The 63,756-nt window shown below is 31.9% G+C and overlaps 6 protein-coding genes across 7 annotated transcripts; 2 read left to right on the plus strand and 4 right to left on the minus strand.

Moving 5' to 3' along the window:
• Positions 1-10,762: 10,762 nt before the first annotated feature.
• Positions 10,763-12,321, minus strand: LOC142226924 (uncharacterized). Its single transcript, XM_075297176.1, has 3 exons — positions 12,165-12,321; positions 11,988-12,099; positions 10,763-11,922 (listed from the first exon to the last, which is right to left on the minus strand). The coding sequence occupies exons 1-3, from the start codon at positions 12,285-12,287 to the stop codon at positions 10,844-10,846; spliced, it is 1,314 nt and encodes a 437-aa protein (XP_075153291.1). The 5' UTR covers positions 12,288-12,321; the 3' UTR covers positions 10,763-10,843.
• A 17,210-nt stretch (positions 12,322-29,531) lies between these two features.
• Positions 29,532-30,559, plus strand: Bka (FCF1 rRNA-processing protein Bka). Its single transcript, XM_075297177.1, has 2 exons — positions 29,532-29,657; positions 29,716-30,559. The coding sequence occupies exons 1-2, from the start codon at positions 29,655-29,657 to the stop codon at positions 30,313-30,315; spliced, it is 603 nt and encodes a 200-aa protein (XP_075153292.1). The 5' UTR covers positions 29,532-29,654; the 3' UTR covers positions 30,316-30,559.
• A 6,050-nt stretch (positions 30,560-36,609) lies between these two features.
• LOC142225241 (uncharacterized) lies at positions 36,610-39,380 on the minus strand. Its single transcript, XM_075295015.1, has 3 exons — positions 37,916-39,380; positions 36,936-37,525; positions 36,610-36,738 (listed from the first exon to the last, which is right to left on the minus strand). The coding sequence occupies exons 1-3, from the start codon at positions 39,378-39,380 to the stop codon at positions 36,610-36,612; spliced, it is 2,184 nt and encodes a 727-aa protein (XP_075151130.1).
• A 7,942-nt stretch (positions 39,381-47,322) lies between these two features.
• CCT4 (chaperonin containing TCP1 subunit 4) lies at positions 47,323-51,448 on the minus strand. Its single transcript, XM_075297178.1, has 4 exons — positions 51,200-51,448; positions 49,663-50,315; positions 48,412-48,551; positions 47,323-48,345 (listed from the first exon to the last, which is right to left on the minus strand). The coding sequence occupies exons 1-4, from the start codon at positions 51,303-51,305 to the stop codon at positions 47,643-47,645; spliced, it is 1,602 nt and encodes a 533-aa protein (XP_075153293.1). The 5' UTR covers positions 51,306-51,448; the 3' UTR covers positions 47,323-47,642.
• A 2,960-nt stretch (positions 51,449-54,408) lies between these two features.
• Tom70 (translocase of outer membrane 70) lies at positions 54,409-56,761 on the plus strand. Of its 2 annotated transcripts, none has more exons than XM_075297180.1 (3): positions 54,409-54,609; positions 54,719-55,734; positions 55,805-56,761. In XM_075297180.1, the coding sequence occupies exons 2-3, from the start codon at positions 54,759-54,761 to the stop codon at positions 56,596-56,598; spliced, it is 1,770 nt and encodes a 589-aa protein (XP_075153295.1). In that variant the 5' UTR covers positions 54,409-54,609; positions 54,719-54,758; the 3' UTR covers positions 56,599-56,761. The 2 variants fall into 2 exon arrangements, with proteins under 2 accessions (XP_075153295.1, XP_075153296.1); XM_075297181.1 differs by having other exon boundaries at positions 54,748-55,734.
• A 3,312-nt stretch (positions 56,762-60,073) lies between these two features.
• Positions 60,074-62,371, minus strand: LOC142226928 (uncharacterized). Its single transcript, XM_075297182.1, has 5 exons — positions 62,222-62,371; positions 61,429-62,165; positions 60,981-61,371; positions 60,681-60,919; positions 60,074-60,288 (listed from the first exon to the last, which is right to left on the minus strand). The coding sequence occupies exons 1-5, from the start codon at positions 62,277-62,279 to the stop codon at positions 60,217-60,219; spliced, it is 1,497 nt and encodes a 498-aa protein (XP_075153297.1). The 5' UTR covers positions 62,280-62,371; the 3' UTR covers positions 60,074-60,216.
• Between the last annotated feature and the right edge of the window lie 1,385 nt (positions 62,372-63,756).

Below are 63,756 nucleotides of genomic sequence, written 5' to 3' on the forward strand. Positions count from 1 at the left end.
AAATTTTTGTGTAATAAAATAAAATTTTGTCTAATTTTTTTAATTTGGTAAATTTTTGGTAGATTATTTTTGGTACGAGTGGCAACTGTGATTATTATGCAATTTTCAGATTCTATCAGGGACCGTAACGGTTATAAGTGCTATCAAAAAAGTTAATTTTTAATCGTTATTTTGTGACTAAAAAAATAAAAACTCGAATGAAACTGTTAAAAAGAGAGTTTTATTTATCCGTCATAAATAAAACTCTTTTTATGAGTTTTATTTTTTCCTTCAGAAAATGATACTATTTTTTGGAGTTTTATTTTTTTCTTCAGAAAATAAAACTCTTTATAGGATCCGCGTCTTCAGTGCATCATAGCGAAGGAGCCATTACAATTAATGTGTGCTCGAACACATCTTAAAGAAGTGATGATTCGGATTTTGCCGTTTGAGAATCAAGTAAGTGGTAAACATATTTAATAATTATTTTTCTAAAAAGGCTATTTATTTGTTTTTCTCTTTGCAGATAAATAGTCAAAATAGCCAATGCGATGATCGACCGGATGTTTGCGATACATCGTAATCGAATACATCGCTTTTGGGTCAATTTATGAACACCCTAAATATTGACAGGGAACAAGAAAGTGAAGAAACTGATAATGAGGAAGAAAAAAAAGCCTTCTGTGAAATCGATAACTTTTCCCCAAGGCCCTTGTCGATTGATAAACCTCTTTTTGAGTTCTGGGAAGCAAAAAGAGTAAATTATCCGTATTTGTATATATTGGCAAAAACTGTACAGTGTGTTCCTGCAACCCAACTAAGTGTGGAAAGAGCATTCTCTGCTCTTAAATTAGTACTGAGCGACCTGCGTTCAAATCTTTCCGTTGAAAATTTGGACAAAATTATGTTCGTTAAATTAAACAAATAAATTAATACAAACTTTATGTGAAATAGACTCAATAAAACAAGAAACTGTAAAAAAAAAGAATAATAAATGAATATGAGTTTTATTTAAGACGGAAAAAATAAAACTTCTGAAAAGAGTTTTATTTTCCGAAGAAAAAAATAAAACTCCAAACAAGAGTATTATTTTCTGAAGGAAAAAATAAAACTCCTAAACAGAGTTTTATTTATTACCTTTTATTTTTACGTTGAAAAATAACCGTTAACTTTGGAGTTGGGAGCGTTTTTTTAATATCACCATAGATTCTGAAAGAGCTTTCCGAGATGAATCTGATGGTATATGACAGTATAGGTCTCCGTTGACTCTAACATGAAGAGTTTTTGAGTTAAAATTTTCTGGATAACAGTTATTTACGGTCCCTGGATTCTATTTTTTTACGAATATTAGAAGCGCCATATGTAGCCTTAAGTATTTAAACATCATACGTACATATGTATATGTTTGTCATCTAGAGTTTTTCAAAACATTTTTTACAAAATCACTAGAGGTCGTTTTTTCTACTCATATTTCTCTATACAAGTTCACTAGCATCATATAATTGAAGAAAATTTTTAAATTTTCTCAATTTTCCTTTCTTTCTGCGAACAAATAAAACTCAATCAACAAATATAAAATGTCAACAACATTCGTTCATACAACACCCCCTTAAGAACATCAACAGCAAGGATCAAAATATTTCACATTGAACAAATTGAATGATTTCGGTATAACTTTGTGATGTTAGTAGAATCTTGAATACGTGTCTATAAAAGGGAGAGACGAAATATTTTTTTTCTGAAATAATTAAATAAAAAGTATATATATGAACAGAAATAGCCTATGAGAATATATATTTTTTGAGGAAAATGTCCACTTTAATTTTTCAAAATCTACATTAAATTTTTAAAATGTACATTTATTGCGAGAACTTCGTAAAAAAAACTTTTGTTATATATCACCTCAAACGAACTTCTTGTGAACTGAAAATTAATTCCATTTCTATGTATATATATGTAGATTAAAAGTAATGACTTAAGGAGAACTACCAAAATTTTTTGCTGGGACAAATTATTTCTAGAAATTTTCTGACGATCTATTGAATGCACACACCACCCTAATAAACACTCGAATAACAATTCAATTTTTATTGACAATATTTGTTAACATACGCACGACTTATCAGCAGACAAGCAAACGAACGTCCAAACTCAGAGTGAATGAATGCGATTGAATTGTGAGCGAGTTCGTTGCTTGGTCTTCATCATCGGTCAATTTGGCCCTTCGAAAATCCTGTGTGCATTGTAAAAATTTTTGTTTTGTTCACATTCGATTGTTGGAAAAATTGCAAATTAAATAGCATCAATACCAAAAAAAAAAAAAAAAAAAACGAAAAATTTTACCATACAAATAAAAATTTTTATGCTTGATTTCAAATGGACGAAAGCGTAAAGTCTCGTACGATTTAAGCATAGCAAATTTGTGCACGCAAAGAAAAAAAACGTTTGGAAAACGTGTACCGAAAACGTTTTTCTTTTGTTAGAGTTTTTTTAATTGCTTCGAAAATTTTAAACTTTTATCACCAAAAAAATTCGTTTGTTACAAAATTTTTATTTTTTCAATAAAAAAAGTTATTTTTGAAACAACAACACAGTCCATTTCGTTTATATCAAACACTGTTCTTTTCTGACTTTAGGTCTTTAATAAGACACATTTTACAGTTCAAAATTTAATATAATATAATGTAATGTTGAACATTTTTTCGGAATCTTCCGAACATATCTGGAATATATGTAAAAAAAAACAAAAGCAAAAAAAATTTTGGACGAAGCAGGGATCGAACCCACGACCCTTGGCATGCAAGTCGGACGTAGCAACCACTGCTCCACGGTGCCAAACTAAATGTTTGTTTCTGTTAAATAAACTTTGTTTATTCGGTTCGTGGGCGCCGCAAGCTATGCTATATAAATATAACTTATATGGATATTTATCTATTGATGACCATAACAGGTACATAGCTCAGTGGTTAGTGTGTTGGCTTACAAAGTGCATGGTCCGCGGTTCGATTCTCCGTCCAGGCGAAAGGTAAAACATTTTAAAAATTTAGAAAATCCAATTGATAATTGTTGATAAAAACGAGCTCGAGGTCTGGATGATTAATTTTTATTTATTAATCATCCAGACCTCGAGCTCGTTTTTATCAACAATTATCAATTGGAAAATCTATATACAGGTCGAATATAATAAAAACATCCATAATATCATTTAGAAAATCGTATAATTTCTTCTACATTGTTGGTATTACAGGAAAAGGTGTAAAGAACTAAAAAATCTCGTGGATGTGAGAAAGATGTGAGGGAAAATGCAATTAGCAAGAAAACAATGTTTTTTTTTTGAGTTTGTCTTTATGAAATTGTTTTTACATCCTGGAAAAGAATAAACGTTTATCACAAAAAGTATATACTTTTCCTCCAAATACACTTCCTTACAGCGAAAAGCAAATGAGAAACGAACTTTGTTTGTCTAAAATTTCGTTTGGGAGGAAAGAATTATTTTTTTGCATGTGTAAATAAAATTTAGATATATGAAATGATTCAAAGTTTAAATGAAAGTGCTTTGTTAAAATGTCCTTCAGTATTTCTTTGGTGATTCATTGTTTTTCTACAGGAAGTATCGACGCTGGACCTTAATTTAAATAAGTTGTACTTTTTATAGTACAAAGAAAGGTAAGTCATACAACGAATGAAATAAAAAATAGCTCAATCAGCCCGTTATATTTGGACGTTACAAAACGTTCTAATCGATACGTTTAGAATATAAACACTTCTTGCTTATTAATAATAAACGCCCTTTATTAGTAATAACATAGCTGCTAGACCGTTTTTTCGACAAAATCAAAAAACAGAAGTAAACAAGTAAGTAAAGTCTAAATTCGGACGGGACCGACTACACGCAAAAAAATAATTCTTTCCTCCCAAACGAAATTTTAGACAAACAAAGTTCGTTTCTCATTTGCTTTTCCTTAAAAGGAAGTGCATTTGGAAGAAAAGTATATACTTTTTGTGATAAACGTTTATTCTTTTCCAGGACGTAAAAACAATTTCATAAAGACTAACTCAAAAAATTTTTTTTCTGGCTAATTGCATTTTCCCTCACATCTTTCTCACTTCCACGAAGTTTTTTAGTTCTTAGCACCTTTTTCTGTAACACAAACAATGTAGAAGAAATTATACGATTTTACAAATTTTTAAAATGTTGTTTACCTTTCGCCTGGACGGAGAATCGAACCGCGGACAATGCAATTTGTAAGCCAACACACTATCCACTCAGCTATGTAGCCGTTATTGTCATCAATAGACAATTACCCATATAAGTTATATTTATATAGCATAGCTTGCGGCGCCCACGAGCCGATTAAACAAAGTTTATTTAACAGAAAAATACATTTTGTTGGGCACCGTGGAGCAGTGGTTGCTACGTCCGACTTGCATGCCAAGGGTCGTGGGTTCGATCCCTGCTTCGACCAAAGTTTTTTGTACATATATTCCAGATATGGTCGGAAGATTCCGAAAAAATGTTCAACATTACATTCTACTATATTAAATTTTTACTATGAACTGTAAAATGTGTCTTATTAAAGACCTAAAGTCAGAAAAGAACAGTGTTTGATATAAACGAAATGGACTGTGTTGTTGGTTCAATAATAACTTTTTTTATGGAAAAAATAAAAATTTTGTAACAAACGAATTTTTTTGGTGATAAAAGTGTATACTTTTCGAAGCAATTCAAAAAACTCTAACAAAAGAAAAACGTTTTCGGTACACGTTTTCCAAACATTTTTTTTCTTTGTGTGTATATTATATCCTTCACTACTATGTAGACCAAAATTTGTTTTACAATCTCAACTCCTTCAAATTTGTTGGGAATTATTGTGAATGTGTATATTCCCATATACAAATATTAATACCATATATTCTCTGTGAAAACTATCGAGTCAATGGAGGAAAATCCCATTGAAAAGGGGTCTAAAATATGAAACATTCTACCATATTTCCCACAACTTTTGTGTCCATATATATGGGAGCTATATCTAAATCTGAACCGACCAAATTTACCACATTTAACGATACTATTAAACGTACTCCTTGTGCAAAATTTGAAGCAACTCAGAGCAAAATTCTGGCTGTTGAGGCCATAGAAGTCCAAATGTAAAACGTTTTTTTTTTTCAAAATCTATAGCGATTGTCTTTGAGCTAAAGTAAAACACTGTGCCAAATTCGAGGATGATCGGACTTAAACTGCGAGCTGTACTTTGCACACAAAATTAGATATACAGACAGACGGACATCGATAAATCGACTCAGAATTTAATTCTAAGCCCATCGGTATACTAAAAGATGGGTCTATGACTACTATTTCTTGGAGTTACATACAAATGCATAAACTTATACCCTGTACCACGGTAGTAGTGAAGGGTATAAAAAGCCTTAATATATTTTTGAGCGTACATTATTGATCATAATTATATCAAAAACTTTGTCAACATTTTATTTCTATAGAATATTCACCTTATTCCTGAAGTCGCCCTCGCCGTCGCTTTTTGTCGCTTTTCGTCAATCGCCACTAATTGGTATTCCGTTCGTCGATATATTCTGCTATCGAAGAAAATCGGTTTTCCTGGTGTCGCTTTTTGTTATTGTTGTTGTTGTTGTAACAGTTTTTAATGTAGTTTCATCCATTTTGTTCTATGCTTGTGTAGTTCAGCTGGTAGCCAGATCAAGGAACTCTGCGACAAGGAAGGGGTGTGTCCAGAGTGATCTGGTAGTGAGACGGGTAGGCTTAGCTGGGCAAGCAAAAAGGTGACGAGTGTCATGTGGCCCTTGATTACATATGGGACACACGTCAGCTACGCTGCTATCAATCACTGATAAGCATGAATTGAGGCGGCAGCACTTGCCTGATCTTAGTTGGGCCAAAACTACCCTTGTCTGCCGTGGGAGGTCTCTCTCCTCCGGTGCAATGGGCGGCGGTCGGACACCGAGCACAGGAATAACCTTGTACCTTCTCACCGCTTCAGCTACAGTATCCTCATAAATCCTGTTCAGACCTGTCTGGTATGCTGCCTGATCTAGAGGCTCTCTTTTGTAACGCTGGATCTCTGGCTCTAGAAAGTGAAGATCAACCCTTACATTCCTGGGTGGAGGTTGTCTATCCACAAGATGGTGATTCGGATGACAACTTCGATGGCAACCCAAGAGGTACTGCTTTGACAACATGTAGTTGTGTCGACGCACTGGGATGATCTTGGTCTCCGCATAAAGGTGATCCAGGGGTGTACTGCGTAGACAACCTGTTGCGGTTCTAAGGGCAGCGTTCTGACAGGTCTGTATTCCACTGCGTATCGCATAGTTTATCACTGACCGGTCAATTGCCTTATATGTAGCTAACAAGGTTTCTTTGTCCGCACCCCAAGTGCTGCCGGCGAGCGACTTGAGGACCTTGTTTCTACCGCGGAGCTTATCACAAATTGCAGTGGCATGGGCGGACGACTTATAAAGGCTGTCGAATGTGACCCCGAGAAACTTGGGGTTATTTGTTGTCGGAATTGTTTCGCCATCGACTCTGACATTCAACTGCCTGCGTACTTCCGCCGTCCATGTAGTGAATAGTGTGGCTGAGCATTTGGTGGGAGATATCCTCGAATTTCTTGCAGTGAAATAACAGGTAAGATCAGTTAGGTAGACATTTAATCGATCGCAAATCGCTTTTTGTCGCCAACATCGTCGCTTTTTGTCGCCTTTAAATTTACCAGCGACGAGTTTAGTGTTTAATTTTTGAAGAAGTTTTTTAGACTTTATTAATCGAACAATTGAAAAAATAAATGTAAAAATGGAAATTGGTAAGAGGTAAAGTGACTAATCTTAAACAATTACAAAAAAAATATGGGAAAAAATCAGTATATATAGCAGTTATGGTCATCACATTCAAATCATAGAAAAGAAAAGAAGTACAATTAAAGTAAACGTGTTGATTTTCAAATCCATTTATTTTTAATAGAAATCCTTCAAGGCCAATGTATTTTATTTAGCACCAAACTTAGGTAACAATTGTGTCGAACTTTGAATGATCCTTGGACACATAATGTCAACGTCGTTCCAATTGTATATGCCGGATGTTGTTATTGTCCTAATGTAGATATCTAAATCATTTCCCGAGTCAAATTTATCATTTATTTTGATTTTCCAAGTCAACATTGGATTACAAACAAACAGCATTTTAAACGCAAATAATTAAAATTCAGTTTTGCACATCAGCAATTGTTTTCTTTCAAGATGATCCTTGTGCCATTGATCATCTCAGCGTCGTTGCCATTTTTGTAGTTTTCGAAGCTTTAACTGTCCTCGAATATATATCCACATTTTATCCGCGTCAAATTAAATATTTTTTCTTAATTTTCCGACTTAGAATTGCGTCAGAAATAAAAATATTTTAAACCGAAAAAAGTAAATTCTTTTTTGCACATCAGCTGATTGTTTTCTAGTGATATCGACCTTTATTACCGAGTCGCCGTCGCCACTTCGCAGGAATACCAAATGAATGACGAGACGACTTAAAAGCGACAGACGACAAAAAGCGACGGCGAGAGCTACTTCAGGAATAAGGGTGATTATTGCCAATTTTGCCAAAATTGTATTTCTATAAATATTTTTGTGAAAATTTTATTTATATAAAAAATTTTGTCAAAATTTTATTTCTATAGAAAATGTTTTCAAAATATTTTTATGTAGAAAATTTTGTCAAATTTTATTTAAAAGTTTTGTCAAAATTTTATTTCTATTTTGTCAATATTTTATTTCTGTAGAAAATTTTTTCAAAATGTTATTTCAGTAAAAAATTTGGTCAAAATTTTATTTCTATTTTCTATACATCAAAATATATTATTATATAATTTTTGTCAAAATTTTATTTCTATAGAAATTTTTTTTTCAAAATTGTACTTCGTTTTGTTTTGTTATTGTTGGTTTATTCTTCAATCATTATTGTTGTTTTTGATTTCAACTTAGAACCATGCATTGACTAAACTACAAGTGTAGCTTAACCAACAGAGGAAAAGAATGCTTGTCAAATTTATTTTGGCAAAGCCCAATAGAATGCAAGATGGTTGGATGGACGCACGTTTCGGAATTACCACATTCCTCATGAGCAACTACTTGCAGCAAAACTATCAACCAATTATCAGAATAAATTCGGATAGTACACTAAGCCCAAAGTGAACCACACTTGAACCTTCCGAAAAATTGGCAAAGGAAAAGAGAGATGTTTGTACAAAGATTTATTTCGGCAAAAGCCGACTATCTTAACCTTTTTTCGAAAGGTTCTAGTGTGGTTTACTTTGGATTTAGTGAACTGCCCGAATTTATTCTGATAATTGGTTGATAGTTTTGCTGCAAGTAGTGGATGCTGATGAGGAATGTGTTAATTCCGAAACGTGCGTCCATCCAACCATCTTGCTGTCCATAGGGCTTTGCCCAAATAAATTTGACAAACATTATCTTCCTCTGTTGGTTAAGCTACACTTGTAGTTTAGTCAATGCATGGTTTTAAGCTGAAATAAAAAACAAAAATAAATTTGTATTTCTATAGAAAATTTTGTCAAAATTTTATTTCTATAGAAACTTTTGTCACAATTTTTCTCGTATGTCTATATAAAAATTTTTTAAAATTTTATTTCTATAGAAAAATTAAAAAAAATAATAATAATGAATGTGAACCACGCCTAACGCCAAGTTTTTTTCCGAATTTTATTTGACATTTCTCTATTTCAGACTTACTCAATTTGAGCCATGGAGAGATACACAATCCAACAACGTTTTAATGGTTCCAGGAAATTGCAACAGTGGATGATCAATTTTCGATGAAAATCCTCTTCAGTGGATTTTCATCGAGTGATTGTCGAAAAACCAATGTACCCACAAAGAGTGACTGTTTGGTGCGGTTTATGGGCTGGCGGCATCATCGGGCCGTATTTTTTCCAAAATGAGGCCGGTCAGGCAGTTACTGTGAATGGTGTTCGCTATCGTGAGATTATAACGAACTTTTTATAGCCCGAATTGGAAGAGATGGATGTGGACGATATGTGGTTTCAGCAGGACGGTGCCACTTGCCACACAGCTAACGAAACAATGGCTCTTTTGCGCAACAAATTCAATGGCCGTGTTATCTCACGTAATGGCGATGTCAATTGGCCGCCAAGATCATGTGATTTGACACCGTTGGACTTTTTTCTTTGGGGTTATTTGAAAGAAAAGGTGTACATCGATAAGCCAGCAACAATTCAAGAGCTAAAGGATGAGATAATTCGGCACATTAATGGCATAGAACCTCCATTATGCCTCAGCGTCATCGAAAATTTGGACCATCGGATGGAGGTGTGCCACCGAGCTCGCGGCGCCCATTTGTCCGATATTTTATTCCATACATAATTGAGTAATACCAATATATCATAATAAAATAAAATTACAATAATTTCCTAAATAGTTTGTGTTTTATTCAAAATCAACATCGGCCCTTGAAATTTTAAAATTTGTTAAAATTTTTTTCTATAGAAAATTTTGTTAAAATTTTTTTCTATAGAAAATTTTGTTAAAATTTTATTTCTATAGAAAATTTTTTCAATATTTTATTTCTATAGAAAATTTTGTCAAAATTTAATTTCTATAGAAAATTTTGTGGAAATTTTGTTTCTATAGAAAATTTTTTCAAAATTTTATTTCTATAGAAAATTTTGTCAAAATTTTATTTCTGTTGAAAATTTTGTCAATATTTTATTTCTATAGAAAATTTTGTCAAAATTTAATTTCTATAGAAAATTTTGTCAAAATTTAATTTCTATAGAAAATTTTGTTAAAATTTTATTTCTATAGAAAATATTTTCAAAAATTTATTTCTATAGAAAATTTTGTCAAAATTTTATTTCTGTTGAAAATTTTGTCAATATTTTATTTCTATAGAAAATTTTATCAAAATTTTATTTCTATAGAAAATTTTGTCAAAATTTTATTTCTATAGAAAATTTTGTCAAAATTTAAGTTCTATAGAAAATTTTGTCAAAATTTAATTTCTATAGAAAATTTTGTGGAAATTTTATTTCTACAGAAAATTTTGTCAAAATTTTTTTATAAAGAAAATTTTGTCAAAATTTTATTTCTATAGAAAATTCTACCAACTGTGGCAACCATGGGCCCAATACGTATGTAGTCTTTCCGTCTGACACAAGAAGAATTTACCAACGTGAAAGCTAATTGAAGCGTATGTCTCTGCGAAGGTTTTTTTAAGGAAGTGTTGTTTAATATTGATCGGACCTCACCATCCAAAATATGTAGTAGTATTTCTGTCTGACCCAAGAAGGATTTACTATCGAGGACATTTATATTTTAAGGTGACCCCTACCGACTATATACCTGCCTTACTACTATCACTCATTGAAATTTTTAAATATATTTTTAAAATTATTTCTTAAAAACATTTAATATCTAATATAGGGTTCTCAATCCCAAATTTATTTATTTATGCCAGTCTTAATATTAACACTTAACTATTTTATACTCATAGGCGAAAAGGTTTCTTTATATTATCATAATAATGCATGATAACTTTATACAAAGGGTTTGTATAAAGAATATCCTTACTTCTTTGAAAATCATTCAATTTTTCTATATTATCTCTAAATAATGAATTGAGTTGTAAAGGTTTGGATTCAATATCCTCCGATAAAGTGAAATTTTTTTGTTGATTATTAATGAAAGACCGAAAAAAATTTTAATTTTCAAAGAAAACTCGGAATTCTCAATTATATTAGGTATGGGTTTCTTAACCCAATGTTTATTTAACTTATTCTTAATACATATGTAACTATCTTAATACTCATAGGCGAAAAGGTTTCTTTTGATAATCGTAATGGTTCATGATAACTTGATACAATGGACTTGTAAACATTTGCTTACTTCTCTTGAAATCCTTCATTACTTTAATACTATCTCTGAAGAATGAATTATCCATTGGATTGAAAAAGGTTGGATAAATGTCATTCTCCTCGGATAGAGTTGGAACTTCGTTTGATATTTCTATGTCACTGAAGAATGAATTATCCATTGGATTGAATAAGGTCGAAGAATTTTCATTCTCCTCCGATGGAATTGGAATTTCATTCGATTTTGCAAACAAATTAAAAAGTTTGTCTTGTTTCATTTTAACTTGGGAAAGTTCATCGTTGATCCCATTCAATAGATGATTGCTTTTCATGGTACAATCGTTACCTTTAGAGGTTAACCATTTAGACTGGTGAACTCGTAACAACATTGCCTGATCCTTAATTGTTCGCCGCAATAAAGCCAACTCTTTTCGGGTATCTTGTATATGCAGATCAAAGCTTGTCTTTAAAGATTGCAATTCATCCTTCATTTTCTTTAATTCAATTTCTAATTTTTCTTGATTATTTTGTTGTGATTTCAATTTATCATATGATTCTTTCAGATGAATATCCTTCCAGTCAACCATTTCCGAAGATGATTCATCATAATTGGAATCATCTTCCACATCATAGAAATTCTTAAGGGCTTCACTTATAGGACTTTCGGTAGTATCAAGTTCTCCGGATTTTGTTGTCCATTCTAAACCCTTAACGTTTGTATTTAATGACTTTTTGTATTGGGATGTAGAACCTATCACTGGAGGACCTTCAGTTATAGGTGCAGCTTCCACAGTTTCCTTATTAGAGGAGGATATATATTCGCATACATAACCCAGTTTTCTTTTACAGATAAAATCATTCCAATTTAAAGTGTCAGTATAGAACATTAAACAATCTTCCGATTTCAGAGCATTATTGGGTTCACCTTTTTGCCAGTTGGTATATTCAAAAGGCTCATGATTGTGAATCCATTCAAACTCATCTCCAGCTTGGTTTTTATGACCACCAATCCAAAATCCCAAATGATCCACCACTACACAGAGGAAAATGAAATATGAGTCAAATGTTTTTAGATTCTCTATTGAAGGACAAACTTACAATTTAGAGATTTAATGACATCCTGCAATTGTTGTTTCTTCGTCTCGGAATCCACTGTAACTAAGGACATTTTTCGTTTGATACATTCATCTTTAGCTTCTTGCCAATTAAACTAGTAAAATAAAATTAATATTATTATTTATTCCACTTTTAATTTTAAATAAATAAAATTCATACCTTAAATTCTGAATCAATATACAATACAGTTTGATCCTTAGTGCTATAGAATTGTCCAGCCTTTCCGTGTGGGAAAATTGCTAATGTGGTCATAATGACCAAAATTACACCGATTTGTTTCATTATTTATTTACGAATGTTGCTTTATGCCAATTCTCCCATAGCTTTTTATAGACATAAATCCCAAAAGAGGATTTTTTAATACACATATCATATTTCATTGAAATGTTCTTATCACTTTTGCAATTATACGTAAATACCGATTCTAGCGAAAATCAAAAGATTTATAAATTTCAGATGAATACTCAAATAAAAATTAATAATTATAAACAAAGTCGTAGCGAAAACTTTTATTTGATCTTTGAATTTTTACCACACTTAAAAAAATATTGTCGTGAGGTCAAAGATTTCATGTCTTTAAAATACGAATACAAATTTTGCTTAGCATAGAAGACGCATTTCTCTAAAATAAAGTTATTTTCCTTGTCCAAAAGTCGATAAACTTTTCAATGAAGTCGTATTGTCCTTATAATTAAGGGAATTGACTTAAAAATGGGTATTTATAGGCTAAGGTCAACTTGACTTTAATAATTCAGAAAAATTCTTTAAATTTAATGAAATTGTCTTTAAATTTGTTGTCTTTTTGCATCTTTCGGGATGCATGGGCAGTCCTTGAACGGCTTCTGGTTGCTCTTCACTCCAAATGCGGCAATTTTGCTTATTTACGTAGCCATTCAACCAGAAATGAGCCTCATCGCTGAACAAAATTTGTCGATAAAAAAGCGGATTTTCTGCCACTGATTTTGGTAATAAAATTCAATGATTTGCAAGCGTTGCTCGTTAGTAAGTCTATTCATGATGAAATGTCAAAGCATACTGAGCATCTTTCTCTTTGACACCATGTCTGAAATCCCACGTGATCTGTCAAATACTAATGCATGAAAATCCTAACCTCAAAAGAATCACCCTTTACATATATTTTTATGCCCTGCGCCACACTATGGAATAGGGTATTATAAGTTAGTGTATATGTTTGCAACACCCAGAAGGAGACGAGATAGACACATGGTGTCTTTGGCAAAAATGCTCAGGGTGGGCTCCTGAGTCGATATAGCCATCAGCGTTGCCATTTTGGTCCGATCGGACCAAAATTGGTCCAAGAGATTTCTAATTTTTAAATTTGGTCCGATGGTCGGACCAAACGGGATTTAGCCCATTTTGACCCATTTTCATTTGGTCAAATTTATAAATTTTTTGAAGTATTTAAAATTTTTATCACGTAGTCAATAGTATCTATGCACTGAAAAAAATATTGGCGTTAGGCTGAAGACTCATTCCTCTGATATCAAGTTTGTTTCCTAGTCCAAAAGTCGGAGATATTTTTAACACTTTATTTTAAGTCGTTTCTTATTTGAAACATAAAACAATTTTCACTTGTAGTCGAGTCTTAATTTGGAAATTTAAGTAGTGGTTCAGACGTTTTTAATGGACATTAATAGCACATGAAAAAAACAGCTGGAATAATTAATAACATTTGTTTCGTACAATCAAGTACGCAAAACTCAAAATTCAATTCTCCGCTTCTTTGGCTCAGAATCAATACTAAAATCTTTATTGTACAGACAAAATCTTTGGAACCAACCATCAATGTTTTTTTCAGTGCGGGATTAGGTACCATTTCAATCACAGAAAATCGAATGAAAATTTCGTGTTTTAGGTCTTGGGCCAGGTTTTACATATTTTTGGACAATTTTAGCCCTATACTCGAATGTGCGCGAAAAGTAGAATAGTAGGATTGAGCTATATAAGAATTATGGATGCAAAGCAACACTACAGCAAATTGGATGAAAATTCGGAAAACTATTATAATCTCTCTAGAAGTAAAATCGTCAACTTTTTAACCCTTTCACTACCAACGTCCACTTAGAAGGACATTCGAAAAAGACACCAAATTCTATTTTCCCACTTAGTTTCGATTTATTTCTCGATGTTATTTTAAAGTAGAGGCTTTAATCTAAATAAGCTTTAAATATTTTCCATATTGTTGAGGTCTAAAATACATTTTTATAAACTTCTTTAGCAATAAACGAAAAATACGAAAATTTGAGACATTTTTTCTACTATATGTTTCCAGTAAATGGACATTCATACAAAAACTATAGCTGGTACTTTTTCGGATTCTTTTTTGTATTTTTTCTCACACTTTGAAAGATATTATAGGTCAAATAGCGCTAATTTTCGTAAGGCCATTTGGTCACAATTCAAGAATCAAGTTTTCAGAACAAGCTCATATAGCTCTCAAAGTAATTGAGGTAGGTTTTCAAAATGGCAATTTTTGTCCTACATGCTGTTGGTACAAGTAAAAACAGAAGAAAAATTAAAGTTTTTAACATTAGGTTTATTTCGGTAGTGAAAGGGTTAAGTCAACTATTGAATTTCGACTTTTGATGTCAACTGCAATTGACTTTAAAATTCGACCTTTTCAAATTGTCTATTTAATTTTAAAAAAGTTGAAAAGTCGACGTTTTGATTCCTAGTTAGGTTAAGTGGCAGCCCGATGCATCAGGCTCACTTAGACTATTCAGTCCATTGTGATACTACAGTGGTGAACTTCTCTCTTATCACTGAGTACTGCTCGATTCCATGTTAAGCTCAATGGCAAGGGACCTCCTTTTTATAGCCGAGTCCAAACAGCGTTCCACATTGCAGTGAAACCACTTAGAGAAGTTTTGAAACCCTCAGAAATGTCACCAGCATTACTGAGGAGGGATAATCCTCCGCTGAAAAACTTTTTGGTGTTAGATCGAAGCAGGAATCGAACCCACGACCTTGTGTGGGCAAGGCGGGCATGCTAACCATTGCACCACGGTGGCTCCCATCCATGACCACCATGATTCCTATGACAACCGCTAAATCATATCATTCCTTTCTGGTTTACTTAACTTTTTTTAATAAAAGCACTATGTACAATAATATAATACTTTTTAAGGTATTTTCTTCGAAATTGGAAATTTGGTCCGCTGGAGAGAATTTTGGTCCGATGTTGGAAAAAATTTGGTCCAAAATAAATTTTCGTTGTGGCAACGCTGATAGCCATGTCCGCCTGTCCACTGAAAAAAATATTGTCGTGAGGTCAAAGATTTCATGTCTTTAAAATACGAATGCAAATTTTGCTTAGCATAGAAGACGCATTTCTCTAATATAAAGTTTTTTTCCTTGTCCAAAAGCCGATAATCTTTTCAATGAAGTCGTATTGTCCTTATAATTAAGTGGTTTCACTTAAAAATGAGTATCTTAACATGAAAGAAAAAATGTTCGGGCTAAGGTCAACTTGACTTTAGTATTCAGAAAAATTCTTTAAATTTAATGAAATTGTCTTTAAATTTGTTGTATTTTTGCATCTTGACTACAAAGCAAAAAATCGTTCAAATATAGGACTTGTTTTCCAACACTTTATTTTAAAGACGTTTTTTACTTGAAACATAACATAATTTCTACTGGAAGTCGAGTCTTAATTTGGAAAATAAAGTTGTCGTAAACTCGTTTTTAAAGGACTTTGAGCATATGAAGAAAAAAAGCTGAAAAAGCGAAAAATTAAAATTCGCTTCCTAGAAGCAAGTACACAAAACCCAAATTTAAAAGAGAATTGTGTCTTAAAAGTATCCTTACTTGTATTCTCCGCTTCTTTGGCTCGGAATAAATACCAACATTTTTAAAGTAAAGTTTACTTTTAAAAGCAAAATTTTGCACAAGTGTGCCAAATATATATATATATATCCTTTTTAAATCGCATTAAAGTTATATTTAATTTTCTAAAGACCACACATATTTTTTTAAGTAAATTAGCACAAAGTTTCGAAAAGGACAACCTCTCAAATTTCCACCCCTTTTTTCGGATTTTGCACGAAGATATATCATATTGGAGATAAGGAAGAAATGTTCAAATTTCTAACTGATTTCACATTGATAGCCATGGCTATTACCACCCGCACATATCATCATTTTAAACGGCGCATCCCATTCAGTTCACCATATCACCGCTTCAAATTGGATTAGATTTTTTACACGAGTTGTTTGCTTGGTTGTAAAACGATTTCAAGGGATTTTAAAATCATCATCATCACCATCCGCTATACTTTCAAACAAATCACCTTAAAAAATTTTTGGGGTTGGTTTGATTTTTTTTAAATTTTTTTTTTTTAACGGTTGAGAAAATGGTTTCATGAAATAAAATGGAAGTTAATTATAAGGCCATACCATTTGCATAGTGGGGAGTGAAAGGTAGAAGCATCCACAAATGGGGTAGATGGATTTAATTGACCCCTCCCCGAGTTGTAGTCTAGACTCACAGAATAAAGTTTCATGAACTTTTGCATAATCAAATCGTAAAATAATGAACAGTGGAGACACTCGATAGCCTACGAAGTTCACGAATTAGGAGAATATTTTAAGGTGAGTATTAAGTTCGAGTTTAGCCACTAAAATCGCTAAAGTGAAAACTAAATCAGTAAGAAAAATGTATGAAATTATACATATTTGTTGCATATTATATTATAACTTGATGGGGAAAAGCCCAAAGGAAATTTTTCACAAAGTTTGTATTCCTTAAAATGGATTATTAAAGAAAAGTAATCGTGAAAAAATGACATTTTTAGCGGCTAAACTCGAACTTAATACCCCCCTTTAACACAAAACTATCAAACAAAAAAATACTATTTTGTAAAATTTTATTTCTATAGAAAATTTTGTCAACATTTTTTTTCTATAGAAAATTCTGTCAAAATTTTAATTCTACAGACAGTTTTTTTCAAAATTTTATTTCTATAGAAAATTTTTCAATATTTTATTTCTATAGAAAATTTTGTCAAAATTTTAATTCTGTAGAAAATTTCGTCAAATATTATTTCTATAGGCAATTCTGTCAAAATTTTATTTCTAAAGAAAATTTTGTCAAAATTTCTATAGAAAATTTTTTCAAAATTTTATTTCTATAGAAAATTTTGTCAAAATTTTATTTCTATAGAAAATTTTTTTCAAAATTTTATTTCTATAGAAAATTTTGTCAAAATTTTATTTCTATAGCAAATTTTGTGTAAATGTTATTTCTATAACATATTTTTTGTCTGGGGAAAATTTCATGAACTTTTGACTAATCAGATCGCAAAATGATTGTGTCCACTTTACTCGATAGCCTACGAAGACCATGAATTGGGAGAATCTTTTACTACAAAACTACCAAACAAAAAATTTTATTTTGTAAAATTTTGTTTCTACAGAAAATTTGTTCAAAATTTTATTTCTATAGAAAATTTTGTCAAAATTTTATCTCTATAGAAAATTTTGTCAACATTTTATCTCCATAGAAAATATTGTCAAAATTCTATTTCTATAGAAAATTTTGTCAAAATGTCATTTCTATAGAATATTTTGTCAAAATTTTATTTCAATTGAAAAGTTTGTCAAAATGTTATTTCTATAGAATTTTTTTTCAAAATTTTATTTCTGTAGAAAATTTTGTCAAAATTTTATTTCTATAGAAAATTTTGCCAAAATTTTACTTCTATAGAAAAATTTGTCAACATTTTATTTCTATAGAAAATTTGTCAAAATTTTAGTTCTATGGAAAATTTTGTCAAAATTTTATTTCAATAGAAAATTTTGTCAAAATCTTATTTCTATAGAAAATTTTGTCAAAATGTTATTTCTATTGAAAATTTTGTCAAAATTTTAGTTCTATAGAAAGTTTTGTAAAAATTGTATTTCTTTGTTAAAAGATTTTGTCAAAATTTTGTTTCTATAGACATTTTTTTCAAAATTTTATTTATACAGAAAACTTTGCAAAATTTTATTTCTATAAAAAAAAATTTTCAAAATTTTATTTCTATAGAAAAATTTTTCAAAATTTCATTCCTGTAGAAAATTTTTACAAAATTTTATTTTTATAGAAAATTTCTTCAAAATTTTATTTCTTTAAAAAATTTTGTTAAACATTTTTTCCTACAGAAAATTAAGTCAAAATTTTCTTCTATAGAAAATTTAGACAAAATTTTATAACCATTTTTTCAAAATTTTGTTTCTATGGACAATTTTTGTTAAAATGTTCTTTCTACAGAAAATTTTGTCAAAATTTTATTTCTATAGAAAATTTTATCAAAATGTTATTCCTATAGAAAACGTTGTCAAAATTTTATTTCTATAGAAAATTTTTTCAAAATTTTATTTCTATAGAAAATTTTGTCAAAATTTTTATTTCTATAGAAAATTTTGTCAAAATTTTATTTCTATAGGAAGTTTGTCAATTTTATTCCTGTAGAAAATTTTGTCAAAATTTTATTCCTATAGAAAATTTTGTCAAAATTTTATTTCTATAGAAAATTTTGTCAAATTCTTTTTTTATAGAAAATTTTGTCAAAATGTTAATTTTACAGACAGTTTTATCAAAATTTAGTTTCTATAGAACATTTTGTCAAAATTTTATTTCTATAGCAAAAATTTTATTTCTGTAGAAAATTTTGTCAAAATTTTATTTCTATAGAAAATTTTGTCAAAATGTTATTTCTATAGAATATTTTGTCAAAATTTTATTTCAATTGAAAAGTTTGTCAAAATGTTATTTCTACAGAATTTTTTTTTCAAAATTTTATTTCTGTAGAAAATTTTGTCAAAATTTTATTTCTATAGAAAATTTTGCCAAAATTTTACTTCTATAGAAAAATTTGTCAACATTTTATTTCTATAGAAAATTTGTCAAAATTTTAGTTCTATGGAAAATTTTGTCAAAATTTTATTTCTATAGAAAATTTTGTCAAAATCTTATTTCTATAGAAAATTTTGTCAAAATGTTATTTCTATTGAAAATTTTGTCAAAATTTTAGTTCTATAGAAAATTTGTAAAAATTGTATTTCTTTGTTAAAAGATTTTGTCAAAATTTTGTTTCTATAGAAATTTTTTTCAAAATTTTATTTATACAGAAAATTTTTTCAAAATTTTATTTCTATAAAAAAAATTTTCAAAATTTTATTTCTATAGAAAAATTTTTCAAAATTTCATTCCTGTAGAAAATTTTTACAAAATTTTATTTTTATAGAAAATTTCTTCAAAATTTTATTTCTTTAAAAAATTTTGTTAAACATTTTTTCCTACAGAAAATTAAGTCAACATTTTCTTCTATAGAAAATTTAGACAAAATTTTATTTCCATTTTTTTCAAAATTTTGTTTCTATGGACAATTTTTGTTGAAATTTTCTTTCTATAAAAAATTTTGTCAAAATTTTATTTCTATAGAAAATTTTGTCATAATTTTATTCCTATAGAAAATGTTGTCAAAATTTTATTTCTATAGAAAATTTTTTCAAAATTTTATTTCTATAGAAAATTTTGTCAAAATTTTTATTTCTATAGAAAATTTTGTCAAAATTTTATTTCTATAGGAAGTTTGTCAAATTTTATTCCTGTAGAAAATTTTGTCAAAATTTTATTCCTATAGACAATTTTGTCAAAATTTTATTTCTATAGAAAATTTTGTCAAAATGTTAATTTTACAGACAGTTTTTTCAAAATTTAATTTCTATAGAAAATTTTGTCAAAATTTTTTTTCTACAGCAAATTTTGTAAAAATTTTATTTCTATAGAAAATTTTATCAAAATTTTATTTCTGTAGAAAATGTTATCAAAATTTTATTTCTGTAGAAAATTTTGTCAAAATTTTATTTCTATAGAAATTTTTGTCAAAATATTATTTCTATAGAAAATTTTGTCAAATTTTTATTTCCCTTTTTTATTTTATTTTTTTTTTTTTTGTTAATTGTACAATTGTTCATCACACCCTAGTTCGTCTATTTACATGAATTGTTACATTCTTGAACGACATTTTATTAGGTTCATCTGCATTGGAGCCCAAAAGTATGCCACAATATTTTAGGTCTTTCTAAAAAAAAGACTTATTCTCATTAACTCAGCCTAAAAATATGTCATGTTATGCAAATTAATTTGGAAGCTATGTCCATACTTAGCCGAAGAAACAAAACAATTGCGTTATTTTGAGTTTTTATTTTTAGTTTTGTTTCTTTTTTTTAATATCAGATAATTCAAAATACTCAAATGCATTTAATACATCAAAATTTGTTCAACGATGATTCAAGACTGAATAGGATTTAGATTATTTTATCATCAAGTTATTGCCTTTTCTTCCCTATATTTTGACATTAAAAGATAATATTCCCAAACCCGATGACAAAAAGCACTTCAAAGGAACGCCATCATCTTATCAAGTTTTGACAATATATTAATTAGATTTCTACATTAACACCATTTATCAAATAACACCAAAGATCAATAGTGGAACTTAATACTTTGAAGGCAAAGGAAAAGGACTTACGAATTTCACTTTTTTTAACTGAAAGTTCTTCCATCCTCGTTTAAGCATTTAACACACATCAAATCTTTCATCGATAGTAATATACTGGCAATACACAAAAAACAACATCCATTACATAAATGCCATATGGAGACAACTATTTTTGACATTTACGGATCCCATATATACACAGAAGTTTTTAAAGAGTTTCAAACAATTTTTAAGAGGGAGGATAAAAAATTAAAGAAAAATCGTTCAAATAGTACCCATTTGCACAACAACAAAATTGATCGAATGGACGGCATTCGGTAAATGTAGATTTTAATAAAGATTTAAACGTACTTTGCTCATATCTATTTGTCCCAGAGCGAAAAGGAAGTTAATTCGTGATCACACTTAAAAAATCAAAAAATCAAATTTTCCTATACAAAATGATTTTTTAATAAAATTTTCTATAGAAATGAAAAATATAGAAATATAGAAATGGAATTTTTACAAAATTTTATATAAAAATGAAATTGTAACAAAATTTCCTAGAGAAATGAAATTTTGACAAAATTTCCTATAAAAATGAAACTTTAACAAAATTTTTTATTGAAATGAAATTTTGACAAAATTTCCCATAGAAATTAAACTTTGACAAATATTTTTATTGAAATGAAGTTTTGAAAAAAATTCAATGAAATATTAAAAAAAAAATACCTATCGAAATGAAATTTTAACAAAAATTTATGTGGAAATGATAGTATGACAAAATTTCCTACGTAAGTGAAATTTTGACAAAATTTTCTATAGAAATTAAATTTGTGACAATATTTCTTATAGAAATGGAATTTTAACATAATTTCCTAAAGAAAAAATTAAAATTTTTATAAAAAAAAAACAAAAACTTATTTTAACCATATCTCCTTAAATATGAGTCCTAGAGCGAAAAGAAGGTTAATTCGCGACCACCCCAAAAATCTAGATTTCGATGAAAACCTCAAAAAATCAAAATGTTCATATGAAAAAATTATTTTGGCCATATCTCATTATATATGAGCCCTTACGATCATCGAGGGTTGATCACTCTCAAAAAATTAAAATTAAAATTAAAAAAAAATCGATGAAAATCTTCAAAAACTTAAATTTTTTATATGAAAAACCTATTTTTCCCATATCGCCCTAAATATACGTCTTAGAGCGAAAAATAGGTTGATTCGTGACCACACCTAAAACATCAAAATTTCGATGAAAATCTTAAAAAAAAAAATCAAATTTTTTATTAAAAAAAATTATTGTGGCCATATTTCCTAGAGTCCTAGAGCGAAAATAAAGTTAATTCGCAACCACCCCAAAACTCTAAATTTCGGTGAAAACAAAAAAAAACAATTTTTAGTGAAAAACATATATGGCCATATCTCCTTAAATATGAGTCCTAGAGCGAAAATAATGTTAATTCGTGATCCCCCACAAAAAATAAAAAATTTCAATGTAATTCCTACAAAAATTAAAATTTCCATATAAAAATTAATTTTGGTCATATCTCCTTAAATATTCGCCCTTGAGCGAAAACGAGGTTAATTCGAGATCATCCTCAAAAAATCAAAATTTCGATGAAAATCTTTAAAAATTCAAATTCCTTATATGAAAAACTCATTTTGCCTATATAGCCCTATATATGCGTCCTAGAGCGAAAAATAGGTTGCTTCGTGGCCACACCTAAAAAATCAAAATTTCGATGTAAATCTTAAAAAATTACATTTAAAAAAATTATTTTGGCCACATCTCCTTAAATATGAGTCCTAGAGTGAAAAGGGGGTTAATTCGTGAGCACAAAAAAAATCTAAATCCTCAAAAAATCACATTTCTTATATGAAAAACTTATTTTGGCCATATCTTCTAAATATGCGTCCTAGAGCGAAAATGAGGTTGATTCGTGACCATACCAAAAAAAATCAAAATTTCGATGAAAATCCTAAAACATCATCTCCTTAGACATGCGTCACTTTTTTACTTTTTTTTTGTAATTTTCTTCCTTAAAAAGTCGGCCATGTTTTTTTACAATGATTGTGCCACCTTTTAAGGAGAGTCACAATTTCAAGAAGTGATTTTTAATGAAATGTAGATAATTTGATTGTTAATTTATTTAATTCGTATTATTCCTTTATAAAATAGTGTGTCACTTTTGAAAAATTACTGTACCACCTTTTACTACAAATTACACTTTTTGTGCCACTTTTTGGCAAATTCTCAAAGGTAAAATTTCAACGAATGGAACCTTTGTGTATTTGACAACATGACATTTTTTCTCCAGAATCTCTTTACCTACCTCTTCACATTTGTCAAGGGCAAAATTCAAAAAGTGTGAACAGATGAGATAACACCAATGGCTGGCGCCAACCCTTTTCCATTGGCGGATAAGCTCTATAAAGCCGAGAAAATAATCATTACACCAATAACATGATATTATATGCCTCCATTGCCTTTCAAAAGTGTGCGGTGGGGGGGTCAACTGACCCAACTCCTTAGGTTACTTCCCCCACAACATTACTACCCCCATTCATGCGGCCTATAGTCTTAAGTAGTCAGCCGGCAAAAAGGGGTGATAGTCAAAAACATATGGGTTGACAAATATTACAACATCATATCCTTTTTAGTTGTCATCCTTCAAAAAAAAATCGCGTTCTCCATCTTCGTACTATGGAAAAAATAAAAACACGCAAAACTTTCTTTTCCTCTGTCTTGAAGAGTGGTAATCGTAAAAAATTATATTTCCCCAAGAAAAGGGTCAGTTTTGTTTTGTTTGCCAAGTGTCCGGTTAAAAGGAGCTTCCCATCTTCTTCTTGAGTTTATTCGGTTCTTTTGTCTCTTTTGCAAGGGTTTTAATTTAGTGTCGCCCAACCACTTTCTGTGCATTCTCACCCATACCATGATACTCTGATAAATCCTTTGAAAAATGAGGACTTTTTGGTCGAATTTTTGTTATCATTCGACTCATTGTGTTTTTGCTGGGAAATCTGACTAAAGTGTTGATTAGTGTCAAATTAAAAGCACTTCAAAATTAGATTTTATTAAAAAAAATGGATAACAAATAAAAGATGAGATTTGCAATGGGATAAAATTACATCAAAGAATTCTTAACAAGGTAATGTGTTGAGAGACAAGAACATAGATAAAAAGGCTGATTTAGAGAAATGATAAGGTGCCTCGAACTCAAATTTTAGTAATTGAGAATTAAGGGATGTGAGTTGCTGTAGAATTCTTTGAGAAGTTTACTTGAATCCAAAGAATTTACTCTTTCCTTAAGGATTTTGATATTGATGCCAAGCCTAGGATACTGCAACATAAATTTTAGGATGCGTAATTTACGCAATATTAAGGAAAATTAAATTTTAAGAGAGAAAGTTTATAATCTTTGCTTCAAAAATTTTGTCTATTAAATTTAGGACACAGATTTTGGAAATTTGCATCCCTCCATCGTATGTCGCTTTAAAATTAGGATTCAAATCTCATTTATCGAATTTTAAATCAGATACTTCAAATTATAATTTATGCTATGCAAAATCCTCAAAATAAGTCAAATTGGATAAAAACTAAGGATTCTAGAAGCCCAAGAAGTAAAATCAAGAGATCGGTCTATATGTGGGCTATATCAAAACATGGTCCGACAATCACCATTTTCGGTATATCTCTTTATGGTCCTAGAATACCTCTAGATTTCCAAGTTTAGCTAAATTGGGTAAAAACTACGGATTCTTGAAGCCTAAGAACTAAAATCGGGAGATCGGTCTATATGAGGCTATACCGTAACATGGACCGATACTCACCATTTTCGGCACACCTCTTTGTGGTCCTAAAATACCTCTAGATTTCAAATTTCAGGCAAAGTGGATAAAAACTATAGATTCTAGAAGCCCAAGAAGTAAAATCGGGAGATTGGTCTATATGGGCGCTATATCAAAACATGGACCGGTACTCAACATTTTCGGTCCACCTCTTTATGGTCCTCTAGAATTCCAAATTCGGGCAAACTACGGTTTCTAAGCCCAAGACCCCAATCGGGGGATCGGTTTATATGGGGCTATATCAAAAAACGTGCACACAAAAAAAACACAAATTTCAGAACGAAAGCTCCTTCATTGAAGACTGTAGCGTGATTACAACATACAGACAGACGGACATGCTTATATCGTATTACAATTTCTCCCTGATCAAGAATATATAGTCGGAAATCGATATTTTGATGTATTTCATATTAGAAAATGTTTACTTAAAATATGTGAAAAAAATCCTCAAAATAAGTCTTAGCCTATATAAGAAGCTTTTAGTCTTTAAGGTGGGTACTATGTTCAGCCGCTAAATTCAAAAATAAATCAGTAAAAAATCAGCTAAATTCAAAAATAAATCAATAAAAAATCAGTAAAAAAAAAGTATAAAATTATACGACTATAATGAAATTTTTTTATCACTTGATGGGGAATAGCCCGAAGCAACTATTCTTTACATGGATTATTAAAGAAACGATTCAAGATTCATTTAATTTAAAGATTACAGTGAAACCTCTGAAAGGTAGACACACACGATCGCCTAAATGTTGTCCAAATTTGGGAGATGTCCAGTTATGAGAGGTTAATTTCAATCTGTTGATATAGCAAACGTTTGCACACGCTCACAAAAAATCGCTTCTGTAACATATACTCCCAAACATATTTTGCTTCAAGCATATACATTTTTGGGTATTGCCCAAACATTTATATGTTTGATCTCTTCCAATATATAATATGTTTGAAAGCATATTGGTCTAAACAATATATGTTTGGGTAGTCTAAGTTCCAAACATTTTGTATTTTTGCATCCAAATTCAATAATGTTGTCTTCCAAAAAACAATATGTTATTTTGTAAACATATAATATGTTTGGAAGCATTTTGCATCCACAAATATTATATGCTTAAAAAAATTCTCCCAAACAATATTGTGCTCAAAATTTTATTTATTTATTTATATATTTACAATCATAATGAATTATGAAAATAAACAGGTAATATAGGTGCTAACAACATAGGTTTTCGACCTGAATGCTCAAAATTTTGTTTCTGCCTAATTGTATATTCCCCCACATCTTACTCACTTCCACGACATTTTTTACTTCTTAGCACCTTTTTCTGTAATACAAACATTGTAGAAGAAATTATTCAATTTTATGATTTTTTTTTTATTTTAATTTTACCTTTTGCCGGACGGGGATTCGAACAGCGGACCACACAGTTTGTAAGGATCAAAGAAGTAGCTGATCAATTGCCCAAGGAAAAAGAAAATGTTAATTTTGTAATAACAAGCAACAACCACCAATTTAATTCAATATCGCTCCCTGTTAAATAGCGCTCCAAGCTACTAAACACATATATGTTTATAGGCTATTTCTAAATTAATATATGTTTGCATCCAAGCATATTATATTTACAAACATTTTATGTCCCAAACATAATATGTTCTAACATATTAACATATATGTCCCAAACATGTTATGCTAGTTTATGAACATTATATGCCTGCACTCAAACATATTGTGTTTAAAAATTTGTGTTCCAAACATATAATGTTTATAGCCAAACATATGAAAAACAGTCTTTTTCATCCGTGCAGAGAACGGTCCACATCTGAGAGGTATCCGGTTTTCAGAGTGTCAAAGTTTGAGAGGTTTCGCTGTATATCTTTAAATCGAAAATGGTTTTCTTTACTTTAAGGAAAATTTGAAAGACATTGATATATTTCTTAAAAAACATCGAGAGACGTTGTTATCGATTTTTCTCCAATAAGAAATTGTTTTGCCATGCATTTCTTATTGGAGCAAATTGTAATGTTGTTATTGGCACGCAAAATAAGATTCCGGTAGAGGTACATACTAGAGGTGTGCACGTGAGTAATAGTCTACTCACGCACACTCACGACTGAAAAATCATACTCACGCACACTCACGCATGATATTTTTTGGTAGGACTCAAGCTCACGCACACTCACAAAAAGAAAATTTATACTCACCCACACTCACACACGAAAACGTCGTGACTCACGAAAAATACCGTGACTCACGAATAATTTTATGATTAATTTACCTTACCGAAGTGTCTGAAAACATGAGCATTATTAATATCGAGAGTGTTATTAAACTCTTAACATCCCCGGTGTCACTAAAATTGTAATTGAATTTAACTCTTAAGCGTTTTATGTTGGTGAGCAGGCATATTTTGGTGAGTGTAATTCGTTACTCACGCACACTCACGAAGATATTATTTTCGTGACTCACGTTCACGCACGACATTTTGGTTTGTTAATCACGCTCACGCACACTCACGCTGTTGTCATGAGCGTGACTCACGACTCACGCAAGAATCACGAAAATTTTCGTGAGTCACGACAATTTCGTGTCACGTGCACACCTCTAGTACATACCTGTCTTACTAATTTCAATGACTGTCTTACCGTCCTTAAAATGTAAATTTCATTAGAGGCTTAAGTCCAGTATGCACTGGTCGGTTTTTATGTGCTTGTTAACGAAATTTCCACTACCCATTGAGAAATACATTGTTATGTTTGCTAACGAAAACTTCGTGAGACGTTGTTATTGATGTTTACATTTTGCACTTTCAAGGCTGGTATGTACCTTTACCGATAATTTACCGACTTTACCGACGAATGCATTATAATATTTGTTAACGAAAATTTCTCAAATGCATGGGGAGTGTTATTAACATGCAAACAAAGGTGCATACCAGTCTTTCAGAAATACACAGTATTATCGGCATGCAATTGTTTCGTGAGAAATTCAATCCGAAAATAACCGACAATATCGTGTCGGCAAAAATTTCGCTAGCATAAATGCTACGTATTTCTTATGGGGAGGAAAAATTCCGCTAAAGGCTGATTCCAGGCAATGCACTCCTACCGGAAATTTTCCCTATCCATAACGAATGCATTTCTATGTTTGCTAACTAAAATTCCCTGAAGCGTTATTATCGATTGTTAACATTTTGTTTCCTTAAGAATTACATGACAAAACTGTATTATTGGTATGAGGAGCATATGGATGTTATGAATTGACGGCATACACGCCCGAATATGCGAGAAAAATAGATAGAATCGAAGTTTCTCGGAAATGTTTAATGCAGTATTACTGGTTTTTCATTCAGTTTATTGTCGTAGAACTGTCAGAGCTTTTCTTACGCTAATTAGGGATGGAAAAAACAATGTTTAAGAAAGTACAAAAGGGTATTTTTTGAGCGAAAAAGTACTTTTTTACTAAATTTCATTTAGACAGAATTTTAAAGAAAATAAAATTTTGACAAAATTTTCTATAGAAATAAAATTTTGCAAAAATCTTCTATTGAAATAAAATTTTGAAAAAATGTTTTATAAAAATAATATTTTGACAAAATTTTCTATAGAAATAAAATTCTGCAAAAATTTTGTATAGAAATAAAATTCTGCAAAAATTTTGTATAGAAATAAAATTCTGCAAAAAATTTTCTATAGAAATAAAATTTTGACAAAATTTTCTATAGAAATGAAATTTTGACAAAATTTTGTACCGAAATAAAGTTTTGACAAAATATTCTATAGAAATAAAATTTTGCAAAAATTTTTTATAGACATAAAATTTTGCAGAAAATTTGTACCAAAATAAAGTTTTGACAAAAATTTCTATAGAAATTAAATTTTATCAAAAATTTGCTAAAAAAATAAAATTTTGCAAAAATTTTCTATAGAAATAAAATTTTTCAAAAATTTTGTATAGAAATAAAATTTTGCAAAAATTTTGTATAGAAATAAAATTTTGCAAAAATTTTCTACCGAAATAAAATTTTGACAAAATTTTCTACCGAAATAAAAAATCGATAATATAGATTCGTATGCATTTTTCGACTAAAACATTATTGAAATTTAATAAAATCTTGTTTTTGACTATGGCTTTTACAAAATCGAGATTTTCTTCCCGCATGAACTTTCTGTTTTGCCAAATTTGTAAAAGATTATTAGCAAATAAGGTTGTTAAAGACTTTCTCAAAATATTAAAATATTTTTTCCAAAGCTATTGTACCATAAACCTGACATCGGCTCAAAAATGTCTACACAAAAGGTACTAAATCATTCGCGGTGATACTACGATACCAGAGAATGAAGACGCCGAGACGCGCCGCCGATTTCAGTCGGCCCCGACCATGTTTTGCCATTCGACGCCGTCGCCGAATATGTCGACTCAAATTTAGCCTCCAATTAATCAAAAATATCGGTCTAAATCAGAAAAATGTGTTAATAATTGTGGTATTTTTTCCAAAATTTGGAACCTTTCACCCATAATCAATCAATTTCAAGGTGCTATAATAATTTTACAAAACTTTAGCTCAGAAATTTTGAATGAAATGTAAATTTGTTTGTAAGATTGGTTGTACAACTAATCTCATTACCATTCAAATTTATTTGATAATGAATATTTAACTGCCACCGAAGAGATATATTTATATCGGCTTAAGCGGACGGTCGAATAAACACTACGACAGAGGTTCGTCTATTTGTTGCGTGTTCGTTCAAGTTTTACCCTCACACTACACGAACAATTATGATAACAACATGAAGAAATAAGAAGAAGCATAAATAATAATGCTAATGTTTGGCGAACATCCCCTTACACGTGAAGATTTGTGCCTCCCAACCGGAAAAAATCAAAGTTGTTTTGGTTTTAGGCCACCACGTCCCCCAACACACGAACACGACCTTATACTAGCGGATTTGTCGCCGCAATGTGTTGGGTCGCAGGGTTTATCCGACCGTATAAGGTGCCCTTTAGCCGTCAAGGCGACGCCGCCGGAGACAAAAATTTAGTGTCAGCAACCGCCGGCAAAAATGGGTCGGCTTCATTCTCTGGACTGCATTTTCCATCCCTTACGTTAATGCTAGTAATTAGTTTCCCATATCGATAACATGTATTTCGTATCATCGATAACATTGTTCGTTAGCTACAATCGAATTAAGTGATTTGACATCTCTAAAAGAAATGAAAACAAAAACAATCCAGCTGACACAAATACACGTGCACTCAATTAAAAAGAATTTAGAAATTTGTTTTCAAACTTTTTCCACGAAAATAAGCAAAAATGGCAAGTTAAAATCAAGTATTCGTATTATACAGATTTAACTAATAGCATATCCTTTCAGGGCAAGCAAAAAAAGACACAGAAAATAAAGAAACAGAGAAATGCTCAACTTAAAAGGCTACTCAAACCCACCGATACCAGGATAAAAGAAGAATTGCGTAAAAAGCGCAAATTAATCGCTGACCCACTGAAAATCAAAGTTAATCAGGCCCCACAACAAAGCTCTGCACTCTTCTTCCAGTACAACACACAATTGGGTCCACCATATCACATAGTCTTGGATACTAACTTCATCAATTTCAGTATCAAAAACAAACTGGACATAATACAAGGAATGATGGATTGCCTATATGCCAAATGTATTCCCTATATATCGGATTGTGTAAGAGCTGAATTGGAAAAATTAGGCAATAAATATAAGCTAGCTTTACGAATTATATCGGATCCACGTTTTGAACGGCTTCCATGTCTACACAAGGGCACATATGCTGATGAATGTATAGTACAAAGAGTGCAGCAACACAAATGCTATATTGTGGCAACAAATGATAAAGATCTAAAGAATCGAATACGCAAAATACCCGGTGTACCTATTATGTATGTGGCAGCTCACAAATATGCTATTGAACGTATGCCCGAGGCTTATGGAGTGAAAGCGTAGGACCTAGATGTTACTGTTGCATAGATGTTTCTTATGGATTATTTCATTCATTATTTTGAATGGAAGTGATAGAATTCTTCGAAAATTTTCATCTATTCGTGAAAAACTATGCGTATGCCATTAGGTTTGGACTTGTTTATGATCGTAGTTGTTACTAACAAAATGGTTTTACGTGCTCTTTTTACAAATGTAAGAATAATCTTTTTTAAGAATAATAAACTAATTTGATAATGTTAACATTGAAGATCAAGTCTTTTGATTGTGACGACAGTCTCTAACTGTGGTTTTTGGGGTGAATTAAGTTACCCTCCTTTTGTGATGTTTGGGGGAAGTTTCTATTAGATTAGTCATCAATAGGATGCCTAATCCAATATAAGAAGCTCGTCATCGAATCTCCTCTCTTTCTATTACAGAAAAACTCAAAATCTCGATTTGTAATTATAGACCAATATCAAAATTGTCTAATATTAGTAAGATTTTTGAGCACATTATTTTCGAGAAAATTTATTTTTTGTTAAAGCCTACTTTATCTCTGTTCCAACATGGATTTGTTCGTAATCGTTCAACAGTAACTAATTTGGCGGTTTTTTCTCAATACTGCATTAGAAGTTTTGAATCTGGATTTCAAGTAGATGCTGCATATTTAGATATGTCTAAGGCATTTGATAAAGATTCAATTTCATTGCTTATTAGTAAATTGTATTCATTTGGATTTCATTCAAATTTTTTAGAATGGATGGCCTCTTATCTGAGAAACCGTATATACTATGTCTCAGTGGATGGCTTTAAGTCCTACTTATATACTGCTAGTTCTGGGATTCCACAAGGTAGTGTGCTGGGACCCTTACTATTTATTATATTCATTAATGATATAAGTTCGTATGTAAAGTGGTCGTGTATTCTTCTTTGTGCTGATGATCTCAAGCTATTTTTGCGCATATCTTCGGTTAGATATTTGTTCCGTCTTCAAGATGATTTGAGAAATATAGCTGATTGGTGTAATATGAATCTTCTAGAAAAACATTCAAAAATGTAATGTTATTTCTTACTATAAGTGCAGGAATCCTATCTTTTATAACTATACGCATAAGCGTAGGAAGGCCTCTGGGGAGGGGGCTTAGACCCCCCCCCAGAAAAATTTTAGCCCCCCCAGGATTTGAAAACCTATTTACGATTTTCCATTTTTATAAAAAATAAACAAGCCCAGCCAAAAAAGCGTCGCAAAAAAAGTAATGAAAATGATCTTTTTTGGATCCGGAAGTGGTGCAAAATTGGCGAAGAAGCGTTGAATTTAACATAGGCTTGTCATAGGACGGAAGTCCTCCATTTCAACAACCGTTGCACTGAATTTGCATCACTTCTTTAGGTGTGATCCGAATTCAATGTTTTGAATGTAAATTAAAAAATTCTGTTATATTTTGTCAAATAAATAATTTTTATAATTTTTTATGGATTCTAATGCTTGTCGGAAACGTATGACCTCAAATATTTTCAAAAATTCACAAGTTTTTCAGAATGGATTTAGAATTTTTTCGACAAAATTTTAATTATTTGTACCATTTTATGAATTCTTACTTCGTTTTTAAGTTATTTGAAACAAAAAAATTAAAATTTCCCATTAAAAGTATGAAAAAACCAAGTTAAAAAAATTGAATTTAAAGAACTTCCTGAGTAGTTAAAATAAATAACATCATTGGGAGTACATCTTCTGGAAGTGCTTTTAAAGTTGTGTCTTTGGAAGAACTTCCAAATTTTTTATGAAATAAAACATTAATTGAAATATAAATAAATGAAATATAAATTTTTAGCTAGGGGGGCTATAGCCCCCCCTAGGAAAATTGTCTAGCTACGCTAATGACTATACGTTAAATGGGCTTGTTTTGAATAGGGTTGAGGAGATAAAGGATCTTGGTGTAATTCATGATTCGAAATTCACTTTTACCCGCCATATTGATTATATTGTTCCAAGGGCATATTTATTGCTTGCCTTCATTAAGAGAAATTGTGGAGATTTCAAGGATCCTTATTCGGTTAAGTTAGTTTATACTGCTTTAGTTAGGTCTAAATTGGAATATGGTGTTTTTGTTTGGAGTCCTTATTATGGAATTCATTCCCAAAGACTTGAAAGGATTCAGAGGAAATTTATTAATTTTGCACTCTACCCGCTTAACTTTTCTGTACCGTATCCCACTTATGAGGCGAAATGTCGATTAATTCATATGAAAACTTTGGCTAATAGGCGTTGTTATTAGTCTTTAATATTCATTTATAAACTTATTTCTGGTGACATCGATTGCCCGGGTTTACTTGAAAATATCCACTTCAGGGTTCCTCTTAGGACTTTGCGTAGTAGTGAGTTGTTTCATATACCCCGTCATAGGACTAATTATGGTTCCAATGAACCAATGAGTCGTGCATTGGTTGAATTTAATAATATCTCCAATGAAGATATTGATATATTTGATAAATTTTCAAAATTTGTTAATATTCTGGATTTAATATATTTTTAGTTCAAAGTAGTCTGTAAGGAATGTTGTATTTCCATAGACTTAAATAAATAAATAAAAAATCTTGGAATATTACCAAGAAATAAATTGTAAGAAAGTACGAGATATGAGCATACAATGAAGTTTGCTCGAATAAAATGAACCAAGCAAAACTTGGGTAAGTAGATGATGTGAAAAACTGCTTACTAGGAGAATTTGTGTCATTCCTCCAGTAACACCACAGGCTTGAGAATAATGACTTATCGCCAGAGTATGGTTTGGTTTACCATACAACAAATTTTGGAGAGTACCACATAGAAATAGTACTCTCTTGCAAAAAGTAAGCAGGGCTTCCATTTTGTAGTTGTAATTGATCTGAGTTATGGGCGGTGGTCTGACAGAGCTTCACAGCTACAGCAGGGTTTATAATGTTGACACTTTTGTGCTTTTTTTGATACATTTCGACTGCCAAAAGCACCGTGGCACGACTTCGAGCCATGTGAAACGTGTAATGTGATTTTCTTTTCCGCCACACAGAGGAACAGAGTATTATAAGATAGTGTACAGGGATCCGGAGCGGAGCGGAGCGGAGCGTGGAGCGGAGCGGAGCAAGCCCTTTTTTTGCCGGAGCGGGAGCGGAGCGGGAGCGGCATTTCTAAAATCCGGAGCGGAGCGGGAGCGGAGCGGTTTCCAAATGAAAAACCGCTCCGCTCCGAATAAAATATTACTTGAATGAAATGTGTAACTTTGAAATTACACTTTGTAGGTAATTTCAAATTTAGCTAGTACTTAGCGTAGTGTGAGTAAACGTTTAAAATGTGCGATATGTATTTTTGTACGTACGTACATTGGGGAAAACACAACGTGTTTTTTAGTAATTGTTTTCAAAAACGGCAAATGTTAAAATATGTATCTAGTATGTGTTGTAAAAGTAACAACAGTACTTTCGATCAATTTCATCCCGTATTACTACAAAGATGTTTGTAATGAACGTCAAATAAATGCAATTAAACGATCTTATTTATATTTAATTTTTTAGTTTTCTACACTGAAAAAAATATTGTCGTGAAGTCAAAGATTCCATGTCCTTAGAATAAGAATGCAAATTTGCTTAACATGGAAGACGCATTTCTCTAAAATAAAGTTTTTTTCTTGTCCAAAAGGCAATAAACTTTTGAATGAAGTTGTAATGTCCTTATAATTAAGTGATTTTACTTAAATATGTGTATCATAACATGAAAGATAAAATTTTTGAGGTAAGGTCAACGTGACTTTAATAATTAAGAAAAATTCTTTAAAATTAATAAAATTGTCTTTAAATTTGTTTCCTTTTTGCATCTTGCCTACAAAGCAAAAAATCGTTAAAAAATAAGACATGCTTTTCAACACTTTATTTTAAAGACGCTTTTTACATAGCATAATTTCTACTGGAAGTCGAGTCTTAATATGGAAAAAAATAACTCGTTAACTCGTTTTTAAAGGATTTTGATAACAACTGACGAAAAAAAATCTAAAAAAATTAAAAATTAACATTTGCTTCCTAGAAGCAAGTACATAACCCCCAAATTTAGAAGAGAATTACGTCTGTAAAGTATCCTTACTTGTATTCTCCGCTTCTTTGGCTCGGAATTAATAACCAAACTATTAAAGTAAAGACAAAATCTTTGAGACCGGGCATGCTTTTTTTCATTCACATTTGCTTTACTATTGTACTATATCCTAGCATTCTCTTATTTCTGATATTAGTTCTCGAAAATTTAATTAAAATTATGGATAGTTTCAATTTTGGTTGAAAAATGTGCGCATATACATTTATTATACAATAAAGCGGAAAAAAGTGAAATTAGGTAACACTAGATCTGAGTAAGAATATTCGTAGGTATACCACGGACTGATGTCGATGGTGGTTGTTGCAAACATAAACATACACACACACATTACAAATATAACAAAACCTCTTCTCTACGTCTGTTGCAAAACAAAACAAGTAAGGAAAGTCTAAAGTCGGGCGGTGCCGACTATATTATACCCTGCACCACTTTGTAGATCTAAATTTTCGAGACCATATCACATCCGTCAAATGTGTGGGGGGCTATATATAAAGGTTTGTCCCAAATACATACATTTAAATATCATTCGATCTGGAAGAATTTGATAGACTTCAACAAAATCTATAGACTCAAAATTTAAGTCGGCTAATGCACTAGGGTGGAACACAATGTTAGTAAAAAATATGGGAAACGTTTAAATCTGAAGCAATTTTAAGGAATCTTCGAAAAAGTTTATTTATGATTTATCGCTCGATATATGTGTATTAGAAGTTTAGGAAAATTATAGTCATTTGTACAACTTTTCGACTAAGCAGTGGCGATTTTACAAGGAAAATGTTGGTATTTTGACCATTTTTGTCGGAGTCAGAAAAACATATATATGGGAGCTATATCTAAATCTGAACCGATTTCAACCAAATTTTGCACGCATAGCTACAATGCTAATTCTACTCCCTGTGCAAAATTTCAACTAAATCGGAGTTAAAAATTGGCCTCTGTGGCCATATGAGTGTAAATCGGGCGAAAGCTATATATGGGAGATATATCCAAATCTGAACCGATTTCAACCAAATTTGGCACGCATATTTACAATGCTAATTCTACTCCCTGTGCAAAATTTCAAATAAATCGGAGCAAAAAATTGGCCTCTGTGGTCATATGAGTGTAAATCGGGCGAAAGCTATATATGGGAGATATATCCAAATCTGAACCGATTTCAACCAAATTTGGCACGCATAGTTACAATGCTAATTCTACTCCCTATGCACAATTTCAACTAAATCGGAGCAAAAAATTGGCCTCTGTGGGCAAATGAGTGTAAATCGGGCGAAAGCTATATATGGGAGCTATATCTAAATCTGAACCGATTTGGCTTATATTTTGCAAGTTTTTCGAGACCCATAAAATATTCGGATTTACGGAATTTGAGGAAGATCGGTTGATATACACGCCAATTATGACCAGATCGGTGAAAAATATATATGACAGCTATATCTAAATCTGAACCGATTTTTTCCAAAATCAATAGGGATCGTCTTTGAGCCGAAACAGGACCCTATACCAAATTTTAGGACAATCGGACTAAAACTGCGAGCTGTACTTTGCACACAAAAATACATCAACAGACAGACAGACAGACGGACAGACAGACAGACATACAGACGGACATCGCTAAATCGACTCAGAATTTTATTCTAAGACGATCCGTATACTAAAAGGTTGGTCTATGATTACTCCTTCTTGGCGTTACATACAAATGCACAAACTTATTATACCCTGTACCACAGTAGTGGTGAAGGGTATAAAAAAACTTTCGGAGAGTAGTTACTTCTACTCTGTGTATAGACTTTCAATTCCAATCAGCGTTGCCGTTTTGGTCCGATCGGACCAAAATTGGTCCAAAAGATTTCTAATTTTTAAATTTGGTCCGATGGTCAGACCAAACAGAATTTGGTCCATTTTCATTTCATTTCATTTCATTTCATATATCTTTATTTCATAATCGAAAAGCCAAGGACAGGCCAAATATGATTATGCATAGCTACAATTTAGAAAGACACTATGGTATAACAAATTCAAATCCATATATAATTTACTTAGACATCTATTATTATATCAAAATGCAGTAAATAAATAAATGACACTAATATGGGTAAATAATAAGAGAACATTTTAAATTGGACGACCATTAATGTCAGTGTATAACATTTTTCTGTTTCCTTTCTTTCTAAAGCCGCGAAATTAATATTCGTCTATATTCATGACAAGGTAGGGAGAAATTCCAATTGTCGTAGGGAACAATTGTGTTCCACAACCTTACCACTCTCACCTGAAATGATCTCTGCATCACTAATGTCTGGTACCGCGGAACCACCAAGCAGCGAGTTCTATTCGAGTCTCCAAATTCAAAAAGTGCAATCAAATAGGATGGATTACAATATTTCATTGTCTTGTAAAACAACATCATTAGCCTTAATTTAATAAAATTCTCAAAGGTGCACCCTAAAAGTTCCACAGAGCTGCTTGTTACATGGTCATGCATCCTCAAATTGTATATATATCGAATAATTCGATTAAAACAAACCTTGAGGCGATGTAGGCTACCCGAACTGGTTCCTGAAAATACTTCCAGGCCATACATAATGTGTGGCATTAGAAGACCAAGTCCTATGCGCCTTCGTATAGTAAAAGGGAGACTTGATCCTGCCCTATAAATTCTGCGTAGTTGAAATGTAATATTCGAAATGACCTTATTTATATGCCTGTCGAAATTAAGACGATTATCAACGTAAAATCCCAAAACCTTAATGCAATCAACTTTGTCAATAACACTATTGTTAATAAAGAAATTCAAACTAGAAAAATTCGAACCATTAAAAGTAATGCACTTGGATTTAGCAGCATTAACCTCAATAAAATTATCCCTACACCATGTAGACACCGCCACCAGTTCATCATTCATCCGATCCTGGAACTGGATGCACTCCACTCCACTACCAACTATTTGCAAATCATCAGCATATAGCCGAGCCCTTCCAAAGGATAAAACCTGAAATATATCATTGATATATATTGAGAAAAATAAAGGACCTAAAATGGAGCCTTGTGGAACACCGCGATATACATTCCGTAAGCGGGAGGTGGAACCATTACACTCAACGTACTGACTTCTACCTGAAAGAAAGGATTTGCATAGGCGACAAAGAGGAATAGAAAATCCGTAAAACTGGTACATTTTGTTGAGGAGAAGTTCATGACTGATAGAGTCAAACGCCCGGCTAAAATCGAGACTTACCAATACCGTAAAATTTCTGCAGTCTAAGTTCCTCCGTATATCATCAACTAAATCAACCATCAGTGTAGTGGTACTGTGCCCTTTCCTGAACCCGGATTGAAATTCCGAAATCAATCTATTCTCCGACAAGAAATCCGAGAGCTGGTTATTTATAATTACTTCCAACACTTTAGAGAGTGCGGGGAGTATGCTAATAGGCCGAAAGTCAGAAGGCCCCTGCGGATATCGAATCTTGGGAACAGGCACAATCCTAGCACAAGTCCACTGACTCGGAAATGTCGAAGTGGTAATAATCGCGTTGAATATATGTGCGATATGATGCGATATACCCGGAAATAGCATCCTAATAAATTTCAACGGAATACCATCACTTCCGACGGCATTAGATTTTATGCTGCAGATAGCAGACCAGATATCATCGACATCTACAGTCCTCAAGGAGAACCCAGAAAAGGAAGAATCCAAATAATCCTCGAATGCAATAGATGGGGAGTTTTCCAAAGGAGCCATAGTAAAAAATTCATTACACAAATCAACATCCACTTCAACTGCCCCTAAGGAATCATCCAAATAGCCCAGATGTCGCAACTCTCTCCACATATTTCTGGGAGACGATGCCAAGAACAGCCGTCTATAAAACTTTGCTCTGCATTTTCTTATAGTCCTCTTCAGCCGATTCCTATATCTGCAATACACATTCCAATTAGCCTGGCTCCTATCTTCCATGTACGACCTATAAGCGAGGTCCCTAAACTCAGCCGCTATCTTCACATGCCTATCTTCCATCCAACCCGTGTTCCTGACGCCACTAATAACCCTAGATGGCACATGCCTATCAAAATTGGTCAATACAATGTCATTGAAGTACTGCAGTTGAAGATCCGGGTTATTAGTGAGACGTATTCTTTCCAACCCTGACACTGCAATATGAGCTAAACATTCGTCTAAATTAAGTTGAGAGTAATCACGTATAACAATTCTATCTGATTCAAAATGCTTCGGTATATCATATGCAATATATATTGCAGCATGGTTCGAATTTAAGCATGGAAAAAGGAATTGTCCCTTTGTCCGAACCAGCCGGGCATCACTAACAATGAAATAGTCTATGAGAGTACATCTATTAGAATGATAAGTGAAATGAGTCGGAATGGAATTGTGTACCAATGATAATCCATATCGAGAACATAAGTCTCGAATCCCAATGCTATGCTCATAAAGATTAATGTTAAAGTCACCTACGAAAACAGAATGTTCATAGCGAGACGTCAAGTCTCCAATCGCAGCCTCACAACTTGCCAAATTGCCGTAAGGTAGGTATAAAACACCTACCAAAAGTGGAGGGTCCCGAGCAGTCCCAATCTCCAAAAAAATTCCCTCGGAAACACAATAGTTTTCCAATTTATATATAACCTTAGCCTTTAAAGAAGTTTTCACAAAACAACAAACACCCCCTCCTCGACCTGCAGTTCTATCCATCCTAAAGATACGATAACCATCTATTCTGACTGCGGCATCCAAGATATCTATCTTCAGCCAAGACTCTGATACCCCTATAATATCAAAAACTCCACTTGAGAATATCAACCGAATTTCATCAATTTTACTCGAATTGTTTCCAGGCGCAATGCTCTGAGCATTAATATGAATAATATTTAAGTGGTTTGAACTCAAGCGAAGGTCAGTAACAGAATTGACATTAATGATCGGTCCAAGGTTACTATCCAAACTCATTTTTCATGATAAATACCCATATAAGTGTCAATTTATTTACATACAGAATTATCTTAAGACTAAACTTAATATTAGAAGAAAAGGAAGAAAGCTTGTAGAATATAATTGACAATATCTTTATTACGTAGAAAAAGTTAACGCTTCGTAATAAACTATCAAAAACAACAAAATGTTCTCAGAATTTAAGAAATTGAAATCAAATTAATGATACCGTATAGAAATGCACAATATCTCAACTGCAAAGAGTGAAAAAGAAACAAAATCCAAACTAAATAAGTAAGTAAAATGATCTGAAAATAATTATTACAAATGGAATGAAAAACTATTTATGTCCGAATCCTAAGGTCGAGAGTGTATGAAACGATAAAAAATAACAGTAACCACGTACTTAGTAATCTTAATAGTTTAGTAAAAACTTTGTTTCACATGCAGTTACCACATAACATAGGACATTAAAACTGGGGATCTCTTACATATTATTATGTTCTCTTAGTGCTTATCAAATGCTTAAAGCACTTTTATGATATGCAAAAACTTAGTGGTACTTTAAAAGCGGTGTTGTCTTTTAATATGGTAGAGTTTATAGAAAAAAAATGTAAATATGTTTACAGTTCTATATACCAAACATGCTTTACAATATTCACCTCACAAAATCGTTATTTTGTGTGGTGAATATCGAGAACTTATTGACCTAATAAATATTCACCACAGTGTAAACAAGAAACAACAATTCATATTAAGAAGCTCGTGACTTCACATTAGTAGCAAGCAGCCTTTGCAAAAACAAAAAATGGTTAATAAAAACAAAATGTGATAAAATAGTGTGGTGGTTATTCTTAGAGAATAAAAAAAACGTTGTGCTAAGAGGGGCAGATTGACTATTACTTACAAACAATAGATTCAAAGCAAAATAATTTATATGTAGAATGTAATGGTAAATATATGTCATAATAGGATGAGAAAAAAATAGATATTGTTACCAAACACATGAATGCAGCTGAAATACTGTGACTTTATGCTAAAAATTCAGAAATTTATTGGAATGAAAAGAAATTAATTATATACTAAAGTTAAAAATACATACATATCAATGCCATTACAAAATCAAAAATAAGTACATAATTTCTTACGAATACTTTAATTAAATGTTCTGAAGTTTTTATATATATACTACACCAATGAAAAATAAGTACAGAGTTATTTAAGAATATTTTAATTAGGTTCTGAAGTTTGTTCTTTAAAAAATGTAAGCAATTTTTCAGAGTTCATCGTTTCTTCTCTGCCATCACTAAGATCCACCTTCACCTCTGGTTGATTTTTATTAATTAGCTTAAACTTTTTGATTTTCTTATCTCTCAGCAATCTCCTACAAATGTAGTTCATCTTCGAAGCCATTGGTGTTAAGTTGTCATTTATAAAGATTCTAGAGTTAATGTCGGAATCGATGACGTCACTTAGTTTAAGGATTCTATTCGACATGTAGCGTTTAAACAGTGAGTCTCGCTTATAAATACTATTAAATTTAGCAATCACCACCTTCTTGCTTCTTACATAGGTGCATAAGTTCAAGTCACTATGATGAATTTCAATATTGTAATGGCTTCCAATCTTAAAAACTGCCGTGTGTAATGCCTCAGACGACAAATTAGAAGGCAATCCGCTTATTATGACATCACTCCTATTCAACTGCCTCCTTAATGTATTATTTTCGTCTTGCAGTTGTTTAATTTTAATGTTTACATAATTTTCCAATTTCTGGGTTCTATCAACGCAATTGTGAACTTCTTTTTTTATATCTTTAAGCTGCGACATGACATCTTCTGCTATGATCTTGGACAGATTATTTACACTGGTTTCTAACGCAGTAAGCCTAGCAGAAATATCTGCCGAGGCTGACTGCGACGGCTGGGCATTCATGCAGGTGTGACATTTAAACACCACTCCACCTTTGCTTGCTTTGATTAATTCAACCATAGTATCACTCAGGCCAGGATTTTTTGATGCGGCACATCTAACATGGAACGACATTTTGCATGTCCCACATGCAATAAACTTAGCGCCCGCAACTTTATTTTTGCATGCCTCACACTCTGTAACCATTTTTACAACAGCAACTTTAGCTTCTGCGATCAGTTTAACAATTAAAATAGTGATGCCGTGCAGAGCAGAGATCAAACGTTTTGTCGATCTAGAGACGAATAACTGTTTTTCTTTTTTTATTTTATTTTAGCGATACTCTTAAACTGTCACTTTAGTATGGCAGTAAGCACATGACTTACAATTATTTAGAATCTCTTATATTTAAGAGAAGATTGTTTTTTTTTTACCACCGTCTTAACACATCATTTTGAGTTTCACTTTAGGTATTGTTGTTCGCAAAAGAAATACTGTTATGTTTCTCTCATTTTTGTTTTATGTACTCGGAGACGACTATCTGTTTTTCTTTTCTATTTTATTTTAGCGATACTCTTAAACTGTCACTTTAGTATACAAGTAAGCACATGACATCCAATTATTTATATTTGTGAGAAGATTGTTTTTTTTTTTTACCACCGTCTGACTGTCTTAACACATTGCCTTGATTTCACGTTTGGTAATGTTGTTCACAAAAGAAAGACTATTATGTTTCTCTCATTTTTTGTTTTATTCACTCATATGTAAAGTTTCGAGTATAAGAGAGAGAGTTTTACTGTGTTTCTATCACTTTTGGTCATAAAAGACAAATAATTGATTTAATTGTTAAAACACAAAGCAAAAATCATATGTCCAAACGACTGCAAATTAAATTCCACTTCTTTGGCAAACAAAAATTTAGTGGGTACACATTTTCTGAGAATTAGAATATTAAATCCACTACTTTTCCAGTTTATTACGAAGAGCTAAAGAAACACGTCTACTCTTGTGTCATTACGATGTTATTTTGGTCCATTTTCATAAATTTGGTTTCTATCACATATTAAATAGTAGATGGTGCACCGCAAAGAATATTGTCGGGAGGCCAAATATTTCACATGCTTAAAATACGAATACGAATTTTGCTTAGAATAGAAGACGTATTTCTCTGAAAAAAAGTTTTTCCTTGTCTAAAAGTCTCTAAACTTTTCAATGAAGTCTGTTTGTCCTTATAGCTAAGTGATTCGACATAAAAATGTGTATCCTAACATGAATGCAAATTTCGTTTTAATGAAGTCAAAATGGATTTAATATTTCTGAAAAAATCTTCAAAATTAATAAAATATTTCAACACATTGTTTTAAAGTCATTATACCCTAAACCACATAGTGGTTAGGGTATAATAAGTTTGATCTGCCAAAAAATGTGCCTACAAGAAATATTGATTTTAGACCCCATAAAATATATACCGATCGACTCAGAATCACCTCCTGAGTCGATCTAGCGCTTGGCGTCCGTCCGTCCATCCGTCCGTCTGTCCATGTATTTGTTGTTCACAGGATTTCTGTCGCAATTATTAACCGATTTTGATGAAATTTGGTACAGGGAGTTTTTTTGGGCACAAGGACGAACGTTATTGAATTTGGAAGATCAAATTTAGATATAGCTCCCATATATAAGTATTGCCCGATTTCGAAGAATGGGGTCACGTTGCACTTTTTTTACTAACCGATCGTCGTCAAATTTAGCACAAAATAATCTTCTGTATCACCCTTTAAGTCTGAAAATTTCATCGAAATCGGTTCAGATTTAGATATAGGTCCCATATATATGTATCGCCCGATTTTGTCAAATTAGGTCATAAAACCCTTATTTATCAACCGATCTTACTCAAAGTTGGCGAAATGTAATCTTCTATAGCACTAACTATATGTGCAAAAAATCATCGAAATCGGTTCAGATTTAGCTATAACTCCCATATATGTACCGCCCGATTTTTCTAAATAAAATAAAACTCAATTGAACAAATAATACAATGTTTGTACTATAATTTTCTCGAAGAGGAGCGGAGCGGAGCGTGGAGCGGAGCGGAGTGATTTTTTTTTTCTCGGAGCGGAGCGAGGAGCGGAGCGGTTTTTTTTTCTCCGGAGCGGGAGCGGAGCGGAGCGAAAAAAATGGACCGCTCCGGATCCCTGATAGTGTATATATTTGAAACGCCCAGAAGGAGACGACATACAAACATTTTAAAAGCTATGAACTAAACAAACTCACATGTAAAGTACCAATTCGATTTAATCAAAGAATTACTTAGAAAACACTAATTATTTGGCGAGTATGTTTGTCATGGGTAATTAAATAAAACAAAGTAAAGTAGAAAATTATCGTAACACACAAAACAATCTAAACGATACAACAATAAAAAACTGATAGTTTCAATTTTGGATTCCAATTAAATAACCTGTTGGGTAAGGAGAGGAAGAGGATATTAAACGCATGCAATTCATGTTGACGGCAACGGAAACTCTCAGTGTTTGTGTGTTTTATCGTAAGAGAACGATGTTAATGCTCTGATTTATTCACCACTATGTTCTCATATTTTTTTTTTTTTTGTGAAAATCACTGAACGGTAGACAACAAGCAATGTCTGCTCAAGCTTGTGTGTGTGTGTGTGTGAAGAAATACAAATCTTATTTTTTTTCCTACCACAAGAACAGCTTATGGTTGCCATTGTATTTACAGTAATCCCTCGATTTACGTCGTGATTGGTTCCGGAATTTGACGACGTTAATCGAAACGACGTAAACCGAATTAAAAACTGCTCATACTTACTCCTAAGTCCATTTACATACATAATAAAAAAAACTTCAAAAATAAAGGTAATTCAGTAATTCATTCAGAGCTCTCCACCAAAATTAATTTCAAATATCATCACCTTGCAAACACTCATATTCTTTTGTGAATGCTAATTCTCGTCTTACATTGGGCTACATGGCAAAAGTGAACATTTAGAGTTTTCCATTCCAGAGGGTTATATTGCAGATCATACCTATTTACCTTTTTCAATTCACATGAAAGTCACAGAGATCTCTCATTTTATTTTTTACGTGAGGCAATAAAAAGAATTGCAGTTGATTGAGCCGATGTGTGAGTGCTCACATTCCAGCGGTGAAGAATAATCCGTCTTCGACGTTTGTTTTTCCTGATTTCTTAGAAGACAACTGACAAACAAATGGTTGTGTACCACTCAGAATAGACCGTTCTGCGTTGTTCTAGTGGTACGATTGTGATGTGTCCAGTTTTTCGTTTGCTTGGAAGTGCTTTGTTCGCGAGCAACCTCCATACAATAGACTGCTGTTTACATTCGGGCTCATACACGAAAATCCATGGTTCATCACTTCTCACGGTGTCATAGACGTTTCTCGAAGAGATCGTATTTTTGGAACATTTCTCTCTACCAATCGAAACGAATCTTTTTGAGCGATTGACAAATTACGGGGGATCCAACGTGAATAAATGTTTTTGACGGTCAAATGTACATGCAATTTTGAATGTATGCTGCTCCCAGTAATGTCTAAGATTGTCCCAAACTCACGATAGGTCTTGCATCATATCAGACGCACAGCATCAACGATTTCCGGAACAATTTCGGTAAGAATTTCAGAAAAAAATGTTACGATGTCATCATCGTTGATACTTACTTTACTTATGGAAGGCGTTCCTGATAAAGTGGGCAAAAACAAAAATCGACGACGTAAATCGAATGGCGACGTAAATCAAAGTTTGATGGAACAAAAAATTTGACGACGCAAATCGAAACAACGTAAACCGAGACGACGTAAATCGAGGGACTACTGTATAGTAAATAACGCAAAATTTCGTACTCACTAAAAATACTTCCACAAAAGTACAGCACGTAGGTGATCTAACAGTTATGTTTTGGACAAAATGAATTTCTCCATTAACAACAAATTTATGTAAACATTTTAAAAACTTTGAACAGTAAACAAACCTACATGTAGAGGATTTATTCAAATTATTTGGCGAGTATTCTTGTCATGGGTATAGTTTTTAACACTTATATAGTCCACAAAAGAAATAAAAACACACACAGCACTACAAAAACAGCAAACTTTCATAACACACAACACGAACCACACGGTACGAGCATAAAAACCGAACTGTTCGTTTAGTTTTTGAATGATATTAAAATAACCTGTTGAGCAAGGAGAGAAAGCGGATATTAAACGCATGCAACTCATATTGATGGTAACGGAAGCTCTCTCAATGTTTGTTTTCTTTTTTTATCAAAAGAGAACATAAAGTTGAGCTCTATTTTTGTGATTAGCATTTTTGGGGTTCGTTCTCTTTCATAATGCACATCAAATTCGAAGACGGGTTATTTTTATTTTATTAAATACATTCTTTATTATATTCACAATGTATAATCAAATTTGTCGATTTATCGGCATAACGACGAATTTCTCTCAAACAATAGAAAAATGCCGATTTTCCGATTTTTGACTCGAAAATGTCGATATTAGTTCCGTTAAAAAATGATTACTGGAAATTGTTCGTTTACACAGAAAAACTAAAAAAAGAGAGATGGAGAGAAATTATATTTGACAGTTGGCAGATAGAAAAATTGCAAATTTTTGCACAGTGAAATCTAGCAAAACGTAACCTGGTTTTTTATAACAAACAAGATTCTAGTACACTGAACATGTACCGCAATAACTATTGGAAGTTTAAACAAGGGAGTAAAGTAGAACGTCGGGTGGGACCGACTATATCATACACTAAACTCACATGGTGAATAAATCCCATGTCCCATCTGGATGGGACATAGTCTTCCCGCCTGAGGCCAGCACAAAAAGTGGAGAAAATTTTACCAAAAAACTACCAAACAAAAAATCTTATTTTGCGAAATTTTATTTCTATATATATAAAAAATTTTTGTCAAAAATTTATTTCAATAGAAAATTTTGCCAAATTTTTATTTCTATAGGAAATGTTGTCAGAATTTTGTTTCTAAAGAAAATGTTGTCCAAATTTTATGTCATGTGTTTGGCGTTTTTTCGAACTTTGCAAATAAAAGTTTTTTCTGATTTTTCGAGCTTGAGATCTATATATAAAATAAAAATAAATATAGAACTCAAACTCAAATTTTTTCTATAGAAAATGTTGACAAAATTTTATTTCTATAGAAAATTTTGTCAACATTTTTGTTTTTATAGGAAATTTTGTCAAAACTTTATTTCTATTTATGAATTGCAAAATCTACCAAAAATTCCACCAATCGACTAAGCAGTAAAAAGTCTACCATTGTTTGTAGAATTCTACCAACTGTGGCAACCGTGATAGAGGTTCATAATTTCATAAAATTAAAAATGCTTCAAATCAAACCAATACCCAAATGATCTATATTACATCTTTGAAAGTTTGAACTCTAAATTTCAGGTGGCTGGAGTAGTTTTTATGTTGGGAATGTTAGAATTTATAAAATATCTTTGGTGTTTTTTTGCCCTTCGGGAGTTGTCATCACTGTCTAGAGGTTCTCCTGTATAGTACAATTATAAGGGCAGTGTTCTGGTAGGTCTTTATGTGCCAACCCATATCCTTGGCCACACTGATTCTTACATGGACGACAGAAGTGCTCTAGCAGCTGAATGCCATTGTATACACCTATAACAAATTGCCCCAAGATTCTAGAGATCACATTTCATAGCCTATTTAATTCGCTCCGTTTTTGAAGCAAGAAAGAGTCTGTATATTACATCCCTAATCAAGGGACACATTACACACTTCAACAGTTTGCTAGCCTTTCTAAATCCGCTCGACTCTCCTTCAGATCACTCTAAATCAATCCAAACTTAGTCGAGAGTTATGGCTATAAGTTCCAGATCCCTTGCACCTGAATAAATTAAAAAAAAATTGCCAATAGCCCTATATACGTCACTCTAAAAATCTTTGTCTTATTAGTCTCGACAGAAAGCCCAATGGCAAACCCACACTTATGACCACCCCATCAATTTATTATAAGAATCAGACATTTTAATGTCAATATAAATATTTATTTCTTTTGGTGAATTTTATTCAGACATTTTAGATGTAAGTGAATTCTGTGGAAATTTAAAATTAATGTGATAAATGCTAGGTTGTTTCCATACTTATTTTCAATGTTAAAAGAGCATAGTAGCATAATAACTAAACCTGGCATCATTTGTTAAACAATCGTAGATAGTAAACATTAATCAATAACGCAGAAAGTGTGGGCGAGAAATTTTAATTAACAAATGATTATAAAATGATAATGAGAGTGTGGGTGTTTTTGTTTTTTTTTTTATATGAGAGGTTTCTTTTACATAAAACTTAAGAAATAGTATTGACAATATCATCGATTTTCAAAATCGAACGTATAGTCTCAGTAGCCAAAGATATGGCGGAAATATTGACCAAAGCCGGTTGGACAACATTCTCAGCAAAAATATCTGTAATGGCTCCTTTGCGAACATTAATACCGGCATTCTTTTCACCTTGAGCATGACGATTACGTAGCTCTGTCACTGTGGCAATAGGGTTCAAACCGGCATTTTCAGCCAATGTTGAGGGGATAACTTCCAAAGCCTCGGCATAGGCACGGAAACAATAGGCATCAACACCTTCCACTGTCTGGGCATGGGCAGCCAATTGTAAGGCCATCTCAATTTCAGGAGCACCACCGCCAACAATTTGAGCACGTTTCTTAACCAAACAACGAACAACACACAAAGCATCATGCAGTGAACGGGCAGCCTCTTCCAACACCAATTTGTTTGAGCCACGGCAAACAATGGAAATAGTACGACCAGGATTTTGGATACCAGTGATTTTTACAAATTTATTTGTGCCACTAGCAACTTCTTCAACCAAATCGGCACTGGAAAGATTTTCAGCAACAAAGTGATCCAAGGAAGCAATGGGACGACAATTGAGGGTCTTGCAAACATATTCGATATCTTCACGTTCAACATCCTTTACAACCAAACACTTAATTTTATCCAAGAAATGTTGAGCCAAATCCGATACAGCATCACTACATAAGGGAAATAAAGATTATTAAATATAACATTTTCTAAAGTGAATATGAGGAAAAACTTACCGCAAAATGGATTTTTGTACCAATAAAACATTGCAACCGGCTTTCTTGATCTGCTTAACAATATTAAGGATATAGGCGCGTTCCTCTTTCAATACACGATCCATGGCAGCGTAGTCAGATACAATGACGCTGTGATCCATCTGAAAGAATTTAAACAAAAGATATATTTTATTATCTAAACTAAGATTTTGTTTCTATAGGAAATTTCCTCAAAATTTCATTTTTATAGGAAATTTTCGCAAACTTCCTTTTCTATATGAAATTTTCTCAAAATTTCATTTCGATATGAAATTTTCTCAAAATTTCATTTCTATAGGAGTTTTTCTCAAAATTTCATTTCTATCGGAAATTTTTTAAAATTTCATTTCTATAGGAAATTTTCTGAAAATTTGATTTCTATAGGAAATTTTCTGAAAATTTCATTTCTATAGGAAATTTTCTGAAAATTTCATTTCTATAGGAAATTTTCTGAAAATTTCATTTCTATAGGAAATATTCTGAAAATTTCATTCCTATAGGAAATTTTCTGAAAATTTCATTTCTATAGGAAATTTGTGAAAAGTTCATCTCTATAGGAAATTTTGTCAAAAGTTCATCTCTATAGGAAATTTTGTGAAAAGTTCATTTCTATGGAAAATTTTGTGAAAAGTTCATCTCTATAGGAAATTTTCTCAAAATTTCATTTCTATAGGAAATTTTCTCAAAATTTCATTTCTATAGGAAATTTTCTGAAAATTCTCTATAGTTTTTTGAAAATTTAATTTCTATAGGAAATTTTGTCAAAATTTCATTTCTATAGGAAATTTTGTCAAAATTTCATTTCTATAGGAAATTTTGTCAAAATTTCATTTCTATAGGAAATTTTGTCAAAATTTCATTTCTATAAGAAATTTTCTGAAAATTTCATTTCTATAGGAAATTTTGTAAAAATTTCATTTCTATAGGAAATTTTGTAAAAATTTCATTTTTTTCAAATTTTCATATCTATGGGAAATTTTGTGAAATTTTCATTTCTATAGGAAATTTTGTCAAATTTTCATTTCTATAGGAAATTTTGTCAAATTTTCATTTCTATAGGAAATTTTGTCAACATTTCCTTTTGATAGGAAATTTTGTCAAAATTTCATTTCTATAGGAAATTTTGTCAAAATTTCACTTCGATAGGGCAAATTACGTTGGAGCTTGAGCTGATCTTTAGAATATCGTAATTGGAGTAACGTATTTATTTGGAATACCATATTTTATACTTACATCAGTTTTTGGGGCAGAAATACAAAATTGAATCAAACCAATCTTTGCCTTTTCAATGCGTTTGGGAGCATTAATACCAGCCGATCGGGAAGTGAAAACCAAACCCTCAACCAATTCGGTATCTTCAACGGTACCACCCAAGCTTTGAATAACTTTAATGTTTTTCAAATCAACAGCACCTTCCTTGCCTGGTTCGGTCACACGTAATACAGCATCCACAGCAATGGGGGCCAATAGGCTACTTTGTTGTGAAACAACTTTAGAGTTTAACGAAGTCGAAGCACTCTTAATCAAAGTTTCACGATCAGTCAAGGATATTGGTGTAGACATGCCATTGATGATTTCAATAGCTTTGTTGGCACAACGTTGGAAGGAGTCCGATATAGCTGTGGGATGGATACCCTTGTGTAATAATTTCTCAGAAGCTTCCAATAAAGCGCCAGCGATGACAACAACAGAGGTGGTGCCGTCACCAGCTTCAACATCTTGAGCGCGTGAAAGTTCAACCAACATTTTGGCGGCAGGATGCAAAACATTCATTTGTTTCAAAATGGTGGCACCATCATTAGTGATGGAGACTTCACCATTGCCAGCTTGAATCATTTTATCCATACCACGGGGACCAAGACTTGTGCGAATGGCATCGCAAACAGCTGAAAGAGAAAAATCACATAGTTACAATCTCTTTTGTATCACAATGGACTGAATAGTCTGAGCCTGAATCTTAATCGGGCTGCCACTTTAACCTAACCTTAACCAATCTCTTTTGTGATATTGATAAAAAGCTCGATTTTTAGTTCGCCAGATGGTCTAGACGGAGATCATACCAAAACGGATGATTACCGACCACTTAAAGGGAACATTGAAAAAACTACCGATTGTACATCTATACAAATTCTGTGGTTAGTAAATCAAGTTGTTTCCATTCCTTACACAAAACGAGCAAAGATTGAGATGTCTCAATTAAACCATTATTCATAAAATGTGTAAATAATAATTTTGAGATTTTTCGCTTAATGCATAAATGCTTTTAAAATTTTCCGATATCTTCAAAAGACCTAGCTTAACAGCCATGGATATTTCTTGTGTGGGACGAAACAATGAAGCAATAGATTGACCAGCTGTTCCCAATGACGTCATTGTGCTATTGTCCGGAATACATAGCATAAAATTATACCCGAACACATAAAACCCATATTTTTATTAAATATCCCTAATTCTCCTTTTTTTCCCTGATACAATGAGTCATTGCAGTTTATCTAGCAGCACATGTACAAGAATATTCGAGTAGCTCTTTTAACAAACCCATAAACGATTTGTCATTGCCGGTTGTCGATAATACTGTGGTTACATATATGAGGGAAGCCGTTTTTTGTTTATTGCAACTGGTATAGAAAATTGTTTAATTTCTACAAAATGTTCTAATTCTTCAAATTTTTTGTATAAAATCAAATCAATTCTGTGTCAAATTTCATTATTAGATATTTTATTTTGGGTAGTTTCACTAATAATTGTATAAAATTTAATATTTTCTAACCTTTGGCTGCATGAATATTCGATAGACGTACATCCTGAGGCTTGGATTTATCTTTGAAGGCTTGGCTCGTTGGTTTTCTAGCAACGCTTACTGCTTTTGGTGCCATAATTTAGTTAATTTTCTTGTAAATTGATTTTAGTTTATTGATGTTTTTAAATAATCACAGATTTCTTGCGATTAAATTTAGCTTGAAATTCACAGAAATTATCCACTGACCGACCGTCGCTGAGAAAATTCACCGAACTTCTGGTGTCACCGTATTATCGATTTACTGTCATGTGGATTTGACATTTAGGAAGTGGTCAGAATAGGCCATAGTTGATGTTGCCACTTCTGTGCAATGTGTAAGGTCGTTTAAATTGAAAGATTTTTTGAACAATTATCATTTTTGATCCCAGAAATATTTAAGTAAGAATTTGACAGTCACTTCTGAGAATCCACACCACAAACGTATACGAATTAAAAACTCGTCGTAAAAATGTCGTCACTATTTAGAGGTTGTACCACGCCAAAATACTACAAAAAAATATCGCATGAGTGCAATTATTAGATGTCTTTTAGATAAATTTAAATAAACTAAAAAAGTGAATTTTAAGATAGTTGTAACAGAATCATCCCAATAAACACAGGATGAGCGTTTTTCAAATGCAACAACTTTTCAGTTTGAGGGTAAATATAATTTTCAACATAAATTCAATTTGACTTGAAATAACTCATCTTCAATACATCTTCAAATTTTTTGCGAATTACTTCCAATTTGCCAAAATGTTGACGAAATCTTTGAAAAGTTGTTGAAGATAATATGAGAAAACTTTGACAAAACACTACACTAAAATGCAACGAAAAACCATGTGGTTTTCAATACTTATTTGTGCAACGAAGTTGGTCAATTGCAAGAAATAACAAATTTTAGACAAATAACCAAATAGTTTATAAAAATAGGTAAGTGAAAATAAAAAATGAAATAAAACTTTAAGGAAGTCACTAAATGTATATCTCTTTGCAGAAAACTAATATTATGGATTCTACGTTCTTGAAAACATTAAAAACTGACCGATGAAAACATGGTGGACAATTAACTGGAACTGCTTCAAATAATTTATAATAATTGGTACGTCAATATGAAAAATTAAATCAAAACTTTAGAGAATTCACTAAATTTAAATCTTTGGATGCTACATTCTTGCAAACAATAAGAAGCTGACCAATGAAAAATGAGTGGCTTGTCGACAAGAAAAAGTTTCCAGAAACATTACAAGTGCAACCAATTAAAATTGTTAAAAACAACAAATTGTTGAAATCAACAACTTCTGGATGAAAATGGACATCACATCGTCAGTTTAATTCATATGCTATTATCACTTTAAAATGGATATTTTGTGAATTCCTTCTGCTGGAAATCAATTCTAACACGCGGTCCAGTACGTTCCTAATTTCAAATTGCCCGCATGTTAATAAATTTTAATGCTGTTTTATGACACCAAAAGGAAGGAAAACGAATTATCAATGCAAAAGTGTTTACTAATAATGTTTAAGATATTTAAAGTTTTGTTGTTTGTTTTTATACCCTTCACCACTACTGTGGTACAGGGTATAATAAGTTTGTGCATTTGTATGTAACGCCAAGAAGGAGTAATCATAGACCAACCTTTTAGTATACGGATCGGCTTAGAATTAAATTCTGAGTCGATTTAGCGATGTCCGTCTGTCTGTCTGTCCGTCTGTCTGTCCGTCTGTCTGTCCGTCTGTCTGTCCGTCTGTCTGTCTGTCTGTTGATGTATTTTTGTGTGCAAAGTACAGCTCGCAGTTTTAGTCCGATTGTCCTAAAATTTGGTATAGGGTCCTGTTTCGGCTCAAAGACGATCCCTATTGATTTTGGAAAAAATCGGTTCAGATTTAGATATAGCTGCCATATATATTTTTCACCGATCTGGTCATAATTGGCGTGTATATCAACCGATCTTCCTCAAATTCCGTACATGCGAATATTTTATGAGTCTCGAAAAACTTGCAAAATATCAGCCAAATCGGTTCAGATTTAGATATAGCTCCCATATAAAGCTTTCGCCCGATTTACACTCATATGACCACAGAGGCCAATTTTTAACTCCGATTTAGTTGAAATTTTGCACAGGGAGTAGAATTAGCATTGTAACTATGCGTGCCAAATTTGGTTGAAATCGGTTCAGATTTAGATATAGCTCCCATATATATGTTTTTCTGATTTCGACAAAAATGGTCAAAATACCAAAATTTTCCTTGTAAAATCGCCACTGCTTAGTCGAAAAGTTGTAAAAATGAATCCAATTTTCCTAAACTTCTAATACATATATATCGAGCGATAAATCATAAATAAACTTTTTCGAAGTTTCCTTAAAATTGCTTCAGATTTAAACGTTTCCCATATTTTTTTACTAACATTGTGTTCCACCCTAGTGCATTAGTCGACTTAAATTTTGAGTCTATAGATTTTGTAGAAGTCTATCAAATTCTTCCAGATCGAGTGATATTTAAATGTATGTATTTGGGACAAACCTTTATATATAGCCCCAACACATTTGACGGATGTGATATGGTATCGAAAGTTTAGATCTACAAAGTGGTGCAGGGTATAATATAGTCGGCCCCGCCCGACTTTAGACTTTCCTTACTGGTTTTTTTTTGTTCTTATTTGTTGATATGTTTAATAAGATTATTATTTATCAATTGGTATTGTAGTGTATTATGTAGTGTAGTGTATTATTATATATTTTATTTTGATGAAAATGAATAAATTATACAAAATTCATAGAATTTTGGCTTTGACTTTCAATTTGAAGTGGGGATATCATTCATACAAATTTAGGTTGAAAAGTATTTGCAACGATGTTAATTTTGAATTTGACTCGCATCGAAAATTGTTTGACAAATTATTGAGTAGCGATGCATTTCAATTTGAGGATAACACTTGAGATATTATTGCTAATGTGTTGAATTTCACTGTTGAGGGTAATGTCTGTTTTTTGTTGAGAACGCGATTTTCTCAACAATTTCTCAACTTGTTATTACCCTAATCCTTTGAAAATATGTTTGAAAAATTGTTGAAATTTAGCATTTTTCAAACGTTTGTGTTTATTGGGATTTCTACCAAGATAGTTGGTCATGCAGAATGTGATATGTAAATAAAAATGTAAATCTGGCAACCCATCCAACTTTGCAATAAATGTCATTCCATGTGTTTTTTTCAGTGGTGGGGCCGGATTTTTGGAAATATTGAACTAAAAATTACATAAAAAATTATTAAAACGGTGCAGAATACTTTTAATATCAATTAATTAGTGAAACGCTATATTTCAAGCCTTGGTATTAATTTTAACCATAAGCTAGAAACAAAAAGGAAATCCAGTGTACATAGCAGATAACAGCAAAAGGTGAGTTGAAAAAAATAAAGACATCCATGAACCCTGAAAAAGGTGATAAATCGATGTACTCTTACTTATTATAAATGAAACAAGTGTTAATTGGTATTACTATTTACAGTATATATTTTTGTTAATTGAAAAATTTAGGGGAAACAGCCATGTCAACAACTTTGAAGTTTGGTAATGTAAAATTAACGAAATGGCAATTGGCCTTGTTGGTGGGTACGCCTTTGGCCATTGGAATGGGCATTTATGTTTACCAAAAAGTAAGCACACCATCTTCAAGTTCAGCCGACGAAAGACGAAAAAAAGCATTGGAATCCAAAAAACAACAGTCCCTATCCATAGATGGAACCACGGAGGATAAGGAATTGGAGAAGAAAAAGAAATCCGCGGAATTGGAAAATGAAAAGTTATCACCTCTGAAGGAGGCAACAACTTTTAAAAATGAGGGCAATACGTGTTATCGCAATGGCAAATACGATGAGGCCATTAGCTTTTATGACAAGGCCATTGATAAGTGTCCGAAAGAGAATAAAACCGATCTTGCTATATTCTATCAAAATCGAGCTGCCGCCTATGAGATGTTACGTAAATGGGCCCGTGTTAAGGAGGACTGCACTAAATCCCTTGAGAATAATCCTCGTTATGCCAAAGCCTATTTTCGAAGGGCCAAAGCTTATGAGGCAACTAATGATATGTCTGAATGTTTGGATGATGTGACAGCCACATGTATTTTAGAAATGTTCCAAAACAATAATACTATACTTTATGCCGATCGTGTATTAAAGCGCACTGGAAATGAAGATGCAGAGAAAATAATCAAGGATAAAAAGCCAATATTACCATCAAAAAGTTTTATTAACACCTATATGCGTTCGTTTGTTGCTGATCCCATTCTAACAATGAGTTTGCCCGAGGGAATAGACAAAACGCATGGTTTTGCCCGTGCCAAGCAGGCCTTGGATGAGGAGAACTATGAAAATGTCATAGCAGCTTGTACTGAAGAACTGGAAAAATCCGAATCGGAATCGCAATATAAGATTGAAGCTTTGTTGTTGCGTGGTACTTTCCATTTGATAGGTGGATCGTTTGAAGAAGCCAAACATGATTTGGATGCTGTGATAAATAATGGTAAGGAAATGTTTGAAATTTACTTATTTCTTTTTATTATAAAATTTAATAAATTTTATTTTATTTTCAGTTGATGCCGATAAAAAACTTCGCACATATGCCTTGATAAGACGTGCCTCCCTTTTCATACAGCAGGATAAGAAGAATGAAGGTTTGGACGATTTTGCCAAAGGTCAAGAATTACAAAAGGATTGTGCCGATTTGTATCACCAACGTGCTCAAATCTACATATTACTCGATCAACTTTCCGAAGCTTTGGACGACTTTGAAAAAGCTGTTAAGTTAGCACCCAATAACGCTATGGCCTATGTTCAAAAATGCTATGCGGAATATCGTTTGGCTTTAATGTCACAAGATCAAATGCGTTTATTGATGGTCATGAATGAGTTCAAAAATGCTGTCGAGAAATTCCCCGATTGTGTTGAATGCTATAGCCTTATGGCTCAAGTGTTAAGTGATCAACAGCAATTCCCACAGGCTGAACAGTTTTACGAGAAGGCCATCAAATTGGCACCCGATAATGCTTCGTTGCTGGTACATCGTGGCATTATGTGTTTACAGTGGAAGGGGGATATTGCTACTGCTGTGGGTCTAATGGAGAAAGCAATCGAGATCGATGATAAATGTGGTTTGGCATATGAATCATTGGGAACAGTGGAAGTGCAACGGGCTAATCTGGATAGGGCAGTACAACTTTTCGAAAAGGCCATAAAATTGGCCAAGAGTCAGGCGGAGATGTGTCATCTGTGTGCATTGCGTAATGCAGCAGTGGCTCAAATAAATGTTACTTCGAAATTGGGAATTCCCATGTCTTCAATATCGGCATTAGCAGAGGCGAATATAATGGGCGCAGTACCAAATTAATTTTTAAGTTTTTTTTTTGTATATAATTTTCGTATTACTTAAATACTATGTTTGTTTCATTTTTGAATTGACATAAAGACAAAATCACAGGCATCGACCCACAGCCATATTTTTCTATGAAAAACAAAGAAAACAAAATATATACTTCTAGTCCCTCAAAGGATCTAATGTGTTTATTTTGGAAAAAAAAGAACTCGATTGTTGCACAGATTTCTTGAGATAAGAGGGAAAATACCAAAGCTCATTATAATGCATACAATATTTTGCATCCCATTCAATTAAAGGTATTCTTTTGAAAAGATTAAAAAATTAATAAATGAAACTGAAATCAGAAACATTTAAATTATTACTTTCTCTTTTGAGTCATAAATGAAAATTTAATCGAGATTCTAACTTTAGTTTTCACAAATGTTAACATCAAATATACATTAAAACAAGTTTTATAATACACACTTGAGTTGTCCACCAAACATCAGATATGTACAGATTCGCTGCCACTGTGTCCTCTTTATAAAAAAGTGTTTTTATTACTTACAATAAGTATTGGAAAATTTTTGAAATTTTTGTTTAAAATATTATTTGTTTAATTTTTCATTTTTTGTACCATAGAATTTTTTATATAGTTTTTATATTTAGATACCATTTTTATTCGGGTCCCACAGATTTCCACCTGGGAAATTATTCTTTTATTTTTTTTTAGCTATTTTATTACCAGACCAACAAAAACATCATTTGCATCATGTTTATCAATGTTATACAATAAATCATATTTTATTTTCTATACTATAAAGAAAGCGCAATCACAAGAATAATCACAAAATAACAATAATAATTATTAAAAATATTGTTAACTTAGATGAATATAATAAAATAACCAAGTATGATTATTTCAATTGAATAAATACAAATTAAATGAACAAAATATACAAACGTTTTTTTTTTATTCTCTCCACAAAACTCTAATGAACGTGAGTGCTGTATTTAATACCATCACAGAAATTTCTTTTCAGTACATAACTGCCAATTTTCAGCTTATTCTACAGCCACCAAATCCATCCACGAATTTGTAATAACCGAGCTACCCAGAAAGAACCCTTATTGCCAAAAATAATCTTCGAAGTGATTTATTTCAAAACCGGTAAATACTTACAATTAAGATGAAGCCTTGGAATTTACATGGACATGTCCTAAAGTCCTACTCCACAGCAATACCGAGAGCTGAATTGTAAAAAACTTAATTGCTACCACGTAGCAATACTTAATACTAATGAGAAACTTTTGTATGGTAACCAAACCTTTATTAGATGGTAAGTCATTATTTACATGCATACGGTACAGACATTTGAACTCAAAAAACGTACTTTTGATATATGTTTTTGTTTTGGAACCGTTTTTTTGGATATGTGGGTTTGTTTGAAAATCACAATCAAAGAGGTTCATAATGAAATAAATGTTTTTGTAGAAATCTTTTTTGTTTTGCTCAAACAATTATGTCCGTTCTGGTAGACACATGTATCGCTTTCGTGAGTTGTCACATTTAAGAGATGTTCTGGACTACACTTTACACCGTCACAGACCTGAAAGATGTACACGAACATTGTTTTCGATTTGTGCCAAGTGTACAGCTATCGTATGCAAAGATAGAAGATTTTTAAAACAAATAAATAGCAGATTTTGAAATTTTAATGTGTTTTTATATACATTTTATTGAATTTGCCACGATTTTTTTTTGACGTGATTGTTGTATATTTTTATGGGTGGCTTTTTTCTATTTTTCGACATTGTGCTGTAATTCTCCTGCAAAATAGGTTTATTTTATGGTTCCTGTCTGCAAATAAAATATATTACAGAAAAATCATATAAAATATTTGATTTGTTGGGATTTTCATCGAAATTTTGATTATGGCCAAATTAAGTTTTTTTTTATTTTTTGCGGTTGGTCACGAATTAGCCTGATATTCGCTGTAGGTCGCATATTTAAGGAGATATGTATGGGCAAAATAAGTTTTTCATACAAAAAAATTGATTTTTCATCATATTCATCGAAATGTTGTTTTTTTAGGGTGGTCACGAATTAGCCCCCTTTTAGCTCTAGGACGCAAAAATATGACCAAAATAAGTTTTTCATATAAAATATTTGATTTGTTGGAATTTTCATCGAAATTTTGATTTTTTAGGGTGGTCACGAATTAGCCTCCTTTTCGCTCTAGGAAGCATATTTAAGGATATATGGCCAAAATAAGTTTTTCATATAAAAACTTTGATTTTTTAAGATTTTCATCTAAATTTTGATTTTTTTTAACTTAGTCACGAATTAAACTCCTTTTCGATCCAGGACGTATATTTAAGGAGAAATGACCAAAATAAGATTTTCATATAAAATATTTTGTTTGTTGGAATTTTCATCGAACATTTGTTTTTTTTGGATTTTCATCGAAATTTTGATTTTTTGGGGGAGGACACGAATTAGACTCCTTTTTGCTTTATAACGCATATTTAAGGAGTATATGTGTTTAAAATAAGTTACATTTATTTTTTAAGATGTTCATGGAAATTTTGATTTTTTTAAGGTGGTTACGAAATAGCGTCCTTTTTGCTCTCGGAGATATAGCCAAAATAAATTTTCCATATAAAATATTTGATTTGTTGGGATTTTCATCGAAATTTTGTTTTTTTTTTTTAATTTTCATTGAAATTTTGATTTTTTGGTGATTTGATTGGGGGTACAAACGAATTAGCCTCCTTTTTGCTCTAGGACGCATATTTAAGCAGATATGACCAAAATAATTTTTTCATATAAAATATTTGATTTGTTGGTATTTTCATCGAAATTTTGATTTTTTTAATTTTCATCGAAATTTTGATTTTTTTGGTGATTTGAATTGGGGTGCCTCCTTTTTGCTTTAAGCTGAGTACTATGTTCAGTTTTCAAGCTGAAACCAGCTTTTTTTCGCGGTTACTTTTCTTAATTAATTAATTTAGAAATATAAAATGATTATCAATCAATTCATTGGATCTTTTCCATCCATTATTTGATAAGACTTCATAAAAATATAATAGTCTTCATAAATATTTTTGTACTTTTAATTTAGTGTTTTGGTGAAAAAACCGAACATAGTACTCACCTTTAGGGCGCATATTTAAGAAGATATGGCCAAAATAAGTTTTTCATATGAAAATGCGATTTTTTTTTTAGATTTTCATCGAAATTTTGTTTTTTTTAAATCAACATCGAAATTTTTATATTTTGGAGGCGGTCACGAATTAGCCTTCTTTTTGCTCTATGACGCATATTTAGGGAGATATGGTTAAAACAAGTTTTTCATATAAAAATTTGATTTGTTGGGATTTTTCATCGAAATTTTGATTTTTTTTTATTTTCATCGAAATTTTGATGTTTTGGGCGTCCTTTTTGCTCTAGCACGAATGTTAAAAGAGATATGGCCAAAATAAGTTTTTCATATAAAAATGTTGATTGTTTTGCATTTTTACAAGAGCGATTTATTTTTATTCAGTATGTTGCAGTGGATCCACGAATACAAACCGGAAAAACAATGAACTGTGTCTGTCGAACGTGCTAATAGGTATGCATTTTAATATTGGTCCAGTATTAAATTTTTATATATCCCCATTTGGAGTATTTGTGGTATATTGTATGCCATTGGGATCGACATTATTTATCCTAGGACGCTGAAAATATAAAATTTTTTAGCTATGTTAAGTAAATAGAATTTTGCTACACCTAAAAAAACACATTGTTAGTATACACAAGAGAAAAGTATGCTAAAAAAGCTTAAAAAACAGATGAAAAGGAGAAAAGCTGTCACTGTTTCCTGAAAAAGCAAACATTGTCAATGCTAACTTCACGGAGAGAAGGAATATGATCACTTCAAACATGTTTCAAGTGCAAAATGTCAGACCCATAACATATTTGCCAAAATCAGACATATAATTTCCCAGAAAATAACATGGTTGCGACAAGCATGTTACATGGGTACCATCCCAAAATAACACAAGCTTGAGGCGATCATATTCCTTCTCTGGGTGTTTTTTGGCGGACTTTTGTCAATGCGTGTACTCACTATTTCTTCAGTTAAATGCTCAACATAGGGGATTATTATGTTTGTCAAAGATCCCAATTCAATTACAAGCGTCCTCAATGTGTTACTTTCATTATCCATAACAGAACTAATATTAATATCAACATAATAGCTGCGCATTACTGACATCACACAATTGCATACTATTTCCGTTGAGATTGTGTTATCGGAGGATAACAGACAATTAGCAAAATCCGCACAAATTTGTGGTAAAAATATGGCTGAAAGCAAACATTTTGTTTATAAATACACGTAGGTGATGGGGTCTTTCAATTATCTTACACAAAAATGATTTCAATTTTGTCGCTTCTCTTTCAGTTAGAATTCGCTGAGTTTGATAAATGGTGACTATAGCCTGTAAAAATATCAAACATGTCCAACTTCCAATGAGAGGTAAACCCATTTGCAAATTTGACCAAATTGTATTCGTCAATGTGGGTTCTCTTAAACGTATCATCAGATTTTGTAGTTTATTCATTATCAATAGCTGAGACCAAGTATTTTGTAGTGTGGAAGAGATTAATGAGGTCTTAGAGGGTCTAGATAACATTTCACGCCATGTATGAGTATCACTGGATGTTAAACCAATTAGCGAATTGGTTGATATGGGGCTTAGAAATTTTATAGACGATTGGCTTTCAGGGATTGAATTTTTCTCCTTCAAAATGACTATCTAAGAGGAGAAAGGATTGAAATTGCTGTTGATTGCTAAATACAGCGATATACTTACAAAACTCAGGAACCATAAGAATGCAAAAATCCTTAGAGTATAGGAAAACCACAACCATTGAAAATATGGCATTAATATCAACGACAAAAGACTGACCCATAACATGGCCAGGTGACTTTGACGTAAAATGATCATTATTGCTGCCACGGCATGCGATTCATTGCCTTCGAGTGCATACCTTTGGTTTAATAGACAACCAAAAGCTGGAAAGATTGGCCCCTCTGTCAAACCCAGAAGGAATCGTATAAAAATTAAACCACTGGGACCAACATAAACCCTTACAATTGGGCTAATACCCACAACAAAAGCTATAAAGGCTAAAGATATTTCCAAAAAGGATTTGTTTTCATCGCGTTTGATCATTAAAACCCCCACTATATGGCTTATGGCATAACCAATATAGAATGAAAGTATTATTAAATTATTTACGACTTGTTGACTTATAGATTTTCCCAAATCCGTGGTAATCTTTTCATTTGTATTCACTCCTTCACTTGTAATTGATAATACATTGCCCTTGGAATGATAATCATCTAAGAAGAATCTTTCAGGTGTTTGGAATTTCAAATGTTCTTTTAGTTTGAAACTTATTTCTGCGGTTTCTAGGGGGTTTGTACTGTGAATAATAGGTTGGGCTTTCGAGGTAGGACCAATTTCACTTTGACTCAATATAAAGCCATTCGATATCACTAGAAAACTGAACATTCCAAGTATCAAATATTCGGGCATAAATAGTTCTGGAATCAAAATTTAAGTCAACACTTTTAATTTGGAGAATATTCTTTATACTTACTTCTTTGTATGATACCCAATAAAAATTGTGGGTCCATGTAGGTAATCCAAATGTTCATTCAGATGCTCCTTTATATGTAATTTTGAAATTTCCAGAGAACTTAGAAAAAAAAAACAAAAACCTAAAATAAAGGCATATGCCTTGCCATGGTCTAATGTATGAAAAAGAGTATGTGAATTTCAAATTATTTTATTTAATTGTTTTGTGTTTAGTTTATTGCTGTCATTCTTACACTCATAGAAAATCTTGAAGAAAAACAAGTAAGTAAAGTCTAAAGCGGGGCGGGGCCGACTATATTATACCCTTCACCACTATGTAGACCAAAGTCTGTGTTACCATCTCAACTCCTTCAAATTTGTTTATCTTAACCGATTTGGAGATCATTTTTTTATACTTCTACAAAATCTCTAGAATTAACATTTAAATCGGCTTTCGACCTGGTATGAAAAACAATGTTAATAAAAAATATGGGAAATATAAAGCTAGAGCAATTTTAATGCAATTAATGCAAAAGAGCATTTATGATTTATCCGGAGATACATATGTATTCGAGATATTTTATTTTTATTTATTTGCTCGATTTTGTAATTTGAAGCCATGGGCCGATATAGGTTAAATTACAAAAAACAAACTACTCCAAAATATTTAATACATTATGACTTAAGACTAAAAATAATAATAATATAATATATGGGTAAAAATTATTTAAATTGGAAACAATAAATAAATACAAATTTATATGTAAAAAAAGAAACAACCCGTAAAATAAAAAATAATAACTAAATCACATATCTCGCGCTCTAGATGATGTATATCAACCCTTACGTTCGTGGGTGGTGGTTGTGTATCCATGAGATGGTGGTTTCGATGATTACTGCGATAACAACCCAGGAGATACATGTCATCAACAATGGGCCCGGATGCCATGATTGTACTGTCGTCCGCATATGATACAATCTTAAATTACCAACATCTACAAATACAAAATCTACAAATAAAACTATAGACAATATTTTGGAGTGTACTGTTCTCACTTTAACTAATAATGCGAGTTTGTTAAATAAGTTACCATTTTGAACTAGTTTACCAGTGCATAACACTACCAGTAACCGATTGGGGAACTAGTTCCTTTATACACTACCAGTAATTAGTAAGCGATTGGGCAACTAGTTACCCAAACTGTTACTGGTAGTGTATATAAGAACTAGTTGCCCAATCGGTTACTGGTAGTGTGTAACGGAACTAGTTCTCCAATCTGTTCCTTTTCACACTAATTCCTCAATCGGTTACTGGTGGTGTGTAAAGGAACTAGTTCTTACCTATCGGTTACTTGTAGTGTATAATGTAGTCATTTTTTTGTTTGGTAGGTTTTTGGTAAAAATTTCTCCAAATGCTAGAACGTATAAAAGTCCTGAATATGCCTATGATTATTTACCTTATGCACTACTTAACTAATAATGCGTTTTTGTTTTTAAAGTTACTTTATACACTACTAGTAACCGATTTAGGCACTAGTTATTATGTTCCACAGTCAC

The sequence above is a fragment of the Haematobia irritans genome, chromosome 2 (genome assembly GCF_050003625.1).
Source record: "Haematobia irritans isolate KBUSLIRL chromosome 2, ASM5000362v1, whole genome shotgun sequence".
NCBI lineage: Eukaryota > Metazoa > Arthropoda > Insecta > Diptera > Muscidae > Haematobia > Haematobia irritans.

What these genes read in the sequence shown, in the direction of transcription:
- LOC142226928 (XM_075297182.1), bottom strand. Translation starts at nt 62,279, where the DNA reads ATGAACATTTGGATTACCTACATGGACCCACAATTTTTATTGGGTATC. An exon ending in TCTTATGGTTCCTGAGTTTT is followed by an intron (nt 61,372 to 61,428) that starts GTAAGTATATCG and finishes TTCTCCTCTTAG; the next exon opens with ATAGTCATTTTGAAGGAGAA. An exon ending in AAAATTGAAATCATTTTTGT is followed by an intron (nt 60,920 to 60,980) that starts GTAAGATAATTG and finishes GTTTGCTTTCAG; the next exon opens with CCATATTTTTACCACAAATT.
- CCT4 (XM_075297178.1), bottom strand. Translation starts at nt 51,305, where the DNA reads ATGGCACCAAAAGCAGTAAGCGTTGCTAGAAAACCAACGAGCCAAGCC. An exon ending in TTTCTGCCCCAAAAACTGAT is followed by an intron (nt 48,552 to 49,662) that starts GTAAGTATAAAA and finishes AAATTCTTTCAG; the next exon opens with ATGGATCACAGCGTCATTGT. An exon ending in GTACAAAAATCCATTTTGCG is followed by an intron (nt 48,346 to 48,411) that starts GTAAGTTTTTCC and finishes TCCCTTATGTAG; the next exon opens with TGATGCTGTATCGGATTTGG.
- Tom70 (XM_075297180.1), top strand. Translation starts at nt 54,759, where the DNA reads ATGTCAACAACTTTGAAGTTTGGTAATGTAAAATTAACGAAATGGCAA. An exon ending in GGATGCTGTGATAAATAATG is followed by an intron (nt 55,735 to 55,804) that starts GTAAGGAAATGT and finishes TTTTATTTTCAG; the next exon opens with TTGATGCCGATAAAAAACTT.
- LOC142225241 (XM_075295015.1), bottom strand. Translation starts at nt 39,380, where the DNA reads ATGAGTTTGGATAGTAACCTTGGACCGATCATTAATGTCAATTCTGTT. An exon ending in TACCACTTCGACATTTCCGA is followed by an intron (nt 37,526 to 37,915) that starts GTCAGTGGACTT and finishes CCTTTCTTTCAG; the next exon opens with GTAGAAGTCAGTACGTTGAG. An exon ending in GTAGCCTACATCGCCTCAAG is followed by an intron (nt 36,739 to 36,935) that starts GTTTGTTTTAAT and finishes AGACTCGAATAG; the next exon opens with AACTCGCTGCTTGGTGGTTC.
- LOC142226924 (XM_075297176.1), bottom strand. Translation starts at nt 12,287, where the DNA reads ATGAAACAAATCGGTGTAATTTTGGTCATTATGACCACATTAGCAATT. An exon ending in ATATTGATTCAGAATTTAAG is followed by an intron (nt 12,100 to 12,164) that starts GTATGAATTTTA and finishes TTATTTTACTAG; the next exon opens with TTTAATTGGCAAGAAGCTAA. An exon ending in TGTCATTAAATCTCTAAATT is followed by an intron (nt 11,923 to 11,987) that starts GTAAGTTTGTCC and finishes TCCTCTGTGTAG; the next exon opens with TGGTGGATCATTTGGGATTT.